Source organism: Wolffia australiana, chromosome 3, assembly GCF_029677425.1.
Source record: "Wolffia australiana isolate 7733 chromosome 3, ASM2967742v1".
Lineage (NCBI taxonomy): Eukaryota > Viridiplantae > Streptophyta > Magnoliopsida > Alismatales > Araceae > Wolffia > Wolffia australiana.
In genome coordinates this window covers 8178016-8249670 of record NC_135837.1, presented here as the reverse complement: position 1 = coordinate 8249670, position 71655 = coordinate 8178016, and the positions used below count along the sequence as shown (strand labels likewise).

At 42.8% G+C, this 71655-nt stretch overlaps 4 protein-coding genes across 7 annotated transcripts; 1 reads left to right on the top strand and 3 right to left on the bottom strand.

The window, feature by feature from the left end:
* Positions 1–2374: 2374 nt before the first annotated feature.
* LOC144700848 (HEAT repeat-containing protein) lies at positions 2375–20629 on the top strand. 4 transcript variants are annotated; one of them, XM_078572402.1, is made up of 20 exons: positions 2375–2734; positions 3020–3172; positions 12598–12767; positions 13959–14066; positions 14518–14688; positions 14777–15196; positions 15278–15352; positions 15433–15561; positions 15638–15712; positions 15802–16011; positions 16197–16349; positions 16439–16665; positions 16738–16855; positions 16956–17088; positions 17736–17943; positions 18022–18127; positions 18209–18349; positions 18442–18567; positions 19020–19134; positions 20110–20629. In XM_078572402.1, the coding sequence occupies exons 1-20, from the start codon at positions 2521–2523 to the stop codon at positions 20463–20465; spliced, it is 3408 nt and encodes a 1135-aa protein (XP_078428528.1). In that variant the 5' UTR covers positions 2375–2520; the 3' UTR covers positions 20466–20629. The 4 variants fall into 4 exon arrangements, with proteins under 4 accessions (XP_078428528.1, XP_078428527.1, XP_078428526.1 ...); XM_078572401.1 differs by having other exon boundaries at positions 14774–15196; XM_078572400.1 differs by having other exon boundaries at positions 14759–15196.
* Positions 20630–27203: 6574 nt separating this feature from the next.
* LOC144700846 (uncharacterized) lies at positions 27204–47690 on the bottom strand. Its single transcript, XM_078572398.1, has 4 exons — positions 47194–47690; positions 46376–46771; positions 28474–28888; positions 27204–27487 (listed from the first exon to the last, which is right to left on the bottom strand). The coding sequence occupies exons 1-4, from the start codon at positions 47453–47455 to the stop codon at positions 27277–27279; spliced, it is 1284 nt and encodes a 427-aa protein (XP_078428524.1). The 5' UTR covers positions 47456–47690; the 3' UTR covers positions 27204–27276.
* Positions 39914–41705, bottom strand: LOC144700845 (uncharacterized). The gene is made up of 2 exons (XM_078572397.1): positions 40550–41705; positions 39914–40196 (listed from the first exon to the last, which is right to left on the bottom strand). Exons 1-2 carry the CDS (start codon positions 41559–41561, stop codon positions 40174–40176), a joined length of 1035 nt encoding a protein of 344 aa, XP_078428523.1. The 5' UTR covers positions 41562–41705; the 3' UTR covers positions 39914–40173.
* Positions 42069–46350, bottom strand: LOC144700847 (uncharacterized). Its single transcript, XM_078572399.1, has 2 exons — positions 43466–46350; positions 42069–43136 (listed from the first exon to the last, which is right to left on the bottom strand). Exons 1-2 carry the CDS (start codon positions 44535–44537, stop codon positions 43108–43110), a joined length of 1101 nt encoding a protein of 366 aa, XP_078428525.1. The 5' UTR covers positions 44538–46350; the 3' UTR covers positions 42069–43107.
* Positions 47691–71655: the final 23965 nt, after the last annotated feature.

Genomic DNA, 71655 nt, shown 5'->3' with positions numbered 1-71655 from the left:
GGGCATTGAGGAGACGTTGAGTATTATAAAATGGGGAAAGTCTCATTTTTTAAACCTATAATTGTTAAATTAAAATTAAATAAATAAATTTGGAATGCACCAAAAATATGTCTTCTTGTGGTTTTCTACCACCCCACTCTTAGGTTTTGACTTCTGATAGAATTATAGTTCTAATGGCATCCAGATTTGACATATTTTGAGGCGTTGATCTGGGATGGGTTTATGAAAAATATGGGTTATCCCTGACGTGAATTCTTGTGTGCAATGAAACTTAACATAAGATAAAAGGAGTTTTAATTCTTTGGATTGTGAGGAAATCTACTTTAGCTAGTTGAATTGAGCCACCAAGTTTGTTTGTCAAATTTAATATTTTTTTATTTTACTTATTTGGTTCAATTTAAGTGGGTCAGAAAAAATATTCGTCACATTGATAAGATGAGGAGATCATGAATTAAAATGTATAGTTTTGGTATGGAAATATTTTACCGCTCCAAAAAGATTTCATGAGCAAATAGTGCAGACAATTAGTTTAATCTGAGATGTCCTTGACTCGAGTACATTCCAAGTATAAGTCATAATATTCCATGATAACAATAATTTAAGGGAAAGTTCATGAACTTGGGGCATATAGAATGAATCTTACAGAAATTTCTCAAATATCAAAATTGCTTTAGATGAGAATAGATTGTAGGAATGCTTTGGCATATACCACAGATTTATGACTGTAGTCATTAGCTTGTGCCTTATCTTGGATTCAGTATTAATGCATTTGATACAAAAAAAATTTAAAAAGGGCACATGTCCCAAGCAAGTGATGAGATCCCTATATTTTCCTAAAAATAAATATAGATCCGAAGATCCATTCTTTATTCAATCGGATTATTCTATTGAGATGATTTTCTTATGTTGGAGAACTATAGAGCACATGAAGAATGAATGGCCAAATCTCCTAGTATAATGAATGGTCAAAGACTAAAACATATTGGATGATAATGTTTTGATAAAGTCCTAATCCTAAAAGGTTTGATGTTTTATTCGCGTTCCATAGACATGAAAGTGAATAGATACCCCAAGGATATCATCCCAAGGGGCCATGTTGAGCCAATTCTCCTTTAGTAAGTTACATCATTACTCTTAGGCTGTTGGATTTATATCTAGCATGGAAATGCACAAATAAGAGCCTAGATCTAAGCTTTCACTTGTAGGGTTTAAAGTTTTAGTGCCCTTGTAAAATTACAAGCTCATGATATTAACTATATAAATTCAGTTCTTTGCAAAAATAAACATGATTTAGTACATGCATCTGGTTCTTAATTGTTTTCAGGATTTACATGTTGTGCAAGATCTCCTAGAGCTTACCATATCATCAAGATAAAAGCTTTCCAGCTCCAACTCTGCATCTATCGGTTCCGCATACATTTACACGTTTGGCTTCTATTAATCTAGAATCGAACGTCTTATTATTAAAATTATATTTATTGATGGTCAATGTATCAGTTCATCCCCGAGTATAGTGCAGGGACGCGGACGGGATGTTTTTTTGTTCGAGGACAAAAAAACCATCCCTTCCGCGAGATTGGACGAAAAACGGGACAGAAATTTGTCCCGGGACGAATGGACGAGATGATTTTCCTATCGTCGGATGAAAAAACCGTCCTGTCTGGAGGTCTTGGACGATGGACAGTAAGGGATGGACGAAAATCCATCAGATTCGCTTCCGAGGGTTAAGATCTTGCCATGTGGCATCGCTTAATCAATTCCTTAACCTTTTGCATCAAAGTCTCTGCTTTTTTTCTCGCGCGCGTAAACTGACGGCCCCAAAAGTAATTGTACATATGTCCCTCCGCTTTCTCTCTCCTCCATATTTCCTTAAAAAAACTTAGAAAAGTATATTAAAATTTTAAATTTTGATATTTTTCTTCCGGGACGAGGGACGGGACGGTATTTCTCCAGACGGGACAAAACTGGCAAAGTCGGTATGCGGATGATTTTTTTCTTGAATGGACGAATCCCTGGACGGGATGGTTAGGACGAAGTTCAAGTGTTCGGACGTCGGACGGGACAATCTTCGTCCCGTCCCGTCCATCGTCCACGTCCCGGACTATATCCTTGAGTCCTTTCAGCAATTAATCCAAAGAGAGAATGAACTCATGGTCATTTCTCTAATTTCAAAACAAGTACGGTCGCAAGAAAACTGATTAAGACGCCCGGCGTGTGGAAAAAATTTAGCCACGAACAGGGGATCCATCCTTTTACTTCCTGCCGACGTGTGAGCCTAATTTTCGACACGTGTCACGATCCTGCACTTCCGGATCCTCCTGCTTAACGTGATCCAACACCCTCCGACATCTACAGAGTTCCCAGATCTACACCTCTCTCTTCCCGCTCTCTTCTCTCTCTCTCTCTGTTATTTCTCTCTCTCTTCTTCCTCTCTCTTCTTTCTCTCTCTTATTTCTCTCTCTTCTTTCTCTCTCTTATATCTCTCTCTTCTCATGAGACGGGGCCAAGGAAGGAGCGGCGATGTCGTCGAGGGGGATGGACGCGGAGAAGTCATCGCTGTGCAATTTCGTGGTGGACTTTCTGTTGCGGGAGAACTACTTGCTCACGGCGTTCGAGCTTCTTCACGAACTCGTAGAGGACGGCCGGCACGACCAGGCCATTCGCCTGCGCGATTTCTTCTCTGATTCTTCCGTCTTTCCCCCGGATCAGATCGCTCGTTACAACTCTCTCAGAGGTAGGGACTCGTCTCCTGTTTTCCGCTTTCGAATATGGTCAGTTGAGTCGCTTGATTTGAATGAATCTTGCTCTCTCACAGATGAATTCATTGAGATTTGTCGAACGTGAACTGTTTGAAGCGGATCGTTTTTATATGATTGTACCCAGTTTGTGAATTAAAGATCTGGGAAAATTCATCTTACAAAACAGTTACCTTGGGAGATTTCGAGATGATCTACTGGAAGCTTTCACGAAAATCTCTGGGAAGAGTGAATCTAATGTAATTTTTATTCTCTCTCTGCAGTTGCTGACCCTCAATGTTTGTTAGAGGAGAAAGAAACCCTTCAAGAGAAATTAGCTTTCAGTGAGTATGAACTGAGACTGGCTCAAGAAGATATTCTGAAGTTGAAAGAAGAGTTGCAGAAAAAAACTCAGCATAGTTCCAGTGAAACCGATGGTTTGTTCCTCTTCTCCATTTTCATGTCTGAAAAAAACTTCAGGATTTTACGATGGTATTTATAATGTTTTTGAATAATCGTTTTTCATCACGCCTCTTATATTACATTTTTAACTTATCCCAATTTCTTATCGTACGTAAAAGATGCGTGAGAAAGGAGAATTCCTGATAGTGGTGTCTCACATTTTTCCTCTTGGGGACCACCCTTGCAATATGATGAAGATTAGTTTGTGTCTATTTAGATAAAATAAAAAGGAGAATGATCCAAGAGTTGAATGAGTTGCATGGCAGATCATCATAGCTCCTACAAAACAACAGAATCATCGTTGTGTTTAAATTGGTATGATAAATATGAGAAGTAGAGAGCACGAGTTTATCCAGCCTATACTGGATCTTGAAAGGACAGAGAGTTTGGAGCCAAAGAAGGTTGAGAAGATATGGCCAAAGACGGTCTCAAAAGAGTAGAGAGTTGAAAGGAAAATACTGTTTTGGCTTACATTGTCAGGGTAGCCCCTTTTTCACAATTTTTGGATGTCGGATTCTTTCTCAAATATTAAGGATCCCACCCATTACCAAGGGTCATATTCTGAAAGGGTATGACCAAAAGTAGGCTAAAGTATGCCAGAACATTCAGAGTTATAATATGAAGGTAAGAAATATGTGGGATCCAACAGTTTGTAATCTTGTCAATTTGGAGGATCGGAGGAGAGAGGGGGAGGCAGGATGGCGGGAGGAGCCCACCACCCCGGGTGCAAGGTAATAAACCCAACAAAAAGGTAAATCGCTCATCATTTACTTCATTCTAGCTGCCTTAAATAGACAGAGAGACATACACCTTTACATAGAACCCCGCAAAAATGTAGAGTGACATTTTAATTATGAAGTCTAACAAATCTTAATGATGCCTGAAATTCAGATCAACCGCAGAAAATCCATATGAAAATTAGAATGATTTTTGGCAAGTTTTGGCTGCCTGAGTCAGCAAAGTTGTACCTAGAGTGTGACTGAATTGTCTCAGCCCAGTTGATTTGACCCCCTGGGTTAGCTCAGTTCGAGCTGAATCTATGAGTAATGTCTAGATTGGCAAGTAAGCTCACTGGTTTTCAGTATCAGTGACGTGCAGCCTTAATCACAAGAACTGTAGTGATCCGGGAGTCCCGTGTGGATGGGCTCTCGCTCAACGGATCAAAGGTACGCTGGGGATTTTCAATGGGGTTGATCAGTACTAGTTTACATTGATTCACAGGATAAGAGAGAGCCTCTTTTGGAGAGCAATGTGGCTGACATGGTCTAGCTAATTTAAGCTGTAATGTAGCCAGCTTTGCTCTTTGTACTTGAACAGCATCAGCTGCATATTTAATTTGACCTATGACTATTTTGCGGAGTATTTGGCGAGACAGTTCATCTGAAGGAATAATTTATTGTCTGCTACCTCTTATAGTTGACCTTGAAGCTACTACAAACATCAGAAAAACCTATTTGTCTTGAATTTCTTCTAAGAATTCCTGCAGTATATGAATCGATTCATAGCCAAATACTATTAAGGCTTACGCTTACTTGTCTTATAAAAGTCTATATACCTATCTCAGCAGCAGCACCTTCTCTTACTTCCTCTACAACTTCACTATGTTAGGTTACCATGCTGTTACTTACTCAAATTTTTCTGTGTGAAAGCAATGCACATAGAGGTTGTTGTGGGCCTGGCTTTGTTGCTATAGCAGTCAGATCAGAAAATGATTGAATATTCTCACACTAGACATATGAAACATATGATAGACACATGTTATGATATGTTTTCTCAAGAACATATCGTCAACTCGCCACCAAGAGACAGCGTTAAGTCAAGTCGCACATGCGACTTGACTACAAATAAAGCTCAGCTCTCTGGACGTTCAAGAAGTCAGTTAGAATCCTATTGGCAGCTGGAAGCTGAGGCTGGCGGCCGGGAAATCTACTGCGGCCAGAAAGGGGAGAGAGGGAGCCGATCCACTCTCCATGTGTGCCTTCTTCCACCCTATCCCCAATTTCCCCAACTATTGTCGATCTTGGTTTTGATCTTGATCTCTTCATTAACAAATTCGAGCATCTCGATATCGATGCATACGAGTTGGATCTTATTGAAATATCTGATCTAAGTTACCTGGACAGTATCATGTTATTATCTCCATAGGTTTCCTCCATGGCTTACGCAGCACATGTTGGAAATGGATGAATTGGATGGTCGAACTACTCATGCCATCACTCATCCTTATCTACCATCTCGTCATACATGTAACTTACCCTATTTTTATTTTCCCCTTTATTTTTTTATCTTTTCTGAAACCTATGCGATCCACAAATTAAGAACTGATAAAAATTTCCTATCTTAGACACCAATGGGTCTGCCAGAGCCCATTATGGCTGTATAAATAGATTTCTTTCATATTGTAATGAAGATTTGACAAACCCTAGAAGGGGGTTGGAGGAGGTTGATTGAGAGAGGAAGTCATGACCTTACCATAATGAGGTTACATGAGAGGGTATATGTACCCTAAGCGAGATAAAGAGTTATAATAGGTCTAATGGGCTTATAGAACAGGGGCTATTAGAACATAGAGCATAGTATCTCACTAACACCCCCCCGCAAGCGAAGTATGGATGTCGTCCATGCCGAGCTTGGACACAGCATGTTGAAGAAGAGGGCGGGATAGTCCCTTGGTAAGGACATCCGCTGCCTGGTCAGTGGAGGCAACAAAATCCAGGTCAAAGATCCCTTCGTCCATTCGCTCCTTGAAAAAGTAGCGATTGCGCTCCATGTGCTTGATGCGTCCCTGCTGTCCAGGGTTCTTGGCCAACGCAATCGTCGACTTGTTGTCGCAGTAGAAGTGAATCGGGCCATCATACTCCACGCGGAGATCGTGAAGGATGCCGTAGATCCACTGGCCTTCAGAGGCCCCATCGGCGAGGGCGCAGTACTCGGCTTCGGCACTGGAGCGGGACACTTTGTCCTGCTTGCTGCTCTTCCAGCTGACGAGGCTGCCAAAGACAAACGTGCAGTAGCTCGTGGTAGATCGATAATCCACAACGGAGCCGGCAAAGTCAGCATCGGTGTACACCTTCACTGTCCGGTCTGTGCCTCGAGGAAAGAGCAAGCCCTTTCCGGGGCAGCCATTCAGGTACGCAAGTACCCGGTTGGCAGCCTGACGGTGAATCTCCCATGGGGACTGGATAAACTGGCTGAGCAGGTTGACGGCGAAGGCCATGTCGGGCCGAGTGTGCGTCAAGTAGAGGAGCTTCCCCACCAGCTGCTGATACCGGTGGGAATTCGTCAGCGGCAAATCCTCCCCTTTGCCCAACTGCACGTTGGGATCAATGGGAGTGCTCACCGGCGTACAGTGGGTCATACCTGTTAGGGTCAGCAGGTCGACGGCGTACTTCTGCTGTGAGACAAATATCCCACGAGGGGAGTAGGCCACCTCGAGGCCAAGGAAGTATCTGAGAAGGCCGAGGGCCTTGATCTCAAACTCCTTAGCCAAAGCGATGCTGAGGCGGACGGCTTCGGCAGCATCAGATCCCGTGATAAGGATGTTGTTGACGTACACGGCAAGAATGGAGACACCTGTCGGGCTGTGACGGAAGAACAGGGAAGCATCTCCATTGCTCTGAGTGTACCCTTCGGTCTTCAGAACTGAGGAGAACCGACCAAACCACATGCGCGGGGACTGCTTGAGTCCATAAAGGGACTTCCGCAGTCGGCACACGTGACCGGGGGGGGCGAGTGAGTATCCCGGCGCCTGTTGCATGTACACCTCCTCCGTAAAGTCGCCATGCAAGAAGGCGTTCTTGACGTCGAACTGTCGGATGACCCAGTGGAAGTGAGCCGCAAGGGCCAAGAGAAGACAGTCTCCATCTTCGCCACTAGAGAGAAGGTCTCGAAGTAGTCCACGCCATAGGACTGAGTGAACCCCCAAGCCACAAGACGAGACTTGAGGTGTTCGAGAGTACCATCCGCATGATGCTTCTTGGCATGTATCCACTTGCAGTCCACCACCCTCTTGCTGGGAGGGAGTGGAACGACGTCCCAAGTGTGGTTCTTGAGTAGAGACTGCATCTCCTCGTCCATCGCCGCTTTCCAATGAGAAGCGATAGCATCGGCTAAGTGGCGAGGAATGGGATCCGACTCGATGCGAGTAAGAAACAGCCGGTAGGGAGTACTCAGCCGGTCGAAGGAGATATAATGAGATAGAGGATAAAGGGGTGTCTGGGTGCACTAACGGACCCCTTTTCGTAGGGCAATAGGCCATCCCAACTGATCATCATCTTCGGCAGCAGGTTGGGATGGATTGGCCGACGGAGGATGAGCGGAAGCAATAGATGGGGGAGACTCACCGGGAAGTGCAACAGACGACTCCCCGGGAGTAGAAGGAGACTCACCGGAGGAAGAGGGTTCTCCGGGAGTGGAAGGGGGAAAAACCGCGGGGGGAGAGACGGATGGCAACTCACCGGGAGGTGACGAGGGTGACTCACCGGGAGAAGATGATGCCACAAGAGAAGGTACAGAGACCAACGGTAGTGGCAGGGCTGCCGAAGCTGGAGGAGCGGGCCGGGTGGTCAGAAGCGACGGAGATATTTGTCTCAACCTCTGACTTCTGCGCTACCTCTGACATCGCAGTCAGCAGGTAGACCCACGTATAGCGGGTAGCTTCGTCCACAAAGAGGAGAAAGTAACGGTGCCCCTTCAAGCTGGCCTGCGGTGCTGGTCCCCAAACATCACTGTGGACTCGGAACAGCGGGGTCGAGGAGTGAGACATGGATGGAGTAAACGATGATCGACGATGCTTGGCTAACTGACAAGCTTCACAAATCAAAGTCTTAAGGTCCAATCCAGAACACAACGACGGAACAAGACGCTGTAAAGTCGAGAAAGGCGGGTGCCCAAGCCGCTGATGTGCCATCAGAAGACGTCCCCGACGCTGCTCAGCCACCGATCGAAGCGTCCAGTGCACCAGGAAGCACTGGGAATGGCCCCCATCGTCCAGCAGCAGCAGTCCGTTCTCCCGCCTAATTGGTGTAGTCCGGCCCACCTTGTCAGACAGAAACATCCCGTCAGGCTGGAGATGAAAGGAACAGGAGACAGCATCGACTAAACGCTGCAGAGACATAAGGACAGGCCGCAGGTCGGGGACATGCAGGACGTTGCGGACCACACCAAGGCCGTCCACATATACTGCTCCGATTCCGGCCACACGGAGACGTCCACCCCCGGAGATGAGGACAGTACAGCTACCACTATGCCTCTCGTAGGATACAAACCGGTCATTGAGCGGGGTCATGTGCTCGGTAGCCCCCGGATCAAGTACCCAGGTAGTATCCGAGACGACAGGTGAGTGGAAAGCCGTATGACCACAATGCCACTCATCTGAGGAAGGAGGAGGATGAAACGCACCAAAACCACCGAAATATGCCGTGGACTGGTTCTGCATGGCAGCCATCTAGTCACGGAGACGAGCCAAATCTGCCTGGAGTTGGTCCATGGTCGTGGTGGAGGCACTGGCGGAGGACGAATCAGGCTGGGCCACCATGGTCTTGCCTTCTGCGGCCTCCTCCTTTCTCCAATCCATCATTTTTTCTTGCACTTGTTCTTCCCGTGGCCCGGTTTGCCGCAATACGTGCAAATCGTCGTCCCAACTGGTCGGGCTTCGGAGGTGGGCGTAGGGGGAATGGCAGCAGAGGAGGCAGCTGGTGCAGGTCCGGTCAGCAGCGCGGTCGACTCACCCGGAGGTCCTGAAGAGGGAGTCCCATGTAGAAGGAAGTGGCTCTCCTCCTCTTGGAGCTCCTTCACCAAATCCTCGAGTGCAGGAGGGCCTTCCTTGCGGTGCAAGGCACGACGACGGATGTCATCGTACTCGCGATTCAGGCCACTGAGGAAGCCCATGATCCGCAGGAGAAGCACGTTCTGGTACGTCTTGCACTTCGGGTCATCGGTCGGCAGGTAGTAGTCCACTTCATCCCACATCTTTTTGTGGGCAAGTGCATAGTCGGAGATCGACATCGAACCCTGACGAAGGCTGCTGGCCTGACCTGCAAGGGCATAAATGCGCCACCAGTCGTTTTCCCTGCCGCAGAAGGACTTCGCCTGGTCCCAGAAGCCTTTCACCGTCTTCTGATGGGGAAAACGGTCGCGGAACTGGGGGGACAGTGTGTACGTATACAGCCTGCCGAGAATAAACTGTTCTTCAACGTCCCACGCTGCATGATGCGGATGTTCGGCTGTCAATGGTTCTTCAGTGCAATGCTTGAAGAGCTGACGCGCCTTGAGGTTGGTCTCGACAAAGCGAGTCCACTGAAGGAGATTCGGTACCTGTAGGAGTGTCACCTCCGGGACCGACGGAAGGGGATGGGCCACCTTGTAGGACAGGGGCTTCTCCAGAAAGTCGGTCTCGGTGAACGGCATGGTGACATCCGTGCTGTGGTGCTGCTGCGGCTGGTGCTGCCGCGGTGTTGCTGCGGGGCTGCAGAGAGACTGTCTAGGGTTTCGCTAGAAACCCTAGAAGGATGATACTGGGTAGCGGAGGGTGATGTCAAACCCTAGAAGTTCGCTAGCCAGAGGAGGGTGATGTCAAACCCTAGAAGGATGATCAAGAGCACAAGTGCTCTGATACCATGACAAACCCTAGAAAGGGGGTTGGAGGAGGTTGATTGAGAGAGAAAGTCATGACCTTACCATAATGAGGTTACATGAGAGGGTATAAGATTACTTTTATTTACCTGATTTTGGTCGCAAGTGATACATCATGGCCATGGACATTGACAGAAAACCTCCAGTGTGACACATCTCACAACTGTGAATTGTTACTCTTATTCAGTTTGGGCCTTCTGTTTCTCAATTCTTCTCTGCCAGTAGCCATGTTCTTGACTATTTTCCCTAGTTCATGAGAAGCAACACCTTTGGATCCACTGGCATCTCAAATCTCAAAATATTTCTTGAAGGGCAGTTTTCTCCACGATAGTTGGGAGCATTTAGTTATTTCCGTGGTACTAAGATTGCTTGATCAAGAGAGAGTCTATTATATTCTGGGAAAATGATACGATGTATTTTCTTTTCTTTTTTTTTTGAATGAAACGATGGATTTCTTTTAGGATGCAGGTTCATTGGACTCAGCTGGCATCCACTCCTATTAATTCTAATTGCATGTTGAGACCTGTGATGATGGACCTTTGAAGGACCCTTTGAAGAATTTGATTAGCTTTTTTCATCAATTAGTGGTGCAAGTGAGCTATTCAACATGGTCCATCTTGCTCCAAGGGCTTGATGTCACTGCCGACATGGTCTAGGGAATGATGATGGCTAATCATCCCCCACATCATTCATTTTAAGTGAGATGGAGAATTTTTCTTTTGAACAATAAGGAAGACCACCCGAAACCGGTAGCCAACCTGCTATCATTAACGGTAAATATTTTGTACAAACAATATACAATCAAACTCAAATAGGCTATCCTCTCCCTCCACCCTAAAAAGACATCAGCGCCTCCATATCATGAGCGGCATTCTCCACCGAAGCCGCCCTCCCTTTAAACACCGAAGCCGGCCTCCCTTTAAGCCATATCGCCCAGAACACCGCGAGCAAGCGTCCCCAATCCAGTCTGATACGTTCTTCATCCTCCTCACCGCCTGATATGTTCTTGGAATGTATCGATCAATGATGACCGATGTGATTCCTAATTGCAATGAAAGAAGAGGTTCAAGTCCTGTCAAACGAGTAAGAGAGAAAGGGAGAGAGGAAGAAAACTGTCAATGATGTCCCCGGAGCGCATCATCCACAAACCAAATCGGTGACTGCATAATGCGACAGAGAGGAAGAGGTTGAGAGAGAGTTAGAGGGAAGCAGAAAGGATGGAAAATACGAGAAAAGGATGCTCACGGGCGATACTTGACTCCAGAGTCAAGTCTTACTTACCCCTTTTTATACAGGTTGAGTATCTCTGCTCTGGGACCGATTAGCCTGTATCTTCATTTTTATTTTATATCAGTATTTTTCATCATTTGTCACACAATCTTTCCACCTATACTTAATACATTCCTGTCTTTGTTAAGCAGGAGACAGGGTTACTTGAGTGGATTTTCTTTCCATAATTTTTCCTGGGACGCATAGTTTATCCTTTTTCAGTTAAATCTGTGCCCACAGTTTTCCCCTTCTTACAATGACCTGAAAACCAAGTGTCCCTTCCATTCCTTTTCCTACGGCTCAAATCACATTTCCCCTCAGAAATTAAAATTGAATATGTTCAGAGTGTCAGTCGCCAGAGGATCAATCACTTGGGCACAGCCTCTCATTAGTGTTTCACTCAAGAAATGATACTTCGGTAACTGGTAGGAACAGTTTAAAGGCTGGTTTGAATGGGAGCTGGCCTATTAAATACCAAGTTTAAAGATACATAAAGTTATCCACATAATGATTAGTCAGATCTACTAAAAGTTGGAGTAAATAAACGGAAGGGTACATGAAAAATGGAAAAGATAAAGTAACTCCATGGAAATCATAGTTGTCTGATACGTTCTTTTCAAGATTGTTTTGCAGAAGACACGAGAAATGTTGACAGTTAGACACAAATGTGAAAAGCTCGCACGACAGGGAAGTCTTTAAATAAAGCAGAGGCAGGAAAAGGACATAATCCTATTTTCAAGTAGTCATCAGAAGTCAGTCCTGCATGACAAGGATACTGGAGCAGAGGGAGACGCTGCAGCTGGGAGATAAGGGTCCTGAGGGGAACCTCATTCAATCATTTTTGTCTCCTGAACAACATCCTGCTTAAGGACATTGTATCAGAGCTAAACATTGGGAGCCCAAGGATGGTAAAGAGTTTAATCCTACCTCTGTTTCTGAGTGGCGTCTAGGTCATCAGCCGACTTAGGATAAAGCTTGAGGATGTGGTATCAGAGCCTGGTGGCAAGTTCAAATCCCAGAAGCAACACACTGCATGCCTGGTCCATAAATAAACCAGCAACAGGTGTTGTGGGGGAGTGTTGAAGAACAACATCCTGCTTAAAGATGAAAAGTTGTACCCTTGCTATCAGCTATAGCTTTTAGCACAGTTGGTAAGTGCTTGAACCCAACACATTCGAATCTGTATAAGTTACATTGCCATTCTTCTCGGAATTCGAAGTCAATTCCGTAATTTGGAAATCTTTATTCAAGATTAAACTTCCACAATATCTTGATATGAATTAGATGTATCACTGTGTAACAATTATAGTCATTTACAATATGTTTAATCTTATCATGTTTTTTTACTTATATTTCATGTCCAATACTTGACACCCATCAATTAATGGCACATAAAGTTCCTCATTTAATGGGTAAAATATCATTATAATTGCCATTGCCTCTGTGGTCGAAATCCAGTATCATCTCTGCATCTTAAACATCTATTATTTTGTTTCAGGTTTTCCAACAAATCATTCTTCCGTATATGAAGGAAAAATGGGAAATCAAGGAATATCTGTTGATTTAGGTTCACTAAAAGATGAGGAGCGACAGGTTCTTAACTGCGCTGTGAAAGAGTATTTGATGATTGCAGGATATAGACTCACTGCTATGACATTTTATGAAGAGGTGCGTTCGAAATCATTTCTCAATGCCTACTCTTCTTTTTGTTTGGCATTCAAAAGTGTATGTTCTTCATTTAATGAGGAGAAAATCAAATTAATTTACCAAAAAATAAAACTTAACTATCAATGAATCTCAACATTATCCCAGTACAGTGTTATTTTTATTCCAAATATAATAATTGCATGCCATTTACAAGAATATATTACATAAAAACTAATCATTCAGTTGGTCTTTTTCATGAAAAACTGACATGAGTTAATTAATCAAATCTTTCACTAAGATTTCAAATTCAACTTGGTTATGTTACGCTTCTTACGCGGTGAAAGGCGATCAAAAAATTTCCAATCAGGGTCCTTACGAAGCCCGATACCTTTTTTTTCTAGTCTCAGCCTTTTCTCTGTTTTAAAATGCCCTTGTTCCCAACAAGGCATGATGTGCTCTGGGAAACTTCTCACTCATCTGTTTTAGATGGAGATATAATAAAACGTGGAGAGTCTACATGGCATTGTGTGATGGAATCACATAGAGTCTACATTTTATAATTTTTCACTAGATTTTGCCCATTTTCAACGATTCCACATTTCTTTTATCATAAGAATGTGATATTAGTATTAGTCTGATGCCAAAATACTGAAATTTAAGTATCATGTCATTATCTTCATTTATTTTATGAAAATGAAACATGAAAATTTTTCTTTCGAAGGAAATGCGTCTCTTCCTTATTCTATACTAAAAAATTTATAAGAGGTGAGACTGACCAGAGGGAGATTTTAATATGCGAGTGTTAGATTAAGAATATGCCCATAATCTTGAAAGATTCTCTTCAAACTCTAATGAACAAGTCGGTCTAATTTTGCCTATAACAGATGTGGAATGTAGGATGACTATGTGGGCAACTTTTATCCGTGTATATTACTGGTTTCTCCCTGCCCTTCATGGCTTCTTCATAAAATACTATTATACCATTGTGTGGTCCAAGGACATGTTGGATATTTATTCATGGTGAAAATTTCTGAAGTGTATATCATTTTTACATGTCTCTGTTGACTGATATCCTATTGAGTTAAATTAGCTCTAAGGTATTTTTGGTGAACCTAGAACTTAATTCACATTTCATAATCAAAAAATACATTCGAACTTCTTTAAATAATCTTTGCGTTGCATCGTATGAGACACTAAATTTCTGTGCGACAGGTCGCTGATCAAAACCTTGACATCTGGCCAAAATCTCCAGCATCTGTGACTGATGCTCTGCGACATTATTTTTATCAGTACCTTTCATCCACCACGGACGCAGCTGAGGTACCCTGAAAAGAAACACTTTAAGATTAAGCCTCTGCCCCCTAGCGTTTGAGTCTTTGTTTTTTTATCCATGTGCTTCCTTATTCTTGCCTGGTTGCTGCATTAGGGATGGATAAACTCATGTTTTTCATGCTATAACATTTTTGATTATGGTAAAAATTCAAGTTATAGTTTCTTTGTTTTTTATACCCTGGGCATTATCCTGGGATCAGTGTTGACGTCAATTCATGCTCTAGAATGTAAAGGGATCGTGATCCAAATTTCGGTCAGTGCACTCATTAAAATGGAAATTATCTTAAGAATTTTATCCCCTTCTTTTGTAAATTATTATGTACTTAATGCATTCTTTAAAGTTATAGGAAATTGAAATTCTGTGTATACTTTTCCCAGATATTTAGTTTTGATATTCTTCTCACTCTTTTCTCTTTGCTGTGTGTGGCGATGTTTCCAGGAGAAGATCTCCATTCTCCAAGAGCGGGATAGGTTATTGGAAGAAATTGAACACCTGAAATTTGAAAAGGAATCTCTGCTGAAAAGCAATGGCTTGGCAGAGACCCAATTATCGTCATTAACCAGATTGCTGGAAACGGCCCAGAAGGAAATTAAAGATAAAGATATCCTGGTAGCTTTTTTTTATTTCGACCAGAAATTTTTTCAGTATTTTATAAGGACTTAAAGCACATTGGTTTTAGGTATATGACCTAAAGAAGTCCCTGGAGTTTCAGAGGAAGGACCTCAACGACTGTAGGGCTGAGATTACTTCACTCAAGATGTACATTGAAAGTTCTCGAGCCGGTCAGCACTGGGTTGGTGATAGAACTGAACAAGCACAGCCACGGGTTAATGAAGAAAGTTCTATTTTGAGAGAGGCAGAAAGCTCTAAGAAAGATCAAGTTTCTGATGAGCAGGAAGATATTACTGCAGCGAGTAAAAGTGCCATAACAGAAGAAGATGTTTGTCATGATAACTCGAATGCATTTCAAACGCACTCTGATGACCTAATGAATTCTCCTGTGGTTACTCCTGAACCGCAAGTAATTTCTTGCAACGAGAATGGTGATTTTGAAACTAGGAATGGAAGCTACGAATACCACTCCATTCCATCGGCAGATACTAATGCAGGGAAGCCAGTGAGTACTATTTAGATAATAAATTGTGATTATTCCTTTTTTATCTCAACATTTTATTGAAATCCTGATTGTACGTTGCAGGGACTGGAAGCTATTCACATACTCTCAGATGCTTTACCCAAGATCGTTCCTTATGTTCTTATCAACCACCGTGAGGTTCTGTCTTTAAGATAAGCATTTCTTTTTTCGTTTTAAAGAGATTAAGTTTTCGATGGTAATTTTTAAAAATGTAATAGGAGCTTCTTCCTCTAATTATGTGCGCAATTGAACGCCATCCGGAGAGCGGACAACGGGATTTGCTAACACATACACTATTTAACCTCATCAAACGACCTGACGAACAACAGAGACGAATTATCATGGATGTATGTCTCAACTGCATCAAACATTTATAAAAAATTAGAACTTATTTTACATACTGACCTTGTTTTCTCTTTTTAGGCTTGTGTCATCTTGGCAAAGAATGTAGGAGAGATGAGAACCGAGACAGAGTTACTTCCTCAATGCTGGGAGCAGGTTCAACTGCATTAACACCTTCATCATGAATTTTCTCACTGTTTTCTTATTTCTTGTTGATTCTCTTGGTTTGTTAAATATAAATGCAGATCAATCACAAATATGAGGAGCGTAGACTTCTCGTTGCGCAGTCTTGTGGGCAACTTGCTGAATTTGTACGGCCGGAAATCCGAGATTCTTTAATCTTATCCATTGTTCAGCAGCTTGTGGAGGATCCTTCGGCCATTGTTCGACAAGCTGCTTCTCATAACCTGGCACTGCTCCTTCCATGCTTCCCAAACGTGGACAAATACTTCAAGGTCAGCCTCACTATTGCTTGAGGCAGTCCTGGCGCAGAAACTGACATGTAAGCCCTAGATCAGGCTGTCTCGCAGGCCCTGAGAAAGGGTTTCAGAGTTTCTCACTCCTGTCAAAGACAAAACCACACTTAACTTAAAAATGCTCTGAATTTTATTTTTATTTTTATTTTTGAACTTTTTGATAGGTTGAGGAGTTGGCATATCAGCTGCTCTGTGATCCTTCTGGGCTGGTCGTTGAGACATCTCTCAAGGAACTCATTCCATCTTTAATTAATTGGGGAAACAACTTGGATCACTTGGTTCGGGTCTCTCTTTCCCATCTTTTGAGTTCTGCTGAGGTAAGTAAGCCCTTCTCTTTTGGGTTTCTCCGTTTTTTCTTTCAAATATTTATTTTCGCTGTTACCACCCTTCCCTCTGTTTTTTGCAGCGATGTCCACCATTGTCAGGGGTTGAGATCTCTGTGGAGTCTCATCTTCGTTTTCTTGGTGAACGCGAGCGGTGGAATATTGAAGTTTTACTGCGAATGTTGACCGAGGTTATCCCTTTTATTTACGCTGAAGCTGTCAAAACTTGCCCGTTTGTTGATGAGGCCCTTGCCAGCCCCCAAGCAGGGAAGAGCTTTTTCTCTCCTCCCTTGCTCGATATGTATGCAAGGTGAGCCAGATTCTAGACGTTATCCTTGGTAATTTGAATATTAATGTTCTAATTTTTAAATTTCTGTTTAAGGGGGCATGCAGACTGGCCTTCCTTGGATTGGTTGCACGCTGAATGCGTTCCTGATTTAATTCGATTGTCTTGCTTTCTGCCTACAAGAGAAGACCATCTCAGAGCGCACATCAGAAAGGTCGGGGTTACTCTTGCCAAATTTCGGCTCTTAAAAATTATGTTGCATTTTCAATAGAAGATAAAGCCATAATTAAAGAAGAGGGAGCCTTTTTATGCAGTTTCTTCTGGGTTTAGCTGACAGCTTTGGTGATGAATATGTTATACGCATGTTGCTCCCCATTTTCTTGGAAGCAGTGGGAGATAATGCTGATCTCACTGTCTTTCCCAAGCGCCTTCTACCCAGAATAAAAGGTACTTCTCAGCTATTTCTTGAAATCTTAGTGGAATTTGGGGCGTCTCTTAGAGTTCGAGAGAACAATGGTGAATCATCATCATCTTTGTCATTTTTTGTGCATCCTCAAATGTTGGGGGAAGGATGAAAGTTATGACTTATCATCCTTTTCTCATCACTTTATTTTTTTCTTTCTAATGACGAGTGATGAGAAGTTTTCATTTTACTTGTCATTAATCTGTCAACGATGATGATTTTGGCCTCATCATTGTGGCCATAGATGAGGATGATGATGAGGACAACTTTTCATCTCCCCTCGTATATGACAAGCTCGTCATTGTCGGCAAACTCTACCATCTCTTCAACTTTTTACTTCAAGTTTTCATTTTCATCGTCATTAATCTGTCTATGATGATGATTTTGGCCTCATTATTCTGGCCGTATCCTCGTGATGAGGACGACTTTTCATCTATCCTCTTTTTTGACCAGCTCATCATCGTCGGCAAACTCTATCATCTCTTCAACTTTTTATTTAAAGTGGTTAACATCCATTTTCTCCACAGTATTAGACAAAAGCTTCCAACAGCTTTTGCTATATTGGGTAAAATTTGAGAGAAAAATTAAAATTCAGTATAGAAAATAGGAGTAAACAGTATTCGTTTTGCAGGTCTACAGCCCAAAACGGCAGTTTCTGAAAGGCTTGCGGTTTTGTGCATCCTTCCACTTTTGCTGGGTGGTGTTCTGGGAACGCCAAATAGACACGAACAGTTTGCACAGTACTTGAGAAAATTACTTGTTCAAAACCCAGACGATGCCAGCTCACGGTCTTTGTACCATCATTCAACAGATCTTTATGACTGCATTCGCTTCCTTAGGTATGTTCCTGTACATTACAGTGTAACTTGTTTGAATCAGTAACCCTAATCTTATCAGTTCTCTTGTTGTTAATTCAGCATGTTTAATGAGCAACACACTGTCATCTTAAATATCCTCTGGGAGATGGTCGTCAGCACAAGTACAAATATGAAGATCAGCGCTGTAAATTTGCTGAAGATCTTGGTTAGCGATCCCTCGATTCATGAAATCCTCCTTTGTGTCTCATAGGTCTATTTACCCGGTTTTCATGAAAATCAACCGCAGGTTCCTTATGTTGATGTAAAAGTAGCATCAGGCCATATTTTGCCTGCCTTAGTCACACTTGGTTCCGACCAAAATATTGATGTTAAGTATGCAACTATCGATGCATTTGGAATTGTTGCTCAGCATTTCAAGAGCGATGCTGTGAGTTCTGTCCCAGAAGTTTCTTTGTTATTTTTATTCTTTTCAAGGAGAAGAAAAATATTAATGTACTGTTTACTTGGATAATCTTTCAGATTGTGGAAAAGATGCGTATTCAGATGGATGCATTTCTTGAAGATGGATCTCATGAAGCAACTATTGCTGTTGTTCGAGCATTGTGCCTTGCAGTCCCCCATACATCAGAGAAATTGCAAGATTATATCCTTAAGAGTTTAATTTTGATATTATTTTATTTGCCTATTCCTCGTGTTCTGTTTTAATGACCTGGTTATTAAATTATTAAGTGATAGGTTCCTCGGATAAGCCTCCATCTGGTAGTACTGGAAGGTACAGTGAAAAAAAGGCCTCTACGGTCCTCCCAGATAATTCAAACACAACTTCCCTAAAACTAAAATGTCTAAAGTACCCCTGACAGAGGTTGGGGATCTTAACTGTAAGCTGGAGCGAATCATTCTTCCCTTCTGTGGATAAATTTTAATTGTTCATGATATAAATGTGATTCATCTAAAATCATGTATTAAATCAAAGTCAAAGTTCCAATAGCTATGGGGATGCAAGCACTTATTTTAAGGACTTGATTCATCATTCTGAAAAATGGATTAAAAAACTGCTCATTTACTTTGGTCATCTGTTTCTTTGACCTGGGTCACATCTCTTGTCCAAGATTTTCCAACTCACCAATGCCCCTACAAAGGCGGATAATTTGATGCGGCGATGTGAGAGAGCTAATGCTTTTTGTGAGGCACTTCGCGCTCTGGATGCCACAGGTTAGCTGCTATATCTTATCTGAGTCTTTTTTTAGTCAAACTTTATTTAAAATTTAATTTCAATTTTTATGTTCCGCTATATCTTATTTAGAATGTTTCTTTTCATCGTCCACCCAAATATATTTGCAAAATCACTATCCAGATTAAAAATTAGATACTATGAGAGAATCTAACCATTGAATCTCTTATAGAGATTGAGTGGATGATTGGATTGATTGACTGATAGATTTTGTGCCGAAGGAGAGATTGATGAAAATAGTTGTTGAGACTATGTGTACAGACCAGCCAGACATACTCGATATCATGAAATAGATTGGATAGATAGATGGATGGATGGATGGATTAATTGAATATTTAAAATGGAGATCAGATAGAATAGATGCATAAATGGGGAGAAACACTGGCAGGGAGAGAGAAAACAGCTATTGATCCAATCTTCGTTCATGGGGTCTAAAACTTTTGGCAAAAAGTTCAAGATGTATGGCTAAAAATAAGTTTCTAAAAAAAAATGAAGGGAGAAAAATAGATAGAGGAATAGATATTTAGAGAGTTATCGAAGAAAGAGAGAGAGAGAGAGATGTTGGAGGTAGAGATAGAGAGTGGATGAGGTATAGAAAGGGAAGAGAGAGAGAGAGAACATAGGAGATTGAGATAGAGCGAGAGAAAGAACTAGAGAGGTTGAGGAATAGATATATATATGGAGGGTTACAGAGATAGAGAGAGATGAAGAGATGTAGAGAGGAAGAAAGAAGAAAAGGAGGTTTAGAGATAGAGGAATACACAGAGAGAGGGGTTTTAGAGGTAGAGATATATATAGATTTCAATTGATAGAGAGAAAGGAGAGATATGGAGATAGAACCCAGTTATCCCCTCCATTGAACTTCTCACACTTTTCATTTCCCGAAAATCAAAATAATCCAAACTTAAGTACATGAGCTGATTTTTCTTCTCAAAAATTTGTACCGTAATCCAAAGATCTGCCCGGAACAAGTACGAAGGAGATGTTGGTGCCAGCAATTCAGAACCTGCTCAAAGACGGGGAGGCCCTGGACCCAGCTCACAAGGAGGCACTGGAGGTGATCTTGAGAGAGAGGTCTGGTGGGGCCCTCAGCATGGCCATGGGCATCGCCTCCTCCGTTGGCAGCCTCTTTGGCGATGGTGGGCTTTTGGTGGGTAAGAAGCTTGATGCCGGAGAGATCCAAGAAAGTAGTGCCACCTCGCCTGCGGCATCAGTGCAGGAGGACACAAGGTTTAGACGGATTATGAGGGGCAATTTTGGAGACATGCTAAGGCCCAGGGGCAAGGCGGCAGATGAGTCGCCACAAGGATGAAGAAAGTAGACATCATTACTCTTCTGCTGTTCTCCTTGCTTATCTGTTTTCCACTAGGGCCCATCCCTTTAACCTCAAAATTGTGTTCTGATAAATGTTTCATCTGTCCATTCATCTCTATAATTTAATATTAGAAGGCATGTCTCTGAATTTTGATTAGAAAATGGATCTCACTGGTTCCTTATCTAGAATTCCTATTGGCTTTCTTTTAATCTGATTGATGGTTTGCTTGTTTCTTCCGTTTTTACATCCTAATCTTCCTAGAAATGTCTCTTGAAAGAAACTGTTTGATCTCCCTGTACTTTTCTATCACTGTGATATATATGGGCATGGACCAAGCTCACTTCTCTCTCTCTCTCTCTCTCTGTCTCTCTCTCTCTCACTCTCTCTCTCTGTCTCCCTCTCTCTCTCCCACTCTCTCTCTCTCTCACTCTCTGTCTCCCTCTCTCTCTCCCTCCCTCCCTCCCACTCTCTCTCTCTCTCACTCTCTGTCTCCCTCTCTCTCTCTCTCTCTCCCTCCCTCCCTCCCTCCCTCCCTCCCTCCCTCTCTCCCTCCCTCCCTCTCCCTCCCTCCCTCCCTCCCTCCCTCGATGGATTTCAAGGCTGCCTCCTTTTGCCATCACTGGGCCACCAGCATGGCATCAGTATGTATGTGTGTGCTTCCCTGACACTGCCCAGACCATCCTTGTTGCGTCTGAGTCACACTTGAAGCCATTTTCTTGCAGGCGCACCACACTCTGTCCGAGTCAACCTGAGTAGACAGCCTATCTGGGTGGACCTTGTAGTCAAAATGCAAGCCAACCCAGAAAGATAACTTGGTTAATTGACTCAGTTAATCTCCATTATGTCAACTCACAAGGTATGAAGGCTTTAACATTGTTTTATCCAGCCAATCCAGGCCATGGATCATTAATGAATGGCCAAATGTTCAAGACAAAAAAGGAAAAAAGGGAGGACAATGGCCGAAAGAACCATCTCTGCCAAAATTTTTGTGTGACTACTCACATCTGACATGTAACCATTCCTCCCTCTTATCCAGTTGGTTTTTTAAAAACAAGTGGTATGTTGACCTAAAATGAAGAGAAAATTCTATCTATTTTCTTTCACACAAGGGTTTATAAAACCTAATTTGAAGACTAACATGCTTTCATTATGAAAACCTTTGGATCCTTCATAGAATTAAGTATTTGAAAGGCCTAAGATTCAGATGTGTCTGAACCTGTGGTACAGATATTTTGGAAATGATACCTTGGGATGGTTATAAAGTTAACCAAATTGAAGCAGCCTGGTTACAGCAGCAATGTAGGAACATGACTAGAATCCACATGCCTCGCTATACTTTAAAAAGCCTAGTCCTGAATCCACAAAAAAATAGTTTCACCAACTCTTGAGTCCACATGTGGGTTGTGCTTGAGTCCACAATCACAGGAGCACTCTCTAATAAAAGAACACTCAGAGGAGAGAAACAGGAGTTTCAACAAAACAATATACTTCAATAATAATCCTTCAAGGGTACAAGGGGCCTTATATAGGCCACAGAAGGTGCAGACTCATCCATATGGACAATAAACATGAAAAGACTGCTCAAAACATTGATAAAAACAACTATAACAAGATAACACAGAAGACCAGCAGCCTGACAGGCATGAGCAGAAATATTCTGCATGTTATGGGGCTTGTAGAATCTTGTATGGCTCAAGAAGATCTTGACAAGACCAAACACAAGATCTGCACATCTAGTAAGGTGTATCAGAGATATTACGCAGATTCTGGCGGAAGAAGAATTTGTCACAGAAAATTTTGCCAAAGGATTTTGTGGGTTGCTAGGTTCTCCTTTTGACCCTGACAGCTCACAGGCCTCAAGAAGTGGGCTTCTGGATACATCACAAATTGCCTTTGTTCCATGAACAAAAATATCAAATCGGTTGTCATTACGGTATTTACAATGTCACTTTTCTTAAGGATTATATTAAGTCATTCTACGCAGTATGTTCGTCTACTATAACGTCTTTTATAGTACTCGTTGAGAAATAATTTCCTCTATATTAATTTAAGAAGGATTAATACCTGACGGAAATATTCTACGCAACCTATTGAAAAAACCTGTCGTTGGAGTCTCTATTGGATTCTACCCAATTGATAAGATTGATAAAAAAACTCTCTTGTGTCTAGGTGAGTTATTTTACTTTACTAAAGGGGAGTCCAGGGAGTAACCCAACTATATGAATAAACATTATGTGTTTTATTTTTCTTACAAAATAATTAACTTCTGAACCTTTCCACTCATATTTTAAAGCATAGAATTCAGTAGAGAAATTTTGATCAACAAATTTCATTGGTCAGAACACCAAGAGACATGGTGGTCAAGTGTTCATTTGCGACACAGTAATGAATAAATAATGTGACTCATGTATCCTCAAACTAGATGGAAGAATGATAATTCCATCACAACTTGGTATTATTAAACAATCAGCCTGACTTATTTCAATACGACTTTTTTCTCTAAGTCTCATTATAACATAGCTTTGAATCAAAGATTTGACTGACTTCAACGTCCCATCAACTGTCAACATCAGGCACCATCATTGACATTATTCATGGTGCTACCTGTTAGTGCTGACTTCGATGTCCATTTTTCATGGGGCTATGGGTAACATTAAGTTTAATGTTGGCAGGGTTAACTATTCCAATTACATGCCTTCATGATAAAGAGAGAACATGTGGCATATGTGTGTTTAAGCGAGAGAGAGAACGAGAGACATAGAGAGATTGTGAGAGGGAGTGAAAAAGGGAATGCACGGGTAGAGATTGATAGAGATGTAGGGAATAAGAAAGTTAAACAGAAATAAAAGGAGAGCAAGAGAGGTTAAGTTTGCTATAGAGAGGTAACAAGAGAGGTAATTAGATCTATAGAGAGTGAGAGCAATAGAGAAGCATTGAGAGGGAGAGAGAGGGAGAGAGAACAAGTGAGGGAGAAACTGATGCCAATATAAATACACATCATTGACGATGGATAACTGATAACACACACTTGAATAGAATACAAAATGATGATATTTACATATTTATTTGTCCTCAATTACTTATATATGTGTTACCAAGCCTAAAATGATGAAGATTATTTTCAGAATTATATTTTCAATTTTTAAATCTTTTTTGGTATTTTTTGGGATTTTTTGACACCATATTCGGTCATAAAATAATTATGTGAGCCATGATATAATTTTTCTTAAAATTTTTTGACATTAATTTCAATAAGGTAATTTTTTTAATCCATAAAATATATTTATTTATATCATCTGAAATAGGGGTTAATTATTTTTTGTGCTATGTGTCCCCATTTGATTCAATTGAATGGCGACCAATTAATATGTTGCTCGATGATTATCAACGACCAATCACTAACAAAGATGCCATAATGGCCAACCATTATGGCATTGCATACATTTTACAATGGTTCACTTTTATTTTAATGTGCAGGGAAGAAGAGGCCCAATACCAAAAAGGGACACTTTATTTTTTATTAATGTGGTTGCATGGACTAAGGATAGCTGAAATAAATGACTAATTTTCATTATTTTATACATATAAAAGTCAAAAATTGTGGCGTCAGCATCAGATGTCACATGTATAAAATGCCATGTATACACAAGTGTATGTGGTGCTGCGTGCCAATAACATATTTTCCAGAACAAAGGAAAATGTGCAGTGCCACAGGGTATTCACCAAAACCCATATCCGCAGCACCCTTATATAATTTTATTGTCTTTTGTGCTCTAAGTGACACGTGGCAATGAGTCGTCAATTGAGGAAGAGAAGGACAAATCTCAGATTGTGGAATATTGGGAATGTTAAGGAGATGGAACCCTCAAAGTGACATGTCGGCTGCAAAGATGAGGAGAGAGAAAAAGGGGCTTAAATTAAGTTCCAAGAATTGTCCAACTTTAGGACTTGATATCTGACTAACTAGAAAGCCAACAGAGTTAAACTTTCAAGGGAAGCTCTGTCTTTCTATCATCTATCCATCCATATTGATTTATTTATAAATTGAGCCTCCATCCCTATGAAAACTATCTTTAAACGTATTTCCTCATAAAGATAATGATTAAAAGAGAGAGAGGTTTCCTAATATCCATCAAAGTTTTATTGGTGGCCCAAGTGTTTCGAGAAGGTCAACAAAGAAGTGGAGATGCTTATCTGCATCATGAAATTGCTTTGATCCCAGCAGAACATAGAGGTATGAAATTAGTCTCTCGCCTTAAGCTAATCAATCTTCATCGCGTCATCTAGATATAGCCACATCATTCCATCACATTTTTCCTCCATCTCCATCAAATCAACTTTTCTATGATCCATCCAATCATAGAATCCTGAACCATCCATCTCATCACCTTCACTTATCCACTATCTTTGTTTAATGTCACCCTTTCACATATCTTCCTCATATCTGTTTAGTCCCTTTCTCATTTAATCTTTACACGCCTTCCCTCTTATTCTTCTTTATAGCATCCATATTTCCTGGACATTCTTGCCATATTATCTCCATTTCTTTATCACATCACTATCTTTTTCCCTACAGGTATCCTTTCTCATCCCTCTGAGTCACTACATAAGAGTGTTAAATCCCTAAGATCTCTATGTTGTAGGATGATCCCTACTGATCCACTATCTAAAATTATTATATAGCATATTATAAATTTTAGTGATTAAACTCAAATCCTACAATGACATCTTTAAACTTAATTTTTAGTTTCTTAATGATGACGTCATCCATCAGTCCTGTCGATGTGGATTTTGTGAAGATATCAAAGGTAGAATTTTTGGAATCCCTCATTTTAGATGGTGACCTTAATGATGATCCATGTCATGGTTGGTATCATCAATGTCGGCTCATTAACGTCATCTCAGCATAAACATCCAGCTCAACATCAACAGCGAATATCCCTAAACAAGGTTTTGTGTCAATCATTAAATTTGATTTTCTTGAGAGAACTTTCTTTCGAGTAACTTAAACTAAAAACTCCAACTTGAGAGGTAGTCTTTTATTGGAAAAAAACCAAAATATCAAGATGTTGGTACAAAACTTCAACAAAGTCAAAACTTCAATGCTTAAATGTTGTTGCCAAAACATGTAGTAGAGTTGTTGATTTGATGTGGCTGAAATTTTATAGCACAATTATGTGAAAAGTCTAATCAAATACTGAAATGAGGTACAGTCCCAGAGAAAGCAAGGATAACTTATATTATTTGTTGAATTAAATTATCAAGGCTACATAAGAAAGTCACCCTACAAAGTTCACAGTGAATAATCTAGGTACAAGATTATTTGATGATCTTAAAGTGAAACGGGTTTCTAGAAACCAAAGTTAATCTAGGTTCTAGATTAGGCCTGAGGAAGAAAGCTGAATATCATTTTCAACTATGACATTTTAGGGCCCAAAACAACATCACATTAAATTGACAAGATAAATGCCTTAAGAGTCTATTCTGAGAGTGTAAGCTTATGAAGACTCCAATGAGCTCAATCCCTTCTTGAGATACCAAACTATTACTGTCTGCTTTGAAATGATAATTTCCACGGAAATTATGATACAATTCAGAGCCAAATTTGGGCAATGGACAGATCAAATTACCTCCACAAATTCAAACTCATATATATTTGAGGGGATGGGTGATCAAAATTTTGCCTGATTTTTTACTCCAAATGTTCCTCAATAAATGAATCACATTTGATACGGCCTAAAATTTGAAATATCCTTAGAATGAAATTTTTAATGGGATATCAAACAATAGCCTCAAGTTTTTGACGCAGTTACAGTCAATCAATTTATATGGATTCCCAAAAGTTTTTGACGCAGTTACAGCATGATCACATGCTGTTTTCCATACTTTTGATCAATGCTCTATCTTCATAACAAGCATTGAAATAACACAGATATCTACAGAGAGTATGTTTTACAATTCTCACCGTTTCTCTCCCAAAATGAAATTGTATTGCTCTCAAAATATGTTTTGCAAATGAGACATTAGAAATTGTGAATTATAAGGTTCTTAGATAAGGTTATATCTAAGACAACATTAGTGTCAAGGAAAACTATTGTGAGCGCCCAATTTGTTTTAAGTATTGCCTTCTTCGATCCATAGCTCGGATCCAATCCGAAATAATATTTGGCGGAAAGAGGAAATTGAAAGAAGAATACCACAAGAAAACACAATTCCAGAAAATAATAATTTCCATCCAGTGATAATTATCATTATGAGAACTAAAAATATCAAAATTAAAAACTTTGGGCTCACCTACCAGAGTCTAGGTTGAAAAGAAATATCATAAAAAATGAGCTACGATTGAAAAGAAATATTTTAAATAAATCTATCGAATTCACCAGCCAGAGTCCACCATGAGCTACGATTATTGCCTTTCAAAAAATCATGGGCAATGATTATGAGACAAAGTTAATAAGACCAACCAAGGAAAGCATCGTTTCCAAGAGATATAAATCACTGCGCCTTTTCATTGTGATACTTCCAAATTTTCACCCAAATATACAAGACCGACCTCAATATGACCTTCCTCTATATCTAAAAGCAATATCCAGCTTTTCATTATTATCCTTCTAAAAATTCAGCTGATATAGGAGGTCAACCTATGTTTGAAGTTTCCTCGAAGAAATTTAATAATTCCCAGCTTCATGTCCTCTCCCCGACTAAATCCAGAGATTTCAGACAGTAAAAGAGAAAAGAGAAAAAAAAGACAAATGAAACAGATGAAAGTCCAAACGAATGAAACTCTATCTTCAAGGACAAAATAAACTTACAAAGGAGCAGAAGAAGATGTTAATTGGGTAGGAACTTGAGCGAACTTTTGGCGCAGTCTTTCCATAAACTGAGGGTTAGCTCTGAGTCTGTCTTTAATGTATGCATTTCGGGTCTCTTCTACTAAATTATCGGCCTTATGGGCCTCGTCAATCAGAGCATAAAGTGTCCTCAGGCAGTCCTTCCTGTTCTCTTCTCGATGCTCAAATCTGATATCAAAGAGGTCCACTTCAAAATCATTGCAAAGGTTTCGGTTATATCAGCTAAGCAGAGAAAGACCCCTCTCTCCGAAATTGGAGAAAAAAGATTTTTTTTTTTGAACTATGAGAAAAACTCTTTTGACGGTATTGGAGCACATGATAATAAGGATTCTACTCACCCAAAAGTCGGCTGCAAACTTACTTGATCAGACCCTCAACCCAAGCTCTTGATTGGACCAGGTCGAGTAGTCACATATTACAACTAATAAAACATTTTTAAAGCATCGATTCTTTTTAAAATAAAAAATAAAAAACAAGGATTCTTTACTATGTCAATTCTTATTGACCGACCAGATAGCATAACCTTATCGACCTACATATCCAGCCAACCCAAATTAATCAGATTAATGGGCCAACTGGGCTGGGTTGCTCGCCAACCGAGCCAACCCAATCTCTGACCCAGTCTCTTGGTTGGCTCGTGTTAGTCAGCCCATGGATCACGCCGGCTGACGAAACCCAACCCCTGAACCCTAATTTTTTTCTAAGACACAATTGAAAACGGTGCTCAAAACCAAACCAAGCTCAAACTGAAAAGTAGGGAAGACAGTGTTGATATGTCAGGTAGTCTGTGATGTTAACAATACATCACCAGTGACAACAGCCATCAATGTTAACGACAACATCTACTGTCCACCATGCCTGACATCATCAACGGCATCCTCAACCACTTAAAAAGTAGTTAACCTCATCATCAAAGAGATGACATCAGTATCTGTTAGAGTCAACCTGATGCTATTGACATTGTCGCAACCCTAGTGTTACATTGACAATTTTATCAATCATCAACACCAACATTCAGGAAACCCCATTTACGTCATCATCAAGCACCCAAGAAACCGTGAACACCCACCATCGACAAGGGTTGGTCGACATCGAGGAAAAAGGAATAGAAAATTAAAAAGCAGTAAAAGCGGAAATATAAGGGGCTGGCATACCTCTCGCTAATAAGAACAAGCTCATCTCTCCCCGGGTTATATCTCTTTCCAACAATCTCCCTGAGCCTTCGGAAGGCATGCCTAGAAAGATCCAGTTCTTTCACGTTGACTGAGAGCTTGACTTTTCTGTTCTTTGGATGCCATGAATCCCCCCCAGGAACGAAGACTGCCCGAGTTTCCCACTTCAATATGGGTCCCTCGCCAGGAGGGTCGACAGAGTTGTCGCCACTTACAACTCTGTCAGACAACTCATTCTCCTCGGACTCGTTTCTCTCCATCTTCTCCGCACATTCCAGAACGACTTTATCCTCGAACTCTTTAAAGAGCTCATAAGCTTCTTCAGGCTGAAGATCTCCTCTTTCGCACATATCTCCGAGTTCATGAAACTTTGCCTCAATCTTCTTCTTTATATCCTCTAAAAGAAAATCAGTCAATACAGAACACATTGAATCTCCGTTACCAGCTACATCATGAATTAGGAATAATTAACAGTTCCAAAAAATACAAAGAGATGTTTATAACGTCATTAAACTCTTACACATTGATCCGCAAGGAGTGAAATCAAAACAGTTAAAGGACAACCTTGATACCCTGTAGCGCAAGTGCTAGTTTACCAAAAAAAATGGATACAGATGGATTCCTAAAAGACAAACATAATACAAAAGGAGATTCTACAACAAATATACCCCATCCATAAGGTTCCACAAATGCCCTAACCCATCAAGATAATCCTTTTTCAGCGAGACTCACAACTAGTTTCCTGCCAACTTTTCACCTATACAAGAGGAGTTTCTTTACAAACCAACAAAAACCCCCATGAGTTGAACAAGCTATTGGGTCATCTAACAGCAAAAAACCCCTGTTCAATGAGATTTCATCAAGAGTTAACGATGGTTATAACTGCTCTGTTTAGCTAGAACGCCATCAATAACTAAAAATTGGAAAATAACCTCATGCGTTGATATCATTGACTTGGAAAATACATCAATAAATAAGTTATGACGTCATGCGTTGATAAAAAATTGGAAAATAACTTCCAGGTGAACGCATTCAAGCAGTAACAATAGTTCTTGTTAAGGACAGAGATACTAACTATTGGGCCCAAGGCCTTGTAAATGTAATAGCCTAACCCTAGGGAAAATAATAAAAAACTAATCCCTCTAGGTTGAGTTAATGGGCCTGTGCAAGGTCCATTAACAGCCCATTAAGGGCCCATTAGTGGGGGCCCTTAGGGTCCCATGTATTAGGCCCATTAAGGGCCTAATATGTCTGGGCCTGATTTACATCGGGCCCAGCATCCAACGGCTATATTTTTAAAAATATAGCCGTTCTTCCTTGTCAGAATTCTACAGTTCTCTTCTCAGAATTCTACAGTTCTTCCTTGTCAACAAGGAATTATACTTGGAAGGATTATTTGTTTAACCTTCTAACATGGTATCAGAGCAGGATTCCTGATCCTGTCTTTGGTATTTTTTCTGGAGCTTAAGGGCATCCTACGGGAGGCTTCCTAAGGCATCCAGAGAGTTGCTTCCGCTGCATCTACAGAGTTTTTTGAGGCTCACCGTTGCAAACCGCTGCTTGCAGAACTCTGTCAAGCCTGCTAACTTCCTTGCATTCAAAGAACATCCACTGGAGGTACCTTCAAAAGGGCAGAATCTTCTTGATCCTTTCTAAGAGGAGAGGGCTTCAAAGGAAGTATTTTTACTTGCAAAGTTACTGCAAAATTACTGTTATGGCTAACACCAATGACCAGATTCTTTCTCCTGCTCCGGCTCCGCAAGAAACCCTACCTTTTACTGAAAGGCAGGCCGTCATCTCCACGGATCGATGGCTTACCTCCTTGCCGTTGATGGCCAAATGCGCCATCTTCAATGGAAATAACTTTCTCCTGTGGGCCCAGCGAGTTCAGGCAGCCTTGGCACCTCGAGGACTCAGCCATCATCTTACAGAGGTTGCACCTCCCAGAACGTCTCCTCACTTTCCCAAATGGATAATTGAGGAGGAAATCGTCTTTGGCTGGCTCCTTGACACATTGGCGACTGATCAAGGCCCCTCTTACTCCGGTTATGCCACTGCCAAAGGGTTGTGGGAGGCAGTCAACAGGGACCACTCAAAACAAGGTGACAAGGCCAAAATTATTGATCTTCTTTACCAATCTTTTTCTATCCGACAGGGAGAGAAAAGCGTCAAGGCTCATGCAAATGAGCTGAGGAATATCTTCACCGAGCTAGATCATGTCTGGCCGCAGTCAACAGACCCAGTGGCAAGAGCTCAGTGGTCTACTCTCCGCCTCTGCCAACTCCTCTTTAGTGTAAACTCCGAATTCGAAGTCTGCAGAAGCCAGCTCTACAATCAAGCAGTAGAGCCTACTTTTGATGAAGCAGTTTCAAAACTTATGACAGATGAAAGCCGCATCCTCCGAGAAAAGACATCTGGCCCAGCTCATGGGGCCTATGCCTCCAAGAACTTCAACACCCCTGGATCTAACCACAGGCCACAGCAGAGACAAGACGTGCCACGAACTGACCCTGGACGGGGATCCAGGGAAGATTGGGTGTGCACTTACTGCAAAAGGCCGGGACATCTTCGTGAGAAGTGTTGGAGGCTTCATGGAAAGCCTCCTCACATCGCTAAAGCTCATCTGGCCCAGAATTCTCAGCAAGGGGGAGACACTTCCGACACTCCACCTGCACTTGAAGATTTCCAGATGGTCCTGCAGAAGCTGCAGAACCTGGAGAGCATGGTCAGCTCTACTAACAGCTCCATTATCGGATCCACATCAATGGCGAACTCTGGTAACTCTAAACTTCTCACTAGTTTAAACAATTTTACACAAAACTCAAAAATGGCATGGATACTTGACTCTGGGACAACTGACCATATGACTCATTCGAAAGATTTATTTACTACATATGAGTCAATGGCCCCAGGAAAGTATGTCCAAACAGCAGATGGGTCTTTAATGCCTGTTGCTGGTTTTGGACAAATGAACTTACCACCCATAGGAAATATCTCCTATGCATTATATGTCCCAAAACTGTTTATTAGTCTTATTTCTGTTCAGAAATTAGCAAAAATACAACAATTCACTATCCTTTTTGATGACATTGATGCTTATCTATGTCACAAGGTCCTTGGGCTAGCTAGAGTTCAACAAGGACTCTATTATCTCCCTGGACCAGAGTCATCTCAATGGACGGGACCAAAAGTAGCTACTGCACAAGCATCATCAGTGGAGAAGATCATGGAGACCCATCAGCGGATGGGTCATCCCTCTTTTCATCTTCTTAAACAACTTTATCCCTCTCGTTTAAGGATATTGATATGAAATTCTTAATCTGTGATGCTTGCCAGTTAGGTAAATTTAAGAGAGCAACTTATCCGGTTAGTAATAATCGAGCTAATATTCCTTTCCAACTACTTCATTGCGATGTTTGGGGTCCATCTCCTACTAGTGATTTATTAGGGCATAAGTATTTTTTAATATGCACCGATGATCACAGTAGGTTCACTTGGATGTATCTACTCAAACAAAAGTCTGAAGTAACCAAGTGTGTTAAGAATGTTTGTGCTCTTATCGAACATCAGTTTGGGAGTACTATAAAGGGAATAAGAACTGACAATGCTAAGGGTTTCCTTAATGGAGATTTAAGGGAATTCCTAGCATCTAAGGGAATACTTCATGAAACTTCTTGTCCCTATACCCCTCAGCAGAATGGACTTGCTGAGAGGAAGATAGGTGACTTAGTTGATAAGGCTAGAACCCTTCTTATCCAAGCTAGTATGCCTCTGAACTTATGGGGATTTGCAGTTATGTCTGCCACTCACCTTATCAACCGATTACCCTCTAAGAATCTGAACTTACAAACTCCAGTACAGATTCTTGAGCAGCACTTTCCCACTGTTAGACTGAAAAATGGCCTATCAACTAAAATATTTGGCTGTGTTGCCTATGTCCACAATCCTGGACATAAGCAAAATAAGTGGTCCTCCAAAGGACTGAAATGTGTATTTTTGGGCTATTCAAACACCCAAAAAGGATATAAAGTTTATCATCCAATCACAAGAAAATATATGGTCTCAAAAGATGTTATCTTTGATGAAACCACCTTCTATTATAAAACCACTAAACACGACACCCTTCGGGACCTTAATTATCTGAAAAAACTTTATGATGAAACCTTAGAATCTCCTGAATCTGATACTGATCTTCTGGATCAGTCTCAAATTCAGCAGTCTGAGCTCCGCCTACTTCCATCTACTAGTCTTCCAGGGTCTGATATACAAACTCCTGTTGTCTTAGAGAAATCTGAGACAACAGCTAGTCCATCATCAGATACTTGGCCAGTAGATGAATCTGCCTCTCAACCCACTCATGTTGAGGAAGAACCATTCTCAACATTTCCTCAACCAAGTACAGATCCTACTGCTCTCCAACCAGACATTGGAAGTGGTACAGGTGAATGGTCTATCGCCCTCAGAAAGGGTAAACGATCCTGTGTTAAACCTCGGCCATACACTGCATCAAATTTTCTGCAGTTTACTGCAGTGTCACCTGAGTATAAAACCTTCCTTCTCAATATCCAAGAAAGATATATTCCTAAAACTCCCCAAGAGGCTTTACAAATTCCTCATTGGAAGGAGGCTATGGATGAGGAGATGAGAGCTCTCCTATTAAATGATACTTGGGACATAGTGGATCTCCCAAAAGGAAAAAGGGCTGTTGAGTGTCGATGGGTGCTTACACTGAAATGTACTATGGAAGTCACCAACAAACCAAAGGCAAGGCTTGTTGCTAAGGGCTTCACCCAGACCTACGGCATTGACTACCAGGAGACATTAGCCCCAGTAGCTAAGATGAATACCATTCGAATTATTATTTCTTTAGCTGTCCACTTTGACTGGGCTCTAAAGCAGTATGATATTAAGAATGCTTTCCTTCGTGGGGAGCTAAAAGAGGAGATCTATATGACTCTCCCACCAGGGTATGGTGATACCAAACTATCAGGTAAAGTATGTAGATTAAAAAAGGCTTTATATGGTTTAAAACAGTCCCCAAGGGCATGGTTTGGTAAGTTCACCCAAGCTATGAAGAATTTGGGCTATCGTCAATGCAATGGTGAACATACTCTCTTCTTTAAACATTCTTCCTCCTTATTAACTCTTCTTCTTGTTTATGTTGATGATATTATCATCACTGGAAGTAACATAGCCGAAATTAATAACCTGGAAAAACACCTCAGTTCTGTATTCCAGGTCAAACAATTAGGAACCTTAAAGTACTTCTTAGGCATTGAATTTGCCCGATCCTCTGAAGGACTACTTCTGACTCAGCAGAAGTATATCCTAGAACTCCTTGAAGAAACCAAACACCATAATTGTCGGATTAGTGAAATTCCAATCGAGGCTAATCACCATCTTCTCCTTGATAACACTGAACAAAAAGTTGATGTCACCGCTTATCAGAAACTTATTGGCAAACTCCTGTATTTATCTCATACACGACCCGACATATGTTATACTGTTAATGTCCTCAGCCAATTTATGCATTCACCTCGTATTTCTCATTTCCAAGCTGCTACCAGAGTTCTCAGGTATCTAAACAAATGTATATTTTTCATCTACTGGGCATCACCTACTGAGAGTTTGAACAAGAAGAAAACAAATGTATATTTTTCATCCACACGAACTCCTAAATCATACACAATGTTCCCCTCTTTTAGAGAGGTTGACGATCGACCGTTGGAGGGATATGACCGTTGGAATCAACGGTCATATTTCACTATGAGCGGGCCCATTTATAGAACATGGACCCGGTAATACACGAGTACAGGGTTATTGGGCCGTACGATCTAACACCCCCCCTCAAGTTGGGTATAGATGTTGATCATGCCCAACTTGGACACCAATGCTTGAAACTGTGGACCAGGAATCCCTTTGGTGAAAATATCCGCGATCTGCTCCAGAGACGGAATGTAGTGAGGTATAATGAACCCCTCGTTGATGCTTTGTTTGATGTAGTGTCGAGCCACCCTTGCATGCTTCGTTCTTTCATGTTGAACTGGGTTTTTTGCCATAGCAATTGCTGATTTGCTATCGGAGTGCAGAGTCATTCCTCTATCTGGAAAAACTTTCAAATCCTGCAAGATACCATTAAGCCACATTCCTTCACATACTCCCTTCTTCAGTGCTCGGAGTTCAGCTTCTGCGCTGGATAAAGAGACCTCCTTCTGTTTCTTACTACGCCATGTAACAAGATTCCCTCCTATGAAACTGCAATAACCAGATGTAGACCGGCTGTCCTCAAATGATCCTGCATAGTCAGAACCCGTGTAGAGAACTACACTTGGCTCGCTTCCTCTGTTAAATAATAGGCCAAGTCCAATTGACCCCTTCAGGTAGGCTAGGATGCGATCTGCTACACGTTGATGTGATTCCCGGGGATCATTCATGAATTGACTGAGAGAGTTGACTGCGAAAATAATATCCGGCCGAGTGTGGTTGAGATAAAGTAGCTTACCAATGAGACGTTGAAATGAAGTTTTGTTTACTGGTGTGTCTTTCTCACTTTGTTCGGCTTTTAACGTAACATTACTATCCACTGGTGTAGCTGCTGGTCGACAATCCAGCTTCCCTGTTTCCTTTAACAAATCAAGGATATACTTATGCTGAGAAAGTACGATCCCTGCCCGAGAGTAGGCCACTTCAATTCCCAGGAAATATGTCATTAAACCGAGTGCCTTTATGTCAAAGGATAGTGAAAGATGTTTCTCCAAATTCTGAATTTCAGTGTAGTCATCTCCAGTAATGATGATGTCGTCAACATACACAATTAAAATTGCAATCTTCCCATCCTTGCCATGCTTTATAAACAATGTATGGTCACCCTCACTTTGGAAGAATCCCACTGCTAACATTACTGCTGAAAATCTTCCGAACCATGCTCTCGGCGATTGTTTCAGTCCATATAAGGACTTCTTGAGGTGACACACAACCCCTGAATTTTGGCTCAAACAATATCCAGGAGGAGGTGCCATATACACTTCTTCTTTCAATTCTCCATGTAAGAAGGCATTTTGATAGAGCTTCCAATTAAATATTGCTGCGAGTGCTATTAATACCGGAACCGTGTTTAGTTTTGCAACTGGGGCAAAGGTTTCGTTGTAGTCAATGCCATAAGATTGAGTATGTCCTTGTGCCACCAAACGAGCTTTGTGTCTGGCCACTGACCCATCTGAGTGATATTTTAAAGTGAATACCCATCGACTTCCTACTAGTGTCTTTCCGGGTGGGAGTGGGCCCATCTCCCAAGTACCATTTCTCTTCAGTGCTGCCATTTCTTCTTCCATAGCTGTCTTCCATTCTGCAGATGACATTGCTTCGGTCACATTCTTCGGAATAGATACTGTCATCAGGGCTTGAATCACTTGAGTATACTCTGGAGAGAGCCAAACGAGCTTTGTGTCTGGCCACTGACCCATCTGAGTGATATTTTAAAGTGAATACCCATCGACTTCCTACTAGTGTCTTTCCGGGTGGGAGTGGGCCCATCTCCCAAGTACCATTTCTCTTCAGTGCTGCCATTTCTTCTTCCATAGCTGTCTTCCATTCTGCAGATGACATTGCTTCGGTCACATTCTTCGGAATAGATACTGTCATCAGGGCTTGAATCACTTGAGTATACTCTGGAGAGAGCCGGGAGTAAGATAAATAATTTCTGACTGGATAGAGTTTTGTCTTCGTGCAGTTTCGAACTCCCTTGCTTATGGCAATGGACCAACCAGCGTTTCCTGAATCTTCTTCTTCTACCGGCAGTATTGTTGTAATTGAGTTGTCACGTGGTCTATAAGGCTCCTCCTCCTCCTCAGGGGGACTTGGAGAAGTACTTATAGCCATGTCCTTATCATAAGTTTCTGATGCTGAGGAGAGGCTTCGCTGCATACTATCATTTTCTGGCTCCGAAGATTCTAAATACGCCTCTGACCGTTCCGAATGAACATGAAACATTTGGGCTTCATCAAACTTCACGTCTGCGGTAATGAAGATCTTCCTTGAACCTGGATGATAACATTTATAACCTTTCTGGGTTGACGAATATCCCAGAAACACACATCTTAGGGCTCGATGGTCCAACTTCCCTGCATGATGAACTTGAACATATACAACACAGCCAAACACCTTGGCTGGGAGGTTAGTTCTTAAAGATAAATGTGGAAATTCAGCAGATAAAAGATCAATAGGAGCATGATAATTTAATATCTGTGAGGCCGTCCTATTGATAAGATGAGTAGCTGTTGCGACTGCTTCAGCCCAATAGTTCTTGGGGCAATTCCCATGAAATAACAGAGCCCTGGCTGAAGACATTATATGACCAATCTTTCGTTCAGCAAGTCCATTTTGCTGAGGGGTATTGACAAACCCTAGAGAGTTTGGAGGAGAAGAAGGGTCGATGGAGGTTGAGAAATGAGAGAATAGATTGACATAAGGAAGTAAGTGGCTTACATTAGGGTATTTATACCCTATGAGTGAGAGGAAATAAGAGCTCCTAAAGGGCTTATAGAATAGGGCCCAAGAGGAGGATAAGCACTTAACTAACACCCCCCCGCAAGCGAAGTATGGATGTCGTCCATATTGAGCTTGGATACAGCATGTTGAAGCAGCGGCCGGGACAGTCCCTTGGTGAGGACATCCGCTGCCTGGTCAGCAGAGGAGACGTATTCGAGGTCGAAGAGCCCCTCGTCCATACGTTCCTTGAAGAAATAGCGGTTGCGCTCCATGTGCTTGATGCGCCCTTGCTGTCCGGGGTTCTTGGCTAAGGCGATAGTGGATTTGTTGTCACAGAAGAAGTGGATTGGTCCCACATACTTCACGTGAAGATCGGCGAGGATGTTGTGGATCCACTGTCCCTCGGCTGCCCCATCAGCAAGAGCACGAAATTCGGCCTCGGCACTGGAGCGGGACACCTTGTCCTGCTTGCTACTTTTCCAGCTGACGAGGCTGCCAAGAACGAACGTGCAGTACCCCGTGGTAGACCGACAATCCACAACGGAGCCAGCAAAATCGGCATCGGTGTACACCTTCACCGTCTTGTCCGAGCTATGAGGGAAGAGGAGTCCCTTGCCCGGGCAGCCCTTGAGATACGAAAGTACCCGGTGGGCGGCTTGACTGTGGATCTCCCTCGGTGAGTGCATGAACTGACTGAGCAGGTTGACCGCAAATGCAATGTCGGGCCGAGTGTGAGTCAGGTAGGAGTTTGCCCACCAACTGCTGATAGCGGTGAGCATTCGTCAAAGGAGAGTCCTCGCCCTTGCCCAACTTGACGTTGGGGTCGATAGGAGTGCTCACGGGCGCACACCCGGTCATCCCTGTCAAAGTCAGCAAGTCGACGGCGTACTTCTGCTGTGAAACAAAGAGGCCCCGTGAGGAGTACGCCACCTCAAGGCCGAGGAAATATCGGAGAAGGCCAAGGGCCTTGATCTCAAATTCCTTGGCCAGGGCGGTGCTAAGACGAACGGCTTCAGCAGCATCTGATCCCGTGATGAGGATGTCGTCGACATACACAGCAAGGATGGAGATCCCGGTCGGACGGTGGCGGAAGAACAAAGTGGCATCTCCGTTGCTCTGAGTGTACCCTTCGGCTTTCAGAACAGCGGAGAACCGGCCGAACCACATGCGCGGAGACTGCTTTAGTCCATAAAGGGACTTCCGCAGTCGGCAGACGTGGCCAGGGGGGCCGAGAGAGTAACCCGGGGGCTGCTGCATGTACACCTCCTCCGTCAAGTCGCCATGCAAGAAGGCGTTCTTGACGTCGAACTGTCGGATAGCCCACCGGAAGTGAGCCGCGAGGGCCAGGAGGAGGCGAACGGTCTCCATCTTCGCCACAGGGGAGAACGTCTCGAAGTAGTCCACTCCGTAAGATTGGGTGAACCCGCGAGCCACAAGTCGAGACTTGTAGCGCTCAAGGGTGCCATCCGCATGATGCTTCTTGGTGTGGACCCACTTGCAATCCACCGCCCGCTTGCCAAGAGGGAGGGGGACGATGTTCCAAGTGCGGTTTCGGAGTAGGGACTGCATCTCCTCGTCCATCGCCGCTTTCCAATGAGGAGAAGCGATAGCATCGGCTAAGCGGCGAGGGATGGGATCCGACTCGATGCGAGCAAGAAACAGCCGGTAGGGAGTACTCAGCCGGTCGAAGGAAAGAAAATGCGAAAGAGGATAACGGGGCGTCTGAGTGCACTGACGAACCCCTTTCCGGAGGGCAATGGGCCATCCCAACTGGTCGTCATCGTCGAGAGAGGTTGAGGATGGCTCGGCCAATGGAAGATGAGCGGAAGCAGTGGGGGAGGGGGAGTCCTCGGGAGGAGGACGAGAAACCTCCACGGGAGAATCAGATAACGGAGCAGGGGAAGAAGACGCGTCATGGGAGGAAGGAAAGGGTCATCAAGGGAGGAGGCGAACGGGAAGCGAGGAGGATGACTCGAGAGGACTGATCGGAGGAAGGAGGAAGAGGAGGAGCATGCCGGATGGCGGGAAGCAAAGATGGGGAGGACAGCACGCCCAAGGGCCCTCGGGGGTCACCGACGGAGAAGAATCAAAGGGAGAGGGATCATGGAATGAGGAAGAAGATGCGGGAGCGGTGGGCTCCAAGAAAGGAACGGGCCCCAAGTGGGGAGCCGAGGGGGCCGCATCCAACGGGAGGCGGGATGAGGAAGAGTGGTCCCCAAAATAGGGTTCATGCTCGGCAAAGGTGACATTTGCCGAGATGAAGTATCGCCGAGACGGCGGATGGTAGCACCGATACCCCTTCTGAAGAGAGGAGTACCCAACGAAGACGCACCGAACAGCACGAGCGTCAAGCTTTGTCCGGCCCGGAGACGTGTCGTGGACATATGCCGTGCAGCCGAATATCCGTGGCAAGAGACCCGTCCGCAGGCACGTGTCGGGGAAGGCCGCGCTCATCCGGTCCAGGGGGGTAGAGAACGCCAACAGCTGGGTGGGAATGCGATTGACGAGATGGGTGCTCGTCAGGACGGCATCACCCCAATACGGCCATGGGGCCTTAGCGTCGATAAGGAGCGTCCGGGCCGTCGAGGTGACATAGCCGATGCGACGTTCGGCTAGTCCGTTCTGCTCCGGGGTGGCAGGGCATGAAGATTCGTGGAGGATCCCCCGGGCGGCGAAGAAGGCGTCGAGGTCGTTGTTGAAGAAGTCGCGGCATTATCCGAGCGAAACCGCTGGATACCCGACCAAACTGCGCCGCCACCATCGCACAAAAATGACGGACATTCTGGCGCAACTTCCGACTTCGCGGTGAGGAGGTAGACCACGTATAGCGAAGTTGCCTCGTCCACAAGTAGAAGGAAGTACCGATGACCTTTCAAGCTAGGTTTCGGGGCAGGTCCCCACACGTCGCTATGCACCCGGAACAGCGGGACAGATGTGTGAGCCGAGGACGGAGTGAAGGAAGAACGGCGATGCTTCGCCAACTGACAAGCGTCACACACCAAGGTCTTAAGGTCCAAGCCAGAACATAATTCAGGGGAAAGACGGTGAAGAGTCGCAAAAGGCGGGTGGCCCAGCCGCTGGTGCATCATCAGGAGTCGGCCCCACCGCTGCTCGGCCCCCGTCCGAAGTGGCCGGTGCACCGCGAAGCACTGCGACCGTCCCCCATCATCCAGCAACAGCAGCCCGTTCTCCCGCCTAATCCGTGTAGTCCGGCCGACCTTGTCAGACAGAAACATGCCGTCAGGTTGGAGATGAAATGAGCACTGGACGGCATCAACAAGGCGTTGTGGTGACAGAAGTACAGCCCGCAGGTCGGGAACGCGTGGAGGACGTTGCGGACCACACCAAGGCCGTCCACATAGACTGCCCGATTCCAGCCACGCCAGAGTCGCCCACCCCGGCCGTGAGAACAGTACGTGCACCACTATGCCGGACGAGAGCGAACCGAGTGTTGAGGGGGTCATGTGCTCAGTGGCCCCCGAGTCAAGCACCCAAGTCGTGTCCGATACGACCGGCGAGTGAGATGCCGTATGGCCGCAATACCAAGTGTCGGCAGGGGAGGGAGACGCACCAAATGTGCCGAAGTAGGCGGTCGAAGAAGGCTGCATGGCGGCCACCTGATCACGGAGCCGGGCAAGCTCGGCTTGGATGCTGTCCAGAGCCGTGGTAGACGTGCTCGGGGCCGGGGAAGATTCAGATTGGGCCAACATGGCCTTGCTGTCCGCCTCTTTCTTCTTTCGCCAGTCGTTGAGACGTTTAGTGCACTTGTTTTTCCAGTGGCCCGGCTTCCCGCAATAGGTGCAGACGGGTGTTTTTGCAGGGCGGGCAGCGGCTGCCGGAGTCGGTAAGAGGGCCGAGGACTGCCCAGCAGCGGCAGCAGGTGCTGCCAGAAGCGCAGAGGACTCAGCCGGGTCGGAGGTGGGAGTCCCATGGAGAAGGAGATGACTCTCTTCCTCCTGGAGCTCCTGAACCAACGTCTCGAGATCCGGAGGGCCATCTTTGTTGTGCAGGGCCCGACGACGAATGGCCTCATATTCCCGGTTTAGGCCGTTGAGAAACCCCATGATGCGCAGGATAAGCATGTTCTGATAGGTCTTGCACTTGGGGTCGTCCGTTGGCAGGTAGTGGTCCACTTCATCCCACGCCTTCTTGTGTGCGAGAGCATAATCGGAGATCGACAGAGAGCCCTGTTTCAGGTTGGAAGCTTGAGCAGCGAGGGCGTAGATGCGCCACCAATCATTCTCCCGCCCGCAAAATTTCGTGGCTTGGTCCCAAAACCCTTTGACCGTTTTCTGATGGGGAAAGCGGTCGCGGAAATCGGGGGCCAATGTGAACGTGGACAGCCACCCAAGGATGAACTGCTCCTCGGCGTCCCAAGCCGCATAGTGAGGGTGATCGGCGGTCAAGGGATGCTCGGTGCAGTGCTTGTACAGTTGACGGGATTTGAGGGTGGTCTCGATGAAGCGAGACCACTGCAGAAGATTCGGGCCGCGGAGAAGAGTTGATTCCGGGACCAGAGGCAACGGATGAGTGATCTTGTAGGAGAGCGGCTTCTCCGCAAAGTCGGTCTCTGTGTAAGGCATGGTCTCTATGTCGGTCTCTGCGCGGCTGACTGCGCGGCTGGCTGCGCGACTGGCTGTGCGGCTGGCTGCGCGGCTGGCTGTGCGGCTGGCTGCGCGGCTGGCGGTGCAGCTGGCTGCGCGGCTGGCTGTGCGGCTGGCTGTGCGGCTGGCTACACGGCTGGCTGCGGCGGCTGTGCTGGCTGCGGAGCGGGCTGTGGCGGCTTGCTGCTGCGCGACTGGCTGGTCGCGCGCGGCGGCTGCTGCTGCGCGGCTTGCTGCTGCGCGGCTGGCGGTCGCGCGGCGGCTGGCTGCTGCGCTGCTGGCTGAGCGCGCGGCTGGCTGCTGCGCGGCTGGTCGCGCGGCTGGCTGGTCGCGCGGCTGGCTGGTCGCGCGGCTGGCGGCTGCGCTGCTGGCTGGTCGCGGCGGCTGGCTGTGCGCTGGCGGCTGGTCGCGCGGCTGGCTGGTCGCGCGCTGGCTGCTGCGCTGCTGGCTGGTCGCGCGGCTGGCTGTGCGCGCGGCTGGTCGCGCGGCTGGCTGCTGCGCTGCTGGCTGGTCGCGCGGCGGCTGGCTGTGCGCGGCGGCTGGTCGCGCGGCTGGCTGGTCGCGCGGCTTGCTGCTGCGCGGCTGTGCTGGCTGCTGCGCGGGCGGCGCGGCGGCTTGCTGCTGTGCGACGGGCTGGTCGCGCGGCAGCTTGCTGTTGCGCGGCTTGCTGCTGTGCGGCTGGCTGTGAGGAGGGAGGGAGGGTGAGATCAAGGGATCTCAAACCCTAAAGGGTGATGTCAAACCCTAGAGAGGAGAGGGAAGATCAGGAGCCCTAGAGCTCTGATACCATGACAAACCCTAGAGAGTTTGGAGGAGAAGAAGGGTCGATGGAGGTTGAGAAATGAGAGAATAGATTGACATAAGGAAGTAAGTGGCTTACATTAGGGTATTTATACCCTATGAGTGAGAGGAAATAAGAGCTCCTAAAGGGCTTATAGAATAGGGCCCAAGAGGAGGATAAGCACTTAACTAACAGGTATTCACGCATGAGGATTGGTGAATTATCCCCTCTTCTTCCATGTAATTAGTCACTTTTCCACAAAAGAATTCCATTGCATTGTCTGATCTAAATATCCGTACTTTCTTTCCGAATTGTGTATGAATCATCGCACAAAATTTGATGATAATAGATGGAATTTCAGTTTTAGATTTCAGTAGATATACCCATGTATATCTAGAGAAATCATCTACAAATAAGATGAAACACTTGTGATGAGATAATCCTAGAATGGAGCAAGGTCCCCATACATCACTATGGATACAATCAAATGCTGATTGAGTTCTGTGATCTGAAACTGGAAAAGATGATCGTTTGTGTTTCGCAAATAGGCAACTTTCACAGTTCAAGTTATCAACAATAATCCCTTTAAACAAGTTGGGATGAGAATGTTTCAAAATGTGAAATGAGGGGTGTCCTAATCTCCTATGCAGGAGGTTGATCCGCTCTTCACTCTGGGCAATATAGGTGGCTCTCTGCTTTTCGTCCTCCTCTAGTCCATCTAGCAAGAGAAGACCTCCATTCCTCTTAACAGATGAAATCTTCCGTCCGGTTTCCTTAAGACATAGGAAACAAGAATCTGAGTCCAAAATAATTCGCCATCCAGTATCATTTACTAACTGAATTAAGGACAATAAATTGGCTTTTAATTCAGGTACATGTAAAACATCTTTCAGTAATTTCCCTTTGATCTCAATTGACCCTCTTCCTGCCACTTCTAATATTCCACCATTAGCAGTAAACACTCTGAGATTATTAGTTTCTAGTTCATAATTTTTAAATAGCATTTTGTGGGGTGACATATGGTCTGTCGCCCCAGAATCTAAAATCCAAGAAACAGTTGTGGGTGTATTATTAGTAACTGTAGTAAAAATAAATTTCTAACCGGACTGTACGAGTGAAGTAGAGCCAAATTTTTGAAGAATCTTGTTCACTTCTGACTGAGTAAGCTTCTGAATTTCGCCTCCGTCCTCCCCCTTCCTGGCGGCAGATGGTTCCTCTCCTTCACTGGCCACATAGGCTTTCTTGTGCTGCCCTGGATTCCACGTCCCTTTCCTGATCTGCTCTTCCTTCCAGGCTAATTTTCTGCAGTCCCTTTTTAGGTGGCCTGGTTTCCTGCAATAGCCACAAGTAAGTTCTGAGGAGTTACCTTCCTGTGGAGTGGTCTTCTGGTGCTGAGTTGACGATGTGGCCGCATTATGCATGTTGGGCCTTGGTTCCCCTTTCTTGGTCAAGTGGGCTACTGAGACAGGGGTAGACGCCTCGCCATCCTTAGAGTTAAGTTTCTTCCGCCGCTCTGCCCCTTGCAATGCAGAGATAGCTTCTGCTAAAGTGGGGAACCTCTCTCTGTGCAGCAATTGACTTCTAAGATTCTCATACTCTGAGTTCAACCCCATCAAAAAAGTGAGGGTTCTGAATTTGGTTTCTCTGAGATAGGATGGAGAGTTCTTGTCGCCGGTGGGCCAGAGAAGGTCAAGTTCCCTCCATATAGCTTTTAATTTTGCAGAATAAGAAGAAATTGATAGATTTCCCTGCTTCAATGCTTTTTCTTGTTCACGAAGGTCATAGACACGATAATCACTGTGAGTTTCTGCGCATGACCTCTGAATTTCTTGCCATAAGTCTCGTACGCAGTCGATAAGTAGATAGTCGTCTGCCTGATCCGGTTCCATATTTTTGATCATCCAGTTTGTGATAAAGGCTTCTTCAGATTCCCAAATTACTCTTTCGAGTTTGGGAGCGTCTTCCGAAGGAGCATCTTCTGTTAGGTGATTCCCCAGGTAGATAGCCTTAAGGGATCTCTGGACCAGCGTTATCCATTTTTGTCCATTGATTCCATTGTATTTGATATCCAAGACCGGTAAAAACAACCTTGGCTGAGCAGGTGTCTCAGCTGTTTTAACGACAGTTGAGGAGGTGACCGCGGATTCCTTCTCAGCTATCCTGGACTTTCCCATCTAGAGGCAAATAGACGGAGCACAAAAATAGACGAAGCTTGAGTTTCGACGGAGCAAGTCTTCACTGGAGAAAGGACTTCCCCTAAAAATAAGCACAAAGCCTGATTGGGTAATTTCGCCGTATGAAGCTTCAAGAGGAAAAACAGGAGCAAGTCTTCATTGGAGAAGGACTTCCCCTAAAAATAAGCACAAAGCCTGATTGGGTAATTTCGCCGTATGAAGCTTCAAGAGGAAAAAATAGGGCCAAATTCCTCTCTTCGTCTTCACAGGACGTAGCTTGCCCCAAATCAGAGTGAATAAATACTTCCGGAGGCGGGAGCTCGCGAAATCGTAAAATCGCGAGGCCGCACAGTCTCCGAGATCACCGAGCTCGCCGAGTTCGCCAAGGGTGGCTGAGCTCGCCGGGTTCGCCGGTAGAGAAAGATAGGGGTGGTTGATGCCGAAATCGCCGAGGAAGGAATCACCGCCGAACTCGCAAGGACTTGCCGAGAGCGTCGAGGAAGAAATCGCCGCCGTACTCACAAGAACTTGTCGCCGAGGTCGCCGAAGACGAAAAAATCGTTGCCGAAATCGTCGCCCGGTAAGAGAAAATAGAAATTATACGAAGAAGAAAGTTGTCACCTTGCGTGCCCACAATCGTTGCTCTGATACCATGAGAGTTTGAACAAGAAGAAAACAAATGTATATTTTTCATCCACGCGAACTCCTAAATCATACACAATGTTCCCCTCTTTTAGAGAGGTTGACGATCGACCGTTGGAGGGATATGACCGTTGGAATCAACGGTCATATTTCACTATGAGCGGGCCCATTTATAGAACATGGGCCCGGTAATACACGAGTACAGGGTTATTGGGCCGTACGATCTAACACCTACCGAAGAACAGGTAAACTTGATTTAGTTTTATACACTGACTCTGATTTTGCAGGATCCAGGATGGATTATAAATCCACCTCAGGATACTGTACTCTCCTAGGTGGCAATCTAGTCACCTGGAGGAGTAAGAAACAAAGTGTTGTCTCTAAATCCAGCACCGAAGCTGAATTCAGAGCAATGTCCAAGGGAATTGATGAAGTAATGTGGATCCGCCACATGCTTGACGATCTCCAGATTCAATACGACAAACCAATTTCAATCCGCTGCGACAACAAGTCCGCCATCAGCATTGCTCATGACCCTGTGTACCATGATCGGATGAAACATGTCAATATCGACAGGTTTTACATCCAAGATCATTTGGAACGTGGATTATTAAAGACAGAGCATGTGGCCTCTGAAGATCAATGTGCTGACATCTTCACCAAGGGGCTACCTGGCAAAACCCTACGGCAATTTCTCTCCAAGCTTGGAATGATGGGTATCCATTCCAGCGCTTGAGGGGGAGTGTTAAGGACAGAGATACTAACTATTGGGCCCAAGGCCTTGTAAATGTAATAGCCTAACCCTAGGGAAAATAATAAAAAACTAATCCCTCTAGGTTGAGTTAATGGGCCTGTGCAAGGCCCATTAACAGCCCATTAAGGGCCCATTAGTGGGGGCCCTTAGGGTCCCATATATTAGGCCCATTAAGGGCCTAATATGTCTGGGCCTGATTTACATCGGGCCCAGCATCCAACGGCTATATTTTTAAAAATATAGCCGTTCTTCCTTGTCAGAATTCTACAGTTCTCTTCTCAGAATTCTACAGTTCTTCCTTGTCAACAAGGAATTATACTTGGAAGGATTATTTGTTTAACCTTCTAACAGTTCTAACGTAGTCAGATTATCATTTATAATTCGATCAGTAACAAAGAAACCTCAAATCGTGATGCAATGGGCGACAACAAGCAGCACTCACCAGGGAGTAGATTGTCCCACTTGAGCATATCCTCAAGTATGCGCTCACATTCTCCCGTGTTCTTGACAAATCCCTTCTCAATTGCCTCATGCACCATCCCGTCCCACTTTTTCTCATCCATGTTGAAGTATTCATCCTTAATCATCTTCTGTTCGACGTGATTACGAGCATTATAAAGATCAGGGATTTCCTCATCAGTCGGGTAAAGTTCATCGAAATCCTCCTCCAACTCTCGATCTTTAACATCTACGAGTGGCTTCATCCGAAGTTCTTCCATCAGTTCATCATCTGTTTCCTCGTGTTTTCCCGTCAGCTTTCGCCGCAGGATAGCTTCCATGATAGACGGCAACGCATCTTCATCGCCGTTGTAATACCTCTCGATCCGTTGTTTCAAATCTGAAGAATGCACAGTAAAAATTAACCCAAAATCGATCAAAGAAACGTCCAATCTCACGAATGCGCCGACGAAATCAGCCCCAAGGCGATAAGAAAACCTAAAATTAGAGGAAATTATCGACAAAAAAGCGTCCGATCAAACGAAAGTGTCGACGAAATTAACCCCAAAACAATTTTAAAAACTGGAATTAGAGAAAATGCTAACAAAACCAGTGAAGAATGCACCGACGAAATTAACCCCACAACGAGCAAAAAACCTGGAATTTAAGAAAATGGTAGCAAAACCAGCGAAGAATGCACCGACGAAATCAACCCCAAAACGATCAAAAAACCTGGAATTAGAAAAATTAATCGCCAACCCGGCATCAAATCAACACCAAAACGATCAAAAAGCCCAGAACCAGAGACAACAATCCACTTACCGGCGTTCGAGACATCCTCGACGGGAACGGATGAGGAAGTTTCGGGGACGATCGAGCTTGGAGCGCTGCCATCTTCACCGCCAGCGGAAGAAGATGAGAATGATCCGCAATGGGAGAAAGATGAGGAGGCGGGGAACGAACATCGTTGTGATGCGAGAGAACGGGGGATTGGAACCGCGCGATTGAAATTGCGGGAAATGGGAAGGTGATCTTGGCTATGGCGGGGGTAGCCTCGGCGGATCAGGCGGAGAAGAGACCTCATCCCGAGGCTGAGCTGAGGTTTAGGGTTCTACCCGCCCCCTTTTTGAGGAACAGCGAGGGAGATGAGAGAGAGATAGAGAAGAGAGTTGAAGGAAGGAGAGAGATAGAGAGGAAGGAGAGAGAGATGAGAGGAGAGAGGAAGGAGGGAGAGAGATAGAGATGAGAGAGGAAGGATAGATAGGAGAGAGGAAGGAGAGAGATATAGAGGAGAGAGGAAGGAGAGAGATATAGAGGAGAGAGGAAGGAGAGAGAGAGAGAGAGAGGAAGGAGAGAGAGAGAGAGAGAGGAGAGAGGAAGGATACATAGGAGAGAGGAAGGAGAGAGATATAGAGGAGGGAGGAACCGAGGAAGTAAGGAGAGTGATAGAGAGAAGAGAGGAAGGAAGGAGAGAGATAGAGATGAGAGAGGAAGGATAGATAGGAGAGAGATAGAGAGGAGAGAGGAAGGATACATAGGAGAGAGAAAGGAGAGAGATATAGAGTAGAGAGGAAGGAGAGAGAAGAGAGGACGGAAGGAGAGAGATAGAAAGGAGAAGAGAGGAAGGAAGGAGAGAGATAGAGATGAGAGAGGAAGGATAGATAGGAGAAAGAGAGAGAGGAGAGAAGAAGGAAAGAGAGGAGAGAGAAAGGAGAGAGATATAGAGTAGATAGAAAGGAGAGAGGAAGGAGGGAGAGAGATAGAAAGGAGAGAGGAAGGAGGGAGAGAGATAGAAAGGAGAGAGGAAGGAGGGAGAGAGATAGGGAGGAGAGAGGAAGGAGGGAGAGAGATAGATAGGAGAGAGGGAGGGAGAGAGATAGAGAGGAGAGAGGAAGGAGAGAGGAATCAAAAGTTACTAATAAATGAATTTAAACCAATGTTAACCATTGGATTTCATTCATTTATTTAATAATTTTCTTTTGAGACATGCAATGATGTGTCGAGTGTTCATTGGCCGGCAAAATTTCAACTTCTAAGGGCGAATTCATTCTTGTTGCGCCACGTAGGCCCCTGGCGAAAATAAAACAAAGAAAAAAAATTCAAAAGTCAGAAATTTTGTAAGTTTTGATACGCACGTACGTGTGCGTTTTATATTCGCCTTAACGAATTGAAATGTGCCATGTCACCGGCCTTAACAATTGATGAGCCAAAAATAGGGGTAAAAATTATGCAATTTTTAGCCCTTGTCGTTGTAAATTTTGGCTTATGCAATAAAATTTATAAAACCTCACTTAAGATGCACAGTGATGAGTGAAGGTATCGTCCAAGGGAGGCTAGCAAGGAGTTCAATTTGATGATTTTCAATAATTAGTACCGCTTGATTTTCGATGAAGAGCAATTTAACCGAATTGGAACGAGTATTGAGAGACGAAGGTAGAAGAGATGAGAAAAGTTGAAGAATTTAGGAGCTCTAAGCTGAATTAATTGATCCAAGGTATAGGATCAAGGAATTCACTTCAGAGGGACTTAAGAAGAAGGGCTTTTAACTTGGTTTGTTTGTTTTGTAGATTGGATAATTCAGAACTAACTACTACACTATTTGATTAGGATAAAAGAAACTAAAGTTTTAATACCCTAGAATTCAAAGTTAAAATTTTTTAGAGTTTTTCTTTGGGAATGCAATTAAATGCCTAGTTGAATCCCTTAATTTCTCCTCTCAATTCTAATCAGGGCTTGTACATGCCGCTCAAGCCAAGCGATTTAGAAGTTCAGATCAGAATCAAGAAGAACAAACAATAAATTGAACTAATTTCATTCAAAATGCACCAAAATTCAAATACAATGAAGGAAAATGTACCAAACAGGTTGATCCAGGCTGGGGCTCCTCTCTGTCTTGTAGCTGTGATAGAGAACCATCAAGAATGACCCCCTCCTCTCGAAATTCAGCTTTTATACCTAGGTAAAATGGAATAAATTACCATTTTACCCCTAATGAGTAATTAATTTATATCTATCAATACAGGCTTGATCTCAATGATCCAACGTACAGATAGAAAGAGGGGACAAGACGAGCAAATCCATAAAAAAATCATCTCAATCGGACTTCTGGATTGAAAGTTATGAATAAATGAATTTAAACCAATATTAGCCCTTGGATTAAATTCATTTATTTAATTTTTTTCTCTTTTAACCGCTCGTTGACGTGTCATCCTTTTATTGGTAGCGACTTTCAACTTCTCCAGGCGGGCGTCTTCTCGTTGCGCCACGTACCCCCCTGGCGAAAATAGAAATAAACAAAAAAAAGGTAAGACGGAATATGCGTATACATAGAGCATGTACGTGGCCCTGCGTTTCTACCAGCGTAGACGAATCTGCAGGAGCCACGTCACCGCTCGTGCATGCGCGTTGTACGCGCCGCGCGGGCGGTGAACTTACCTCCTGTAGTTGACGTATGCGCAAGCACTGTTGGATCTTTATCTGACGGCCATTATTTTGCCACGTCGACACGCGAGAAGCTCTTAGACGTTTTTTTTCGGCGAAACCCTTTATAAAATGCGAAATTACGTGTGGACGCCACCCTGAAATATTTGTGTATATGTCCTTCCCGCATTCTCTCTCCTCCGCTTTTTTTCTAAAACATTAAAACAATTAAGAAACCAATTGCAATTAAACCCTGAAACTTTTTAAATCACATCTTTACGCTTGCAGTCACGACCGAGAGCTGTTTTGAGGGTCTTTTGCAACAAAACTTTGCAAAAAGGCCCTTCAAAGTTCGAAAATGATATAAATACTTTTTTTTCCTTAGAATAATTACATTTCCTATTCAAATAAATCTCAGAAAAATCCTAAAAATTTGTAAAAAATTCTAGAAAATTCACTGATTCATCCCCATGATGATAAATCTCGAAATTAAATATTAAAATTACCATTTTCATTCAAAAATAGTTATTTAGAGCTCCAATAAATCCTTTAAAATTCATAGAATTAACAGAAAATAAGGGAAAAATCAGAAATCACCTGAAAACAGTATTTTCATCTAAATATATGATAACAACCCCTTTTTATGCTCTTTCAGTACATAAAATTGTGCTAATAACATGAAATAAAAACCGAATTTTGGGTGTTATCATATACCCCCCTGCTTAGACATTGCTAGTCCCTTAGCAACATCTAAGTATTTTTCCGCATTATCATTGTTTTCATCCTGTAGGTCAGACAACGGGTGTTGGAAGTGTTAAGTGTATCAATCACAAGCTGAGCTAAAACACTAAATGACAATTTGAGCCACGACCTTTTCAGGAATGTGGGGTTCCTTTCGCCTTGATTTGAATGCCTAAGTGGATGAGAAGGGAGTGTACTTGTTGCTAGGTATGAAGCTATACTCCTAAGGTAAACTTTCTGCACTCATTTGAAGCTGGCCTCACGTCTCTCGCAAGCAAGATCACTCTCTCCCGGGGTGGTGGCCACCAAGTACTTGTCTCCCATTAGTGTTTCTCCACCCCAAGAATAGAGGCAACCAATTTTCTCCTCCTCTTTAGCACAAAAAATGGAAGGTAACAAGAAGGGCATATGGCATAATTGTTGGGGTTTGATGCAAGAGATGGAAATAACATGAAGGGGTGGAGTAAGTGTTCAAAAATGGGGTGAATGTATGGTTGACGGGATGTGGTGCTACCTACGATAACCTACTCCCCAGATTTTCAGAAGAAATGGGGGAGATAGAAAAGATGAGACCAATATGATGATACAAAGATAAAGAACAATGTGATCATGAATGGACTATTAACACCAGAAATTTGTGCAAGTCAAACCCCCCCTTTTTTTCTTCGTCTTCTTCTTCTTCTTCTTCTTCTTTTGTTTTCTTTTTTCTTTTTATTTTTTTTTTCAAACTTCTTTCTGCTTCTTCTTCTTTTCCTTTTTTTTTTGTATCTAAGGGGGGCATGACAAAAATTGAAACACTTTCCATTATTTAAATGGTTTTCAAACATCTTATCACAACTAGCATGAGTGTCATAACAATCACATTGGTCTAGAGAGAAGGGACAGAAGAATAAGATTTAGATAATGCAGAGTGAATTATGGACAGAAAAAGAGTTGAAGACGCAGTATCGTAGTGATACCGTGGAAAGGGAGGTAGACGTACTTGGGAGATAGGCGTATCCTCGGTAGTGGAAGTAAGGTGGTGGAATCAAGTGTGATGGATATGGCGTGAAGCGTGTGGAACAATGAGGTGGGTGGAGATGATGTGTTCTGTGCATAGGTCTTGGAGAATGACTACCCACTATTTTGAAATGAGAGTAGGCTAATGGTGGGACAAAATACATAAGTGGGATTGGCTATTTTGAATTGATGGAATGGGGAATCTCAATTCACTCATCACTCTCCTTTGCAGCATAGAGCTTCTACCCTTAGACTTTCCATCATCTAATCACCTACTAGACACCCTACCCAATTTGAAATTGAACCCACATTGCTCAAAATCACATGTGTTGCACCTCAACATGTTCTTGATCCGCTCTAGGAGCTTAACTTCTCTACACATGTTCCCAAACCACTGGATGAAAAGTATGACTCATGTATATGCATGTTAAAGATGGCTCAAAGCAGGTTTAATTCATGTAATATTCCTAAAATTCAATGTATGATTAGCAAATAGATGCCCTCCCCCAACTAAAACATGCAGTGTCCGCAATGCAATAACCTAATAACTTAAAAAAAAATTGAAGTGAGAAGGGCAAATAGTGATATTGGAGACATTGGGCTCAATGACATCATGAGTAAAAGATCCTGGCGATAGTGCTGATTTGCTGAATCACATACGCGCTCAACCTGGTCAAAGGTACCATAGAAGACATAACAAAAATAAGAAGCCAACATAATGCAAGGAAAACAAATCCTAAGACAAGTAACAAAAAAAATAGCTTAATTGAGAACTCTAAACGGATGGTGATGTCGCCGCTTCTTAAGTAATATCCTCATTAGGAGGATGCGGCTCGTGTTCGAGGAAGGGTTTCAAGTGCTGCCCGTTGACCTTGAATTCTGCTCCACATTTTGGGTCTCGAATGAGGACAGACCCGTTATCAAAATGTTGGCATACGACGTAAGGTCCATCCCATCTTGATTTAAGCTTCCTTGGAAAAAGTTTAAGTCGAGAATTATACAACCAGACTTTTTTTTCAGGGGCAAAAACTTTCCTGTGTATGTGTTGATCATGGAATGCTTTCATCTTGGATTTGTAGATGAGTGATTTTCATATGCTTCATTCCACAACTCCTCCAATTCATGCAACTGCAATAAACGATGTTCACCTGCATCATCTAAAGATAGATTAAGTCTCTTAATAGCCCATAAAGCACGATGTTCGATTTCTCGAGGAAGGTGACAAGCTTTTCCAAAGACTAACCTGAATGGCGACATTCCTAATGGAGTTTTATATGCCGTCCGATACGCCCATAATGCATCAGGCAACTTGCTCGACCAATCCTTCTCATTAGGGTTAATAATTTTCTTTAATATTTTTTTAATATCTCTGTTTGAGACTTCTACTTGGCCATTGGCTTGAGGGTGATAAGGGGTGGTAAGACGATGATGAACTCCATAGCGTTTTAACAATTATTTAAAGACTTTGTTAATGAAATTAGTTCCACCATCACTAATAATAGCTCGTGGGCATCCAAACCGGGAAAAGATATTATCCTTGACAAATTTGACAACTTCTTTGTGATCATTTTTTCGTGTTGGTATGGCTTCTACCCACTTAGAGACATAATCGACACCTACCAAAATATATTCATATCCAAAAGATGGAGGAAAGGGTCCCATAAAATCAATGCCCCAAAGATCAAACAACTCAACTTCAAGAATAGGATGTAGAGGCATAGAATCGTTACGACCTACATTTACCACTGCTTGGCAGCGAATGCATGTCTTACAGAATTCGTATGCATCACGATGAATATGAGACCAATAAAATCCACATTGTAAGACCTTATGTGCAGTGATCTTGGAGGCGCAATGTCCTCCACACAAAGATGAGTGACACGATTCCAAAACTCTCCATTGTTCATCCTCTGGTATACATCTTCTAAAAATTTGATCGACTCTCAATCTAAATAGTTCAGGCTCATCCCAATAGTAATACTTAATGTTCTTAAAAAACTTTTTTCGATCATCATAATCTCAACCATGTGGTAATTGACCAGTGACCAAGTAATTTACTATATGAGCATACCAAGGTAATTTCCTTGTAGAAATTCCTAGAATATGCTCATCAGGAAAAGAATCTATGATGGGAACTAGAGAGGGCATCGATAAGCGGGAGAGGTGATCGGCTGCCCCGTTATCCACTCCCCGCCTATCTCGAATTTCTATGTCAAACTCTTGCATTAATAAAATCCATCTCATTAATCTCGATTTCGTCTCTTTCTTGCTTAACAAATGTTTAAGTGCAGCATGATCTGAAAAGACTATAATCTTACTCCCTATGAGGTACGATCGAAATTTATCTAAAGCAAAGACAATTGCAAGTAACTCCTTTTCTGTGGTAGAGTAATTTACCTGAGCGGCGTCGAGAGTCTTACTTGCGTAGTAAAGAGCTGTAGGTTTCCTGTCTTTGCGTTGACCCAAAACTGCTCCCACTGCATAATCTGAAGCATCACAAAAAATCTCAAAGGGCTCACTCCAATTTGGAGCTTGTATGATAGGGGCTGTAACTAATGCTTCTTTAATCAAATTAAAAGCCAACTTGCATTCATCATTCAAAATAAGTTCTTTGTCTTTAGAAAGAAGAAAAGTGAGAGGTTTAGCCACTTTGGCAAATCTTTAATAAAGCGACGATAAAATCCAGCATGGCCCAAAAAGCCTCTAAGCTTTAGGGTCGATGGGAGCGGAAGCTCCTTGATGATCTCGATCTTTGCTTTGTCCACCGCCAGCCCCTCCTTGCTGATATGGTGGCCTAGAACGATCCCCCTGTCCACCATAAAATGGGATTTCTCCCAACTGAGCACTAACTTGTTTTCCTCTCAAATCTGTAACACTTTATCCAAGTTAGACAAACAACACTCAAAAGATTTCCCAAACACAGAAAAGTCATCCATGAAAACCTCGAGGCATGTACCAATAAGATCAAAAAATATTGCACTCATACACCTTTGAAAGGTGGCTGGTGCATTACAAAGTCCAAATGGCATTTTTCTAAAAGCAAATGTTCCTAGGGGACACATGAATGTAGTCTTATCTTGGTCACTTTCATGAATTCCAATTTGATTGTATCCTGAATACCCATCTAAGAAACAATAGAAACTTTGTCCAGCTAATTTTTCAAGTATTTGATCAATAAAAGGTAGAGGGTAATGGTCTTTTTTGGTTGCTAGATTTAACTTCTGATAATCTATGCATACCCGCCAACTTGATGCTACCCTAGTTTGGATCTCTTCTCCATCCTGATTCTTTTGAACAGTAATTCCTGTTTTTTTGGGTACTACATGAATTGGACTAACCCACTTACTATCTGAAATCGGGTAAATGAATCTCGCTTTCAGCCACTTGGTAATTTCTTTTGACACTACATCATATAGATAAGGGTTTAATCGACGTTGATGTTGTACTGAGGGCTTTGGCCCTTCCTCGATAAAAATTCTATGCTGGCAGACATCAGGGCTGATTCCCTTGATGTCTTCTTGGTCCACCCAATGGAGCTCTTATGCTGTCGTAATACATTTAATAGGTTAGATTCCTGCTCCATGGTGAGGGTCGAAGAGAAATTGTTAGTTCGTTACTCTCACCCTTCATTTCGTTACCGTCATCCTCCTCCCCCTCATAAATACTCTCATTCACTGCCAACACATCATACATTATATTCGCTATGGCATTGCATTCATCCTCTTCATCATTTAAGGAACCTGTATAAATATCTTCCTGACTACTATTGGGACATTTCATCAATTGAGAAATTGTTAGTTCAATCTCCTCTTTTCCCATTCGCAATTTAATTTTCCCTTCATTCCAATCAGTGTTTACTCTTGCGGTAGCTAAAAATGGGCGTCCTAAAATAATGGGTGCATGACTAATTTTTCCTGAAATTTTCACATGCACTACTATAAAATCTACGGGAAAGGAACATTTTTCTACTTTCATAACAATATCCACTAGCTGACCACACGGTCTTCTAATTGATCCATCCGCTAACTGCAATTCTAAATTCACTGGTTCCAATTCACCAAATTTAAAACTCTCAAATAAAACCTTAGGCATAATATTCACACTTGCTCCCGAATCAAGTAAGGCTTTGGTAAATACTTCTCTAATTTCACATTTAATTACTGGTGCTCCTGGATCTTTGTGCTTTTGAGGTAATTCATGCAAAAATATTGAGCTAATATTCTCAGAAAGTTGAATCCTCTTTTGCTTCCTAGGAGGTGTGCACAGGTTTTTCACAAATTTCGAATAATCAGGGATGTACTGTATCGCATCTAAAACTGGAATTTCAACTGTGGCTTCCTTCAAATACTCAAGAAGTGGGCTATCTTTCGATTTTTCCTTCTTTGCTTGTAAGGCACTAGGGAAAGGGATAGGTGGACAATAGGCTTTTGGATCAGGTTCCTTTTCCAGATTTTCCTCTACTACAATTTCCTCATCTTTTTCTCGTTCATCTAACTTATCATCCACTGCCTTTTGTTTTTCTACAGCTGTAAATGGATTACACAGTTCTCTCCCACTTCTAAGTTTTGATACAGCACCTAACTCTCCTTCTTCCTTTTTTTCGGTCATGGCATGCATATTATGAGTATGCTCACTAGGTATGCGACACATGTCATCAACATAAAGCAAATTACTAGGATTAATACAGGCCTGAGTAGGGAGTTTACCTGGTTTGGCGCCCATCTTCGTGGGGTCTTCACAAGTACTTTGTGGTGCTCCACCATGCACGAATTGTTGACCGATGTGAAAGCCGACCTCCGTCTTGAGCTTTTCCATCTCCCGCCGATGCCTCTCCTCCATTTCTTCGAAAAGCTTGATCATCCTCTTCTTGTCTTCTTTGCATGCGCCGCACAGCCGGTAAACTTACCGTCGAGTGGCCTCTATCACTACCCGCCGTCGGATGAGGCCATGTCGTCGAACAAAGGTCGCCCTGACATTTTACATGTAAATCCTTTGTAAAACGTAAAATTGGCGCCCGACGTCGCCCAAAAATAATTGTGTTTATACCCCCTGCGCACTCTCTCTCCTCTGGTGTTTCCTAAAAACATTAAAACAAATATTAAATAATTGCAATAAAACCCTGGAACATTTTAAATAATATATTTACACCTGCAACCACAACCGAAAGCTGTTTTTGAGGGTATCATTGCAACAAAATTTTACGAAAAGCCCTCAAAGTTCGAAAATAATCTTAATACTCATTTTTTGCTTATAAATATATCTTTTTTCTTAAAAAAAATGCATTTCTTCCTCATAACAATCTCCAAAAATCCCAAAAATCCTAAAAAATCCTAGAAAATTCTAGAAAATTCACCGATTCATCCCTATACTAATAAATCTCAAAATTAAATATTAAACTTGCCATTTTCATTCAAAAAAAATTATTTCAAGCTCAAATAAATCCCTTAAAGTTCATGGAATTAACAAAAAATTAGGGAAAAATCAGAAATCACTTGAGAACAGTATTTTTATGTAAATACATGATAACAACCCCATTTTAAGCTCTTTAAATGCATAAAATTGTGCTTGTAGCATGAAATAAAGACCAAATTTAGGGTGTTATCAGCACTCAAGGACTCAGTCTCCAAATTGTGAGCCCATCACACGGGAATGTCCCCCACAGTTAGCACGTAGGCCTCTGTGCAGGAATGCCACATACTTTGGGGCCTTACATACACCGTGTACAGTACGGGACGCGGACGGTTCAGATTTTTCGTCCAGGGACAAAAAATTCATTCCCTCCCTGAGCGTCGGACGAATTTTAGGACGGAAAATCGTCCACCGGACGGTGGGATGGGACGATTTTCGTCTTGCGGGATGAAAAATGCATCCATCCGATAGGCCTGGACGGTGGATGGTGGACGGACAAATTTGGATGGTAAAAAATTGGGAAAATAATTATTTAATCCCCGACAAATTGTAAGGATTATGAATTAAACTAAAATTCCTATGTCAGTTTAACTAGTTTGTTATTAGAATTGAGTTCATTTCCATTTTAATTAATCAAATTTATTTGGGGAGTTTAATAAATCAACATTAATTATAGATATGGAGAAATATTATGTGCCTAGGTTCAATTTTGATTTCTTAATTATAGATATGGTGAAATTAATTCTAGCATGGCTGACAACAATAAGAAATTGCACTATAACGTATTATTATATCGTGTGACCTATTAAAATATTATGTTTATGGGTTCAATTTTGATTACTTACATCAACGAATATGGAAAACAGATACATGAAAAGGCTGTTCCCTAATCGATTATTACCCTATTCTTAAGGGATAACATATCAGATGAAATAATATTTCATAAATTTTCACATTTAAAATTAGACCTTTGTCAGCAAAAATTATAGACTTCAAGGAGATTCTCAATATGTGTTGCATCTTCTTCCTCCTCTTTGTTTCCCAAGTTCCAAAGCTTCTTATTAGGGTTGGACATTTAGGTCCACATACCTATCAGACTGGACCCAAGCAGAACTATAGGTCCTCTATTGTAGAGAGGACTAGTTGTTGGGGAGGTTTAGGTCCAAAGTTCAAACCTTGATGATGCATTGTTTCTATGGATTTTCTGTAGTTCTATTGGAGGTTGTTCATTGCAAGGAAAACTGGGCAATTTATTTGAGCAATAAATTCATGCTGGAATATCACAACTAAAACTCACATTTCATGGAGTCACGCTGGAATATCTCAACTATTTGAGAAAAAAGACACATCAACATATCTCAACTAATTGTTCAGAAAAAATTAAACGAAACCTCGTATGTCTTAATCCAAGGATTCAAATTTTCTGAAAGGCCCTTTGTAATCATCTTGATGTATATGAAACCGTTGATAGAGAAAACCATCTATTTATCTTCAGAACATGTCACCGGGAAAATTCGAAGAGAAAAAACTGAGTCAAGTTTATCTTAGTCTTTGTTTTTAACCAAAATTGAAACAATATTGAAATAGAGAGAGAGTAAAGAAGAAACGGAACTTACAATGAACGTTAGACTGTATGAGTGACTAAGACAGTGCGATCATGTTGTCCCCCCCCGTTACTTTGTAACATGGAATGTAGAGAGAGTCAGTAAATGAGAAACATGTTTATGAAAAATGGAAAGCGATAGAGCGTAACCCACCATCACCCGAGCTGTCATCATTGTCGGAGTCATCATGGGAGTGGGAGGAGTCCCGCTCTACACGACGGAACCATGCGTGAAGCATCATCAACATCTAAATGCTCTCTACGTCGAGCCGTGATCTTCGGTAGGTTGTGATGCCTCGTTCGACTGAAAAAAGCCACTCCACCGGTGCGCTGGTCGGATTCACTACGAGAAAGTGGCGAGCAATTACTTTCAAATTCGGCAAGTACCACATCCCGACATCCTTCCACCAACCTAGAGGGTTTTCCTCCTCCTCACTGCATGGGATGTTAAGATACTTATCCAGCTCTTGCCTCGGCGTTGAACGTGGTTGTTGATGGTTACACGGACGCGTATATTGCCATTTCGACAAATATTGTGTTGGACGGCGACTTACCGACAACACTCCTTGCTATGAGTCACATTTAGCTACTTTTGTCATAGCTGCATAATCCAATAGAATGACAAGATAGGTAAGCACACTCTATCTACATGATGGATCAACCACATCTAATTTTGTGAATGGATCCAATGTCACTGTAGTAGCGAGAGTATTATTGCCCCCAAGTACCGTTGCATACTGCATCAATTTGTTATGCATAGCACCACATGCTGATCGTAGGGCATTCCGTCGATCAGCATCCAATGCTGCCCTTGCATTGTTTGCAGCATGCTCAAGGTGATTTGTCAGTTCCGTGATCAATGATGTTACTTCAGTTATTGACAATTTCTTCCTCGAGCACACGAAGTCAGTTCCAAGGACGCACAGGTATTCGTCTATCAACTCCCAATCCTCCTGACATAGGCTATAATCTCTGGTGGACGTCCAAAGGAGCCGCATAGCAATGTGGTCCAGAACATCTTTCTTACCAAGAGCACTCTCTAACATCGTGAAAGTGGAGTTCCAGCGCATTGGGCAATCGATCTTTATCTTGTTCGAATCAGGTAAATTAAACATCTTACACATATCAACATATTTTTCCAAATGCTGTGTGGATCCCTGGATGCTATTCACAATGGCTCTCACGCGTGAAACGACTTCTCCCAAAGGTGCAACTATTGCCGCAACATCTTTGTCGACATGTGAATCAATTGGGTCTTCCGTGTCCAACGGTGTTACTAGGCGAAGATTTTGGACACATAGCAAATTAGTTGCAGGGGGTTCTAGATTGCGAATGACCTTGAGTCCGGCCTAGACTACGAGGTTTAGTACATGGGCAATGCATGGTACATGTTGGTCCATGGTGAATTGGGGGTTTAGTGTCTTCAATTGATCCATAATGGAAGCCATCATTGTTCTGTTGTTGGACGCATTGTCCGTGGTGATGTCACATATCTTTGATTTGATGTCGTAATGATATGCAACTTCCACGATGATCATCGCTAAGTTCAAGCCGCTATGGGGTCCCTTGATCCGTCGTAATCCTAGAAGAAGCTCACATAGCATCCAGTCGTTGTCGATCCAATGGGCAGTGATTCCTAAAAGGGTGATGTTGTTTTGGAATGTCCTAGCATCCACGGTAAGTGAGACACTGGAGATGTCAGCAAACATCTCCACCAGCTTCCCTTGGACTTCTCTATACATCCTTTCAACATTCGCCTAGACCGCATTCGGACCAGGGATGTCCCCCACCACCTGTGTCCCGTAGAACCACAGTCTTTGGAAAGACTTCTTCTGCACAAGACGCCAAGGGAGATCATTGTCGCATATGAACCTAACAAACTCTTCTTTCATCTGCTCCATGGTGATGGCGCGTAAGTATAACTTACGGGAGAGTAGTTCGTAGTGGAGAATGGGTCTCTGCTTCAGTTTGAGTCCCTTAATTTCATCGTGAAATTTACGGTGCACTTTTACCAGATGTCTCCAAAATACATTTGTGCTCTTGTCTTTATTCCTCTTGATAATGACCTTGCAGATGGGGTTCTCTACCTGACATAACATGCACTGATACTTGTCCGGGCCAACTTCAACAAAATGATCTTAAACTTTTGACCGATTGCGTCTTCCGCTACAAGTTTATATGTTGTAATCAACCTCTACTGGGATGCACTCCGTGGACATTGACGGCGTAGCCTTAGCCGTCGATTTTGGGGTAGTAGCAGATGTAGGCTCCATTACTATTAAAAGTGAAGAAATTTAACAGGAAATAAAAAAGGTAAAACAAATGGAAGCTAAATAAATTATTACTATTAAAAGTGAAGAAACATAGTGAATAACAAAGCTAAATAAATGATTACTATTTTTATGAACGACGATAATACATGCAACACAAACTTTCAGAACTACACAGTGAATAACAAAACAAACAGTGTTGAACTTAAACAACAGAACTTTCCAAGTTAAATAAATCGATGAAAAGTATGTAATCAGTGAACAAGTTTCATTATCCCTTTCCCAAGTTTCATAATCAAACAACAAGTACATAAGCACATACCTGATGACCAGTTACCATGTTTCGTTATCCCCATTCCACGTTATAGACACATGATATCTCTATATTTCTCATCGTTCATAAAAATCATAAGATTCTGTATTTATAAATTTAGAAAAAAGAGAATTCATAAAGAAAAGAGTGGTCACAATAAAGTTAATATATTTAAAAAAAACAAAAATAATTACATAAGTAAAATGGAAAATTTTAATATTAGAAGGAGACTCTTCAAAAAGAAAATATCAAAAACAGAAACCCATTTTCACAACTCAGGATTCCGCTTCTGAGATCAGAATACTTACAGGGAAGTTAATCTTAGATAGATTCATGGATGGATAGATTGTTACAAAGTTGCAAGGATGGATGGATAGATATCATGACGACCCGAAAATGGATCTAGAAATCGCGAGAGCGACGAAGTATATGAATGATTTTAAGAATCATAATATACTTTAAACATAAATTCGGTTGACATAAATGTTTTTATAAATAATGAAGATCTATGAAAGAAATGGATGCAGAAGCAACTAGATAGATAATTTTTCGTCTACTAGTTATTCTCATTCTGACAAAGCTATGAAAGGATGGAATAAAATATGGATTAAACCATCAACATCTCAAGTACGAAACAGAATGACTAGAACAGATCCTATCAAACCTTAGACGGTAAAAATAAGAAGAATCGGAATCATAGTGGTGCTTAATTAAAACCGTTAAAACTAAATAAAGTTGGAGCAGGAAATTCCTAAGGAAATACTTCCGAAGTACCTCTGTCATGTAGCGTCTGGTGGAGGTATCTTGAATTTTGCTTTCCAATCTTGCGAACTGGTACACAATAAAAGCAATGCATTACTGCACTTTAAAATCTATAGCACACCGGAGGACCAAAGAAGCAACGGCAAACTACCTTTGGCTAAATTACCAAACATGAGTATCAATCTCATAAAACTGGAAAATCGTGGACGCATTTCAAAGTATTTTAATATTTGATAATGACTAACTACAAATTTTAAGGGCATTTTGATGGCAATCACTGAGTATTGTTATGATCAGAAAATGCTTTTGTTTTTGAGAAAAATGTATAAAGCTTTGGCTTTTTGGAAAAAACTAATTGGGACAAAATTACAGAGATTTACTTGCGACAAAGACAAACAATCCGCACATAGAAATCCATGACGACCGAATTTAAAATGCAACTGAACCAAAAGTAACTTTAAGAATATCATGCAATGCAGGAATATTCTGTCACTGGATGAAAGACACACGGTTCTAAGATCCTAAACTTAAGAATATCAATGGTGAAATTTCAATGTCCCAGAAAACCAAAGAGTGTATAATCGTAAATTTAATAAAAACATGTCAGCGATAGTTTAGAGAGAGAAAGTTACTTAATTCAATTGAGAAATTAATAAAAATTTTGGAACAACTGAAAACTGAAACATGGTACATAAAGACTGATATCAGGCATAAATAATAACAAGAACAATCAGATACCACACACAGAATGCATCATGCGATGTTTACGCAGAACTCTCATCAATATACAATATGTTAATTAATTTTGATCTTAGTCAAAAAAATTGCCGAACATGAGTTGAATATACTAGACTTGGAAAGCAGCGTTAGAGCCCCTAAAGCCCAATTGAATATTACTAACTTCGACTACATGGAGAAACTAATAATCATGTTCCATGAAAAAATCTCAATTTCCACCGAAGTGGACTCTCCAGGGAGAAATCTACAATATGAACATGAATATTAAAAACCCATCCAGGATGAAAACAAGATAATATGCAGAAGAAATATCATTAAGTTAAAGGCATATAAATATTCAAACATGTGTGTGTAGAAACCAAGTTCAGTTCCAAGTTATAGGCAAAATGAACTGCATGATGGAATTTATGTAGAGAGATAGATAGAGAGATAGAGAGATGCATGGACGTGGAGTTGAAGAGAGAGAGATGCATGGACATACCAGGAATAAAATCCTCTTCCCCGGTGCTGATGATGTAGTGAGGGGGATAAGGAGGCTTGGGCCAGTCAGGGAAGTAGGTGTCGAGCAAGGCGAAGTGGGTGTCGAGCAAGGAGAATTGGCTGTCGGGCCAATCAGAGACACTCAAGCTGCGAATGGAGGATTGCCATGCGCCTGGTCTTCTTCTTCCTTCAGACTTCTAGCGGATGCCCTAAAACATCTTCTTCTTCTTCCTTCGGAGGATCGTCCTACGCAGCGCGGGGGAAACTATGTGTTTCAAATAGGAAAGATTAGTATTATAATTAAAAGTATTAATTAATTATAATTTTTCATCCGGGACGAACAATGGGACGGTTATGTGCCGGGACGGGACAAAAAACCATCCCTGGATTATTGGATGGGATGGTTTTTTTGTCCTTGGACAAAAAACCGTCCCGTCCTTCATCCCTACGCTAACATGGGACATAGGACGGGATGAATTTCATCCGAACCATCCACGTCCCGTCCTGTCTGCATCCCTGAACTATAACACCATGTCATATTCATTGTAAACTGTCTAATATTTTATCAAAGTCAACTTCAACGACTGTTGTTGATGAGTACCCAACACAAGATAGAAGTAGAGCATGAATGGCTCATGTGCATTGAGGACCTACTGTGGAGTATAGCAGACGTCAAGGATTTTGTGTGATGGTCTCAGTTATGCACATAGTTTGACATGCATACTCCAAGCTTGAGAGTGGATAATGAGTCATTTACAGCAGCATATCATGATTTGAAGAATCAGTTTGCTCAGGAACTCACCAATGTTGGTCATATCTCCCTAACTATTGATGTGTGGACATCAGAGATTGATATTAAACTACTTGGCATCAATATATATTAGATTGAGAAACCGAGTGTTGTCTATTCATGGTGAAATCGTCATGTTAGTAGTCGAATAATTCAAGCTCATACCTAAGGTATATCATATACCCATACTTACACGATTTTTTATATAATTTGATGGATTTATTTGTGTTACAGGTCATTATAATTATGACTGATAATGCTTCGTGCAACAGAAGAATGATCAATGCATTTTCAAACAAATTAGTGGATATGAACCCATGCTTCACACATCCTTGTCATGATGTTTTGTCCACATCATTAACCTAGTCATCCAATTTGGGCTATCAAAGCTTTGCATACAAGAACATACCTTCATAGAGGAGGACGATATTGTCATGACTCAAGAGAATGAACTAATGAGGGAGTCATTTGGTACTAGTGTCATTTCTTTCTCTCTTAGGCAAATTGTTTTACGAATTAGAGAGTTGATAACTATGATTACGTGGGTCTGCAAACAGATCCAAAAAATATCGGGAGATGTGCGCAACACTTGCGCTTCCCAATAGCAATAAATTACCCCTTCACGTGCCGGCAAGGTGGAATTCCACCCACGACATGTTGGAAGCAACAATGGAGAAGAGAGACGCCTAGTTCAGCATGGACCTCCTCCTTGATCCACAACAACAAAACCCCCACATTACTAATGACGAGCAAGACGTGCTCACCGAGTTTGTAAAATTTTTGAAGCCATTTGTAGAGGCCACAAACTCATCCATTAGGACGATTGTGTTGACAATCCCTACTGTTGTAGGTGTTGTCATGTTGTTGAATTCTCTCTTGGTCAATATCAACCTAATGGCGACAAAGTTATCAAATTATACATTTATGCTAAAGCACAATATAGTCGTAAATATTTCAGCCATCATTCACCCTTGTATGAAATTAGCATCTAAAGATCCATTATGTCACAATTGTCTTGCATCATGTGCGTCATATGCTTCAAATAATGGCAAAATGAGAAACTGACAATACATGTCAAATTGGTAGAGCATAAGCATTACAGATGCCAAGCGTCTCCATTGATATTTTTTGTAAGGATTGAAGCTCTACATGATGCACAATTCAGATCATTGCTGCATCACTGGTCAACAGTCTATACAAATGAGTTGGATGACTAAAGTCCTGCTTCTTTCTATCCTATGACAGATGCCTTCTCTTGGTGGAAGGAAACTGGGGGCAACAACTCCCTCCATTGGAAAAGACTACAAAGTGTTGGTCATCGTCACATACAATATATATAATCTGAATGTAGAAAATATTGAGGTATTAAAAACTACAAAGTGTTGGTTGCGACCATACAAAACCAAGCAACGTGCATGGGACACAACCATTGACGAACTACCATTATCATAGTAAACAACCTCAACCAGTTCTTTCTAAGTCATATTTCATCCATTTTCATATTTCTAATTATTCTTGATCTTGTAGATTTTCAGAGCCCAAATAATGTTGCAAGGGAGCATGGAGCAAGGGGACCATTGAGAAGAACTGGGTAGGATGATTGCCAAGCAATGTTTTACCAATAAATTTGGAGATGAAAAATACAATGCCCCTTTTGATGTACAAAACAAACTTTAGTCATCATTCATAAATCGCTCGATCACTTCTCGTCATCTCACAAAATTAATGTGGTCTCAAACAAGGACGTTCATGTGTCATCATATGATGTTCTCTCACTCAGTCATGTCACATTGTGTCATAGGGTCATGGTATTGACTTGGTACCAAGTGGGGAAGTTGTCCAACTGTGTGGCTAGCAACATTGTTCACATGTGACGTTACGTCCATCCTCTCACCCAGTCATGTCATGTCGTATCATTGGGTTGTGATATTGATGTGATCTCAATTGGGGACGTCATCCATCGGCGTGCTTGATGAAGTTATCAGAATGTGACGTTAGGGATATCCTCTCACCTGGTCATGCCACATCATATCATTGGGTCACCAAATTGAGTTGGTCCCAGACAATGACGTCATTGGTCGGTGTGATCGATGGCATTATCAGCATGTGACATCGGGAACATCCTTTCACACGGTTGTGTCATGTAGTCTTGTTGGGTCACAATATCGATGTGGTCTCAACCAGGGATGTCATCAATTGACGTGCTCTATGACATCATCAACATATAACGTCGAGGATGTCCTCTAGCTTAGTCATGTCATGTTGTCTTATTGGCTCATGGTATTGATGTGGTCTCAAACGGGAATGTCATCCGTCGACGTGCTCGATGATGTGCTCCCTAAATGGTATTGTACCAAAACTTCAATTAAGTTGATTCATGTCATAGTTGAACAAGTGATCCATTTACCTAAGACAACAAGGACCTCTCGTGAATGGACAACTATATTTTGACTATGGCTTACAAGTCTCTAACTATTGGATTCAAACAAGTCATAGCTCGGATATATCCCATGGAGACGATTGAGTGGGCAAGAGGGGATCATCTATCCTTTGTTGGGTTCTAGGGGCCTTGAGATGGATGAACAATATAAAACGATCCGCATCGGAAGTTTCTTTTCGAATCGAACAGCATCAACAAAAACATTAAAACGAAAAACCTTTGCACGAATCTCATTCGTGATTTCTTGGATCCCGGAGCGAGACGAGGCGAGCTGCTCAAGTGTGTAGCCTCTAGACGTATCCACGCGATCCTCGGCACGTCGGCTCTCCTCCTTCTCGTAGACGAGCCCCATTCTATCTCCGTTGGTGTCGTTACGTCGTCCCGATCACATCAAGGGTGGAGAGGGGGTGTGGGGAGAGTGGAGAAGAAGGGGAAAAGCCCCCGAACAACTCTAGCCTGGGTAAATTTAGTTCAGCGCCTTCCCCTATTTATACTAAGTGGGTATTTTTCATAAAACCCCCAAAACTTAAGTATATCTTCCAACGTCCAAAAGACCATTTGTGTGTGACCCTCTAGGGCCATGTATCAATCTAGTTAATGACTCCAGTGGCCAAATAACCTTTATTGGCCTTCCAAATTAATTAACTATATCATCATATAGATTAATTAATGTCAGATCGATTTAACCCAATCGATAGGTCGAGACTCCGACACGTGGGGTGCCAAGCTACACTTTGTGTCCTAGAAGATACAAAGGAGTGTGTATCGACTCACTCATGGAACCTGTTCATCATCGTTTACCGTGTATGTATAATCCCTCATCCACTTGACGCTCCTTGGACGACTTAGGGTATGGTCAACTATCAAACCCTAATTGGTCATCCGAGTTAGTACTGATGCATTCGGAAATCATCGGAGAACTCTTCTCTGATATTTCACTGCCTTGGCCAAGGACTTAGTTGCATCTTCTTCCTTGAGCTGTCACCTCTTATACCGAGGGTGGACGATCCCATCTTGACCACTCAATCGCCTTCGCGTACTTCTTGATGCACCCGAACTAAGACCGTTTAGAATCCCATGATTAGAGACTCGTTGGCCATAGCCAAAGTACAACCGTCCGTCCACAAGACGTCTTTGGTGTCTCAGGTCTAAGGACCACTTACACAACCGTGACGTGAATCAACCTGATTGACAGTTCGGTATAATACCATTCAGGGATTCATACGGATCAATTCAGTGAACTCTTCCACTAAAGAGCACCCACTATCTATCCTTAGTGTCGCCATACTAATGGCTACGGGACCGGCCATACTCATCATATGAGTGAGGCTAGATAGTGTTATTCTATCCAGATACTTCGATGTCTTTCTCGTGTATCCTTCGAATAGGAATGTTTAGAACACATGCTTAAAGACTAGTGATCTCCGCATTAGGATCTCAACATAATTCACTAAGTCCGATCATGTATTCATGGACTTCATTATACGCATCACACGTGCACTATAATGAATATGTTCTATTAATGAATATGGAACGGGATGCGGAATGTGTGATTGGCTTGCCGGCCACATATATTTCCATCATCCTTGTTATAAAAGGGGATCGATTCAAGGAAGATGATGCCGCTAAATCCTTGTCCAAGGTAGTGAGGATATCAGAGAAGGCATTCTCCAAGGTCCTCATTATGCCTAACTACTAATTGAATAACGGATTAGGGTTTGATGATCAACCAAACCTTAAGTCCTTCAGGAGTCTCGCGTGCATGAAGGATTATATGTCTACAATAACCAATGAAGTTAAATGTTCAATGAGAGAGTTTGAACACTACTCAATATCCTCTAGATCACAAGTTGTAGCTTGAAACCCCACGACCTAGAAACTTAACCTATCCATAGGTTTAATCAATCCTGGTTAATTAATACATAAATTAATATGATTAATTAATAAGGTTAGGTAAATTGTTATTGGGCCACTAACGTTAATAACTAGAATGATGCATGGGCGTAGAGAATCACACACAAAAGATCATAAGGGCATTAGTGATTATATTTTACTTGATGTGTTTTTAAGAAAAATCTTTAGTGTAATATGAATAAGGTAAGGGGCACCCATTATAGGCACCCATGCTAGCCAGCGATGCCCCCCTTTATTCCTTTGGAGTTCTTCTCCACTCATTTGTAAAGAGAGTATCGATGGTGAGAATGTTGGGTTATGTGCATTGGTTCACCCATGGAAAACATGATTCCATGGTGCGAAAGTGTGAAATAGATTTTCAATCGATCTATAAAACAATACATCAGATGTGCCTTTTGGGGAACTTGTTCCATCCCTGACATGCTCTCGCGATCATCATTTGAAAGTCGTTCACGTGTCTGACCTCTAGAAGTATCCGCATGATAATTTGGCACTTCGATTTTGATAACGTGTTATCATGATATGTATTAATGCCATCTATAACCATATGAACTCATTATTTATACGAAGTTGACGTAGGACGACTAAGGAAAAAGGGCGACTGAGGAGATGGATGGATGACGACGGGTAAAGGGTAATAGACGGGTTTGTAGGGAGGGATAAAACAGCCACAGAAATACACGCGGTCAGATTTGAACTTTAAAACTGATGAAAAACTGGTGGTGCAGCTCCGACCCTTGTCGAGGGAGGGAGTACTGTCTTCCCCCACCGCGACGATGCCTAAGCACCGAAATCAATATCTGAATTCGTGTCACGAAGAAACACTCGAGAAAGAGAGAGAAGAAGGGGAAATCCAAACCAAATCTAAGTCTGACGGCGGTGGAAACTTCTTGAGAAAACACTAGACAGAGAGATGCGGGCATTGTACCGTAGTGCGTACCTCGGCACCAAAGAGTTCAGGCGTACCTCGGCACCGTAGTGCGTGAAGAGGATGCGGGAAATTCCACTCGTGATGAGGTTGGGCAAATCCGAGCATTGAGCGGCCTACTGGACGAGGAAGATTCTAGGCGTTTCGGGCGTAGAACGGCCCTGGTAGAGAGTAGATGTCGTAGTCGCAGAGTCAGACGTAGGCGAATACCCGCGCCTGCGAAGCGCGCGCGGCTCAAAGCTTTGGACAGCGTCGACGATGAACCGTTGGACGGCCTCGACGGCGTTGGTGGCCGGCGTGCGGCGTGTGCGAGCAGCCGCGTGCCCGGCGTGGGCGGGCGATTGGTGCACGGCGCGTGCGGGTGGCCGCGTGCACGGCGCGGGCAGGTGGTCGGCGCACCGCATGTGTGGGCGGCTGCGTGTCTGGGGGAAGAGAGAGAGAGAGTGGGAGGGAAAGAGGTGGAAGGCCGGCGACGCAAAGTGGCGGCGGCGACGACGACGACGGAGGTGCTAGGGTTGAGGGAGGATAGGGAGGCTGGGCAGTCCTCCAAGAAGAGTTAAACAAAAACTCAATTCTTGATCAATGATTGCCTAATGTTTCTTGAAAACAATGGCCTATATATAGGCCTTGGAGGAAAGAGAAAATGATGAGAAACTAGAGACGAGAAAGTAAAGACGTGCGCCGTGTCACGCCAAAGGGCAGTTGTGGATCTGCCTCTGGCGTCGTGTCATGACGCACGTAGGGACGTGCGAGGGAGGAGACGTGCTTGTCGACGGCTGCGGCGTGTTGACTTTGGTGTTGACTTCGGTTGACCATGGCGGGTTGACTTTGGTTGACTTTGCAGTTGGGTCCATAGCAGGTGTGTTGACCCTGGTTGACCGTGGCGACGCGTTCGACGGTGATGTGTTGGCGTCCTCGCCATTAGAAGTTGATTCACGTTATCCATTAATTTTAAATTTTTCACGTTCATTCTATTTCATCACCTATTTGTGTATTTTCCTGAATTTATCATTACTATGATGCGATTTACATGTTGGACTTTTCTCAAGGTAAAACCTTATTGAATTAAGCATTCTCTTTGGAGTTTTATAATTGTTAGAAGCAGGTTAAGAAATTTCATGGTTCTTCATCGTTGCACGCCAGTGTGGTTTTTCAAGACCAGCGTGCCAAGTTTGGCACTGAATGTGAACCTGTGAATTTTGTACATTTAAAATGCAGGATGAATGAGTTCGAAGCCTTATGAGGATAGAAAAAATGGGTGATGATTTCACCCAATTTGGATGGCCAACAGAGGGATATTCCTGGTTGCATTATTTTAATTTAAACTAAGTTTTAATATCCTTGAGTAATTTTGTGACAATGTATGCGCATCCCAAACCCACCCACGACACAGTGGCACATTCCGCCTCGGTAGAGCGGCACTCGGCCCTAGCTTGAGCTGCACGCTCAGCCACGTCCAGAGCCCTTGGGGTAGATGCGGCGGGGATTGAGGCAACGACAACGACGACTAAGGCAGCATCAACGGCTTAGAAGGCGGTGACAGTGATTGAGGCAGCAACAGTGGCAGTTGAGGTAGCGGCGGTGGCTGAGGAGGCAGTGGCGTAAATTGAGGCAGCAAAGACGGCTAAGGAGGCGGCATCTAAGGAGGATGTGTCAACCACGACGGCCACAAAAGCAATATCGACAACCTCCTAGTGACGGTGACACCCCGACAGCGACGACGACAGCCCGATAGTGGCAACACTAGCCCGTCAATGATGGTCTGACGGCTGCGCCAACTGCCAGACGGTGGCAGCGGTGACAACTTCTCCTTCTCCTTCTCTCTCTTCCTCCCCTAAACCTAATTTTCTCTCTCCTCACTTTCTCTCTCTTCATTTTCCCCTTTTTGTGTGTGGGTGACGTGGCTTAATCCGGGCTAATCGCCCCCCACTTAAGGGCTATCAAACGCCCAAGAGTGATTGCAATCACCCTTAACAGGGGTCAAACAAAACACACTAGAACTCTCTTTCCTTTTGAAGAAAAATGAATGTTCTCAAGGTTTTCGGGGGCTGAAATTGGAGAGGGAGGAGATCACGGTGAAGTTAGGTGGCGTCAACAGTGAGATCCAAAGCCGGAGTGCCACGAGAAAGCATCGACAGTGAGATCCACAATTGAAGAACAAAAGGGGAGCACCGGCCGCCACGTGTTCGGCTAAATGATGGGGCTTGAATCAGGGGCTTTGGGGTGAGGAAAAACTCAATCTGACATGCTCGGATTGATCAAATTGCGCATGTAAGGTTAGTTCCAACCTATTATGTCAAAATTGTTTCTTATTTAGGTTTAATTGTAGTTTTAATTTTGAATTATAGTTTTAGAAGAACAAAAAACCTTCACATTCTAGTTATGTCTTCCTACATTCGTGATTTCTCATCAAAAACAAATCTGATTCTAAAAATTTTGGATCCATTGAAAAGATGTCACGTCTCTCTTTGTGTTTT

Coding starts and splice junctions, on each gene's coding strand:
- LOC144700848 (XM_078572400.1), top strand. CDS start 2,521: ATGTCGTCGAGGGGGATGGACGCGGAGAAGTCATCGCTGTGCAATTTC. Junction 12,768..13,958: donor CTATGACATTTTATGAAGAG/GTGCGTTCGAAA, acceptor TCTGTGCGACAG/GTCGCTGATCAAAACCTTGA. Junction 15,562..15,637: donor AGAGACGAATTATCATGGAT/GTATGTCTCAAC, acceptor TTCTCTTTTTAG/GCTTGTGTCATCTTGGCAAA.
- LOC144700845 (XM_078572397.1), bottom strand. CDS start 41,561: ATGCCTTACACAGAGACCGACTTTGCGGAGAAGCCGCTCTCCTACAAG. Junction 40,197..40,549: donor CGCCTACTTCGGCACATTTG/GTGCGTCTCCCT, acceptor CTGTCTGACAAG/GTCGGCCGGACTACACGGAT.
- LOC144700847 (XM_078572399.1), bottom strand. CDS start 44,537: ATGGGAAAGTCCAGGATAGCTGAGAAGGAATCCGCGGTCACCTCCTCA. Junction 43,137..43,465: donor TACTTCACTCGTACAGTCCG/GTTAGAAATTTA, acceptor CTATGTCTTAAG/GAAACCGGACGGAAGATTTC.
- LOC144700846 (XM_078572398.1), bottom strand. CDS start 47,455: ATGAGGTCTCTTCTCCGCCTGATCCGCCGAGGCTACCCCCGCCATAGC. Junction 28,889..46,375: donor GTGGGACAATCTACTCCCTG/GTGAGTGCTGCT, acceptor ATTTTCTTTTAG/AGGATATAAAGAAGAAGATT. Junction 27,488..28,473: donor CTTGTTCTTATTAGCGAGAG/GTATGCCAGCCC, acceptor CTTTGATATCAG/ATTTGAGCATCGAGAAGAGA.